This window comes from Carcharodon carcharias, chromosome 8 (genome assembly GCF_017639515.1).
Source record: "Carcharodon carcharias isolate sCarCar2 chromosome 8, sCarCar2.pri, whole genome shotgun sequence".
NCBI classification, from domain to species: domain Eukaryota; kingdom Metazoa; phylum Chordata; class Chondrichthyes; order Lamniformes; family Lamnidae; genus Carcharodon; species Carcharodon carcharias.
The window spans coordinates 169,438,164-169,510,252 of NC_054474.1; the positions used below are offsets into that span (position 1 = coordinate 169,438,164).

A 72,089-nucleotide genomic window follows, 5' to 3' on the forward strand; every position below is an offset into this window, starting at 1 on the left:
TGTTCATGGGTACCTGCCAGATTAGCCATGTGTGGGTAGCTTTTCAATGGCTGCAAAGCAAGGTCTTGCTTGGGGAAGGGGAAGAAATGGCTTCAGGCAGGGAAGAGGCTGCAGGACAAGAGCTGTACTGGGGAAGGAGGGTGTTGGAGGGGTGGGGGAGGGGTGGGGCACATGTTGATCTGTGCAAGTGGCCTCAAAATGGTGAGGGCTGAGGACAGTCTCCAGAGGAGATGAGGCCATATGGACATGTGAGGTAATGTGTGTTAGAGTAGGTGTTGATGCTCCTTGAGCTGGCAGTGAGTGAGACACCAGGGAATGTATGATGGACTTGAGTGCATGAGTTTAGAGTGGTGAGATGGTGCCATACCCTGGTTGCACGGATGAGATCTTCATCCTCTATCTGCATTGGATGGCCAAATTTTTCTCTGCAGCATTGGCACTGACCAATGCTGCCATTGCCTACCAAGCCAGAGAGGTAATGTAAATGCTCCTCCTGGGCCAGAGTGGGGGTAGAGGACATCACAGCGGGCCGTCCACGGCACCCAAAAGGCAATTGAGGGCTGCAGTTTTCTTGCCTTTCGGGGTCATGTTTTCTTTGTTGCAGTCCTGGGCTGGAAGCACTGAACGTGGCTGTAGTTTAAATGCGGTGCCTAGCATGATGAAGTGGAAAGGTGATGGTATGGCGGGTGAATGAGAGCCCACCCACCATGGAAACAGTATGTTTCCCAGGAGTGCATAAGTAATGCAGCGGGTTTGGGATGATATGGCGTGATAAACGTTGTTTTACTCACCTGCCACCACACTTAGGGCAGAATTGTCCCAGATTTGCACTATATGTTTGGAAGTTTTACTTACTTCATTATTAATGAAAATGAATATAGCATTTTAATGAGCCAGTTTAATGTGTCTTCTGGAATAGCATGCTTTTATACAGAGCTTCAGTGTACATCTCAAATAGGACATGTTGGCCATAGAACACAGGACCAAATCTCTCTCATTACACAAGGTTAAAGATACTAAAGTGCTGAAGGGTGAAAATGAAATGCAAAGCACAGAAAGCAAACAAAGATCTCCAATTTATCCCCAGTAATTTACAAAAAATTCTCATCTACTGATTACTTAAATTGACTTTTCTGAGAAATGGCTTTCTCAAGACAGTAACTGCATATTGCATAAATGCATTTAAAACAAAAATGATTCTGAGACACAGTGTTGACAAATAGTCACAATTCAGACCATTTGGAATCTCCTTTCTGAGCTAATTGTTGTACATTATCGTTGCATGCAGAAATATTCAGTAATGAGATTTTCAGATAAAAAGCACAGAGCTGAGGTTGGCAAAATGTTAATATCCTTCTTTAATTCTTGTATCCTTTTGTGCAGACATTGTATAAATGAGACATGACTGTCTGTCTGGTGAATAACTAGCTAAAATAGGCTGGGAAGCTTAAGAAACAATTTCCTTCCTATGGGAATCACACTTGTTTCTTTCGAGCACATTCGTTCAGTTATTTATTCCCTGTTGGTCTGCGCCTGAATAAATGCTTAGTTGTAGAAGGTTACTCACATGTTTGGAGCATGCTATATGAATAATGGGCTGTATTTCAGCCCCTTATTACCACTTTATTTCAAGTTATGGTTAGACGTAGAAGAATAACTCCCACAAATTGCTGATGATGAGGTCAGTGTGTACATAGGTTAAAACTTTGCAGAAGGACTGTTTCGGACCTCTATGAGACCATGGTCTTGAATATTGCATATTGAAATGCTTGCCTAACTTTATAGATTATCTTAACTGGGACATGATTAACCATCAATTAATACTTCCTGCCCCAAAATAACAGGCCAGGATTTTAGGGCCCCACCATGGTGTGTCTCCTCCCGACCAGCCCTGCGCTTCCCCCCACCCCCCTGCGTGGATACGGCGAGTCATTTAAATCTCCATTCTGTAATATCCTGCCGAGCAGGAGGGATCCTGTAAAATCCTGACCATGGAGTAAACCAGATAAACATGCACAATGCAATATAACGAGCAATAGTCACAAGTATCAGACTTTGCTACTTTACACCGAAAAATTACATTGGGGGTAAATAACCAAATAATAAAATATGATGTCTCTTCATTGGCCATATTCTATTTTGAAATTCCATTCAGTACAGTACTGAGAATAAAATACTGTATTATATATATTATGTGCTTGGTCTGAAGACAATTGTGTGGTCTAATCTGAATCCGTTTATCCATAGTAATTGCAGAGCGTAGTATGTAGGTTTGGTATATAGTTGTCTGTTGAATACTAGCTTGTTGTGGTGCATAGTTCACTGTCCTCAAAGAAAATAGTGGATCCTATGTGCTGAATAACACGGTTGTGAACAACTGAAATAGGAATAATTTTGTTTTCGAGCTCACATGGACTGAACTTTAATTGCAGCTTAGGTCACTTTGTGGATGTCTTCTGGACTCTGGGTTTAGTCATCTTGTATTATCATAATTCTTTTTCAATTGCCCCAAGTTAACAGTTGCATTGTAGTTAAAGACATTGGTTATTGCATTAATAGGATTAATTAACAATACAATATGATCACATATTTTCAGGGTTTAATGGAATTTACAGTGCCTAGATATTTACATTAGAATTTCTGTATTAATTTTCATTCAGTTTCTTCAAATTAAACTAGAAAGAAATATTCAGAATAAATTACATGAAATAATTTTTGAAACTGGCAATAACTTGGTTGTATAATTCTAGAGTCCAAAGAAAATATAGGATATAAGACATAAGCTTGTAATCTTCACACCAGCTGCATTAGAGCCAAGTATCAAGATCAATTCTTGACTAAAGGGAGCAAGAACTTGAGCTCATTTTTCACACCATGGCTGATTTGGGTGACATTGGCAGAGTCTCAAAGGCAGGTTTTCCACCTGCAACACAATGGTATATTGGCCAGGAAGCCCCAAATAGCAAGCAGAAAATAGCAGAGGAGGTGAATACTTGACAAAAAAACTTCCACAAGATCAAAGAAATTGGGGATTTTTACCTGTTGCAACCACCAGATTATTCATGAAGGTAAGTTAAAGTTCACCAAACCATTCATATTGCATTTAAAATGTCAATAAAAATGAATCTAGAAAAGACTGTTGGCACCAGTTCAATTCTGAACAAGTTTTTGGATAACCTGCAATTTCATCTGTGTGCCTAAGTATGATTATAAGCACCAACTATCTCCGGCTTATGATGTTCATATAGTGCCCAAGATCAAATCTGGAGTGTTTGTCATAGATCATTTTTGGGTTTTCATTTCAATTCACTTTTAATCATTTATAAACATTACTGTATATTTGTAAATGTTTGGATGCTTTGAAACTGGTTGTTCTGAGGCTATGCTCCTATATTTTTGAAAATATAATTTTTCAACTTTCAACTGATGGCAGCTTTTTCAATTTGAGCTAAGACAGACCAAAATGCTTAAAAATGAAAGGCCACGTTCCAAGGTGAAGGTGAGAGACCAACAAATCATCCTGGGGAGTGTGAAGAGACAGACATTTCCTATGATCAAAACTCATAACTGTCCAAGGAAGAGACATTAAAAATGCAAAGAGTTGGGTATTGAAATAATGGTAACCACAGACAGACTCACCTCTTGGAAATGCACAATGGGTGAAGTATTTCAAGGCAAGGCTGCCAACCATGAAAGAGAGCTTGCAAATGACACAGGTGCTGTCCAGAAAGTCTTCAGCAGAGGAAATAAGCTCCCTCTCTCTTATGAAATGAGTGTTGCCTGGTTTGAGAAGCTAACTCTACCAGAAACCTATCAACGAATCGAGATCTCATAATTTAATTGTAACAGCATCTACATCTGACCGTATCCAAGAAACCAGCCAAACTAAATCGGCCGCAATGTTTAAAATCTATGTATCCAGGACAATCAAAGGACACTTAACCGTATATTCTTACCTTTTTTATTGGACTCTAACTCCCCTTATTTCTGATATGTGTGTGTCCTAATGACTGCATAAGGACCAAATGCTTGACATTGTGTTTTTATTATTTTTCTTGGGTTTAGGGGTTAATAAATTTGCTCTTTCTTTGACTCAAGAAAACCTTGTTTGATTGGCTCCTTATTGCTCACAGCTTAAACAGTAAAATACATTCTGATTTGCTAAAGACATATCCTCAATAAGAAGAAACTTAAACCTTTATTGTGAGCAACCGAGGAGGTTGAATAGAGGGAAGTCAGTTCACTCCTTCTCACCTGATTGTAACAAAATTGGGGTCTTGTGTGCAGAATTGTTCCTGCAGACTGACAAAAGAATTGGAGTGGGGAAAGTAAATTGTTCCTTGAAAAGCAATTTAAAAACTGCAAAAAGTTTTCTTGGGTCTATAATACTAAAGTGCTAAAATGTCCATATTTGATGTCAATGCTTTCATAGAACAGGAGGAGGTAGCTGTCGAGAATAAAGGGCACTGTCCTTGGAAGAATTAAAAGGCATGGCTACGCTGAGTTCTGCCCGAAAGCTGAAAAAACAAAAATTTTAAAACGGATGGTGAAATATCGAGAGGAGAAAATTAAGGACACTGAAACAGATAAGTTAGCGGCAGACAAATTAAGATTAGAACAGTGAAAATTGGAACTGGAATTTGAGGAAAAGGAGAAAGAGAGGCAGGAACAGAAAGAGGAGAGAGAATTCCAGGAAAGGGAAAGAGAAAAGTAAGAGTTTAAATTAAAACAGCTCGAGCTGAGAAGGGAGGTTCCTATTGTGTCCATTGAAGATATCCCTAGTTCAGACTTATAGGCTGAGATATTCAAGTTTTCGCATTTAATCCCAAAATTTGATGAAGAGGTGGATACATTCTTTGTCTCTTTCAAAAGGGTAGCACAGCAGTTAAAGTGGCCAGCCCAATAATGTTCCCTGCTATTGCAGAGTAAGCTGACAGGAAAAGCTCACAAGGTTTACTCTTTTTTGCCTGAGGAAAGTGCAACAAGCTCTGGGGCAGCAAAAAGGGCTACTATGAATGCGTATCAGGTAGTGCTCAAGGCGTACCATCAGAAATTATGTACCCCCAGGAAACGGCCTGACTAGACATAGCTGGAATTTAAATGGATTAAGTAGCTCGCTTTTGACCAGTGGATATGGGTGCTTAAAATTGAGGCCACCTACAAAAACCTTCATGAAATAATTCTCCTCAAGTTCAAAAACTCCACACCCTTCCCACTAAGAACTCACATAAAGGAACAGAGAGTAGCAGGGGCCGGACAGGAAGCAACCCTAGCTGATAATTATGAGCTTGTCCACAAACACTCATCCGAAAGGAAACCCTTCCCTAGTCACCCCCAACTGAGAAATATAGAAGGTGGGAGAGTGATAGGAAACTGAGCACCCATGGGAGAGTAGGGATAGCTGGATACAGAGGAGGCCCTCCTCAGCCAGAAACTATGGTGCTGAGAAGAGGAGAGAGACCAAGAAGCCTGTGTGTTTTAAATGCCACAAGGCAGGACACCTCCGTGCTGATTGCTGGAGGTTACAGAAAAAACCTATGGGATTTATTGGGGCACACAAACCTTGCGCAGAAAATGTGAGTCAGACAGAGAGAATAGCTATGACTCAGACTGTGGCAGCAAATCCCTCTGGATGCACTACTGTGAGAATGGGTGAGTTTAAAAAAATCCTTGAGTTATAAGGATTTTATATCAGAAGGAAGAGTGGATACATTTTGCTTCGAGCAAGGCGAGTAGGCCTATTGTGATACTGAGGGATACAGGGGCCAGCCAAACTACTGCTGGGAAAAGGTATGACCTTTCCACCAGATAGTACAGTAAGTGCCAAGGTGTTAGTGAACGATATTGAAGGAGGGTATATGCCCAACACCTTATACCAGGTGCATCTGGAGTGCAACCTTGTCTCAGGACTGGGTGCCCATGGTAATTGTCCCCGGTTTCTCTGTGGATGGGGTCAACCTGGTGGGATCAAAAGCGATAGCATCCCCAGTAGTCTCAGAGAAGCTAAACAAGGTAAGGGAGACAGAACAGCTGCAGGGAAAAGTATCTAGCATTTTCCCTGACTGTGCGTCAACCTGGTCTTTGGTCAGACAAACTCTGTCAGAGGAGGCTGAAGTGGCACTGCAGACAGATGACCCTGTTTGATTATTTGAGACCTTTTCAGGAGTCTAGAGGGCCTGAGGAGGTAATAAGTAGGTCTTCCTTCGTTGTGGCTTAGAAAGTCAACCTTTTGTTAAAAAAGTTAGCTCAGACTGCCCAAACTGAAGCTGAGGCAGAGGCAGTCCCTGAATGCTACCACATTAAAAATGATCTGCTGATGAGGAAGCGGAGGCCCCCTCACAAACCTGCAAACGATGGGTGGACATTGATTCACCACATAATGTTGCAGTCGAGGTACCATGGGGAAACATTAAGGCTAGCACATGAAATCCCAATGGCTGGGCGTGTTGGTAAACGAGAATCCCAAGACAGCATCAGCCTGCATTTTTACTGGCCATACCTTCAGAAGGATGTAGTAAGGTTTTGCAGAACCTGCTATATCTGCCAGGTTATGGGAAAAACCACAACCTGCAATAAAACCTACACCTATGATTCCTGTTCCAGCTTTTGGGGAACCATCAGATAAGGTGCTAGTGGACTGTGTGGGGGCCCTGCCCAAAACAAAAGGTAAGTATATCCTTACCATCAAGGATGTGGCTATTTGTTTCTCAGAGGCTGTTCTCCTAAGAACCATATCTGCCAAAATAGTGGTGGGAGAATTACCATAATTTTTTACCTGTATGGACTTCCCACTGAATAGTATTCCAGAGACCCAGGGTAATGCGCTGGGGACCCAGGTTGAAATCTCACCATGGCAGCTGGTGAAATTTGAATTCAATAAAAATCTGGAATTAAAAGCCTGATGAAATCCATGAAACCATTGCTGAATGTCACTAATGACTTCCGTACCTGGTCTGACCTACACATGACTCCAGACCCACAGTAATGTGGCTGACCCTTAAATGTTCTCTGAACAAGGCCAATTAGGGATGGGCAATAAATTTTGGCCTGGGCAGCAATGCCCATGTCCCATGAATGAATAAATTGACACCCAAGACTGCAGGAAAAAGCAAAGGTTGTGTCATGTAAACATGATAAAACCATATCAGAGCCCAGAAGGGGACAAGCAGGTAATAGTCTGTGCAATGACAAGAGACCTGGAGGATGAGAAGAACAGTGAGGAAGAATTGGAGGAAGACATGGGTGAGGCTCACATTGAACTCCCTACAGTCAAGCTAGCAAACACAGAAATTCTAGTTAAATTAGACAGCATATTCATCCACCTAAATGCAGAACAATGAGGAGACCTGACAAGGCTGCTCACTGCATTTAAAAGCATCTGTACAGAAAAGCCAGGCTGACCCACTTTAGCTCTACATGATATGGATGTTAGAAAGGCCCCCTCCCCAAAAGGTAACACCCAGGTCCAGAAAAGCTGACCCAGGTTCGGGAGGAGATTAACTACATGGTGGAGCACCAACTAATAAAACCTAGCAGATGTGGCTGGAGTTCCTCAGCTGTGCTCGAGCACATTGACTACTGAACAGTTAATGCAGTGACCAGAGCTGACTCCTACATGAACCCCCATCTGGAAGACTGCAACAAAAGAGTAGGTAACGCAGTCTGCATTACAAAGATGAATTTACTCAAGGGATACTGGCAGGTTCCCTTGACAGCCTGTGTGAAGGAAATCTCTGCCTTCGTAGCTCTGGATGGGTTATACCAGTGTTGAGTCATGCCATTTAGACTCAGAAATGCCCCAGCTATCTTTCAAAGGTTGATGAACCAGGCAGTGGTGGGCTTATCCAATTGCGTAGTATACCTAGATGGCCTCCTAGTGTACAGTGACACCTGGGAGACTTACTTGGAACAACTGGAAGCCCTCTTCCAGAAATTACAGTCAGCTGACCTAGTGGTCAATCCTACAAACAGCGAGTTCATTAAGGCTCAGGTGACCTATTTAAGAAATGTGGTGAGTCAAGGACAAGTACTGCCCAGAGCTGCAAAGTAGTAGTAGGGTTTCCCATTCCCACATCAAGATGGGAAATCATGAGATTTTTAGGGATGTGTGGGTTCTACCACAAATTCCTCCCAAACTTCTACACCAAAGCTGCCCCACTGACAGACCTAGTACAGAAAAAAGCAAAAGTAGTATGGACTGAGAAATGCCAGTCAACTTTGAGAAGCTGAAAACCATTTTAATAAAAGAACAAGTGCTAACCAAGACTTTAACCAAGCCTTTAAAGTAGCCTTGGATGCTGATGACTTCAGGGTAGGGGCTGTCCTCCAGGAGAATGAATCTGGAATAGAGAGCCTAATTGGGTATTTCTCCTAAAAAACTGAACAAACCTCAGAAACGGTATTCTAGGGTAGGAAAAGAAACCCTAGGTTTACTATTGGCTCTCAAACACTTAGAGATATATATCCAAAATGGATATAGACAGATTGCATCCAAACCGACCACAACCCTTTGACCTTTGTGGAGAAATTCAAAACTCAGAATGTAAAGTTATTCCACTGGAGTTTGTTTCTCCAGCCATATCACCTAAAAATCATCCTCATTGCAGGTAAATTGAATGTGATTGTGGACACCCTGTCCAGAACTTAAAGAGATCCAGTTAGAATTGAAAGAATAATCCAGACCAAGGCTGTAAGTGAATGGAAGTGAATGTGTTTTTTCTTTGTTTTGTGTTTTCATACTTTGTAATGAAATGAGAGTGAATCTCATTTCATTTCTTTGTGATGGGGAGGTGTTATATGGTTATGCACCTTTATTTTTGAAAATATGATTTTTCAACTTTCAACTTACTGGAACTTTTGCAGTTTGAACTGAGACAGTTCAAACCAGCCACTGGAAAGAGATTGCAAGTAACACATGTGGTGTCCAGAGAGTCTTCAGCAGAAGAAACAAGCTGAGGGCATTCTCTCTCCTTCTCTTTCTTTTGAAATAAGAGAGTTGCCTGGCTCGAGAAGCCAACTCTACCAGAAACCTACCAGCAAACTAAAATCTTGTAATAATTGCAACATTCTTTACATCTGACCGCATCCAAGAATCCAGCTAACCTAAATCTGCCGCACATTTAAAATGTACACCTCAAGGGCAACCAAAGGACACTTAACCATATATTCTTTTACCTTTTTTATTGGGCTCTAACTCCCCTTATTTCTGATAGCTGTGTGTGTGTGCCCTAATGACCGGATAAGGGCCAAATGCATGTTATGATTTTATTATTTTTTTCGGGCTTGGGGTTAATAAATTTGCTTCTTTGACTCAAGAAAACCTTATTTGTTTGGATTCTTATTGCTCACAGCTTAGATAGTAAAATACATTCTGACCTGCAAAAGGCATATCCTCGTAAAAAGAAACTTCATGCCATGACCAACTGAAGAAGTTGAATAGAAGGGAGCCAGTTCACTCCTTCTCACCTGGTCGTAACACTAATGCAGTAATACTAATTATTCCTGTAGTGACGTCAAAGATTGCCGACATCTACAATACGTAAGTTATTTCTCACTTGATAAGCTGCCAAGCCTATTCCATATTTGCTTCCAATAATCTTAACTTTAAAAATTCCTTACTGCAAAATAATGTTAACGTAGAGTCATAGATCACATTAGGCCATTGATCCATTATGCCTATGACAGTTCTTAGAAACAGCTGTCAAATTAGTCCCATTTCACTGTTCTTTCCCCATAATCCTGTAATTGTTTCTTTTTCCAATGCCTTTTGATATTTACTATTCAGTCCACTTTCACCACCGTTTCTAGTAGCATACTCCAGATTATCACAATGCACTCCATAAAAGAATTGCTCTTTCACGCCAATCTGGTTCCTTTGTCAATTATCTTAAACTGTGTTTTCTAGTTTCTGACCCTCCTGCCAATGGAAACAGTTTCTCCTTTACTATTAAAACTTAACATAAAGTTGAACACTTTTATCAAGTTTTCCTTTAGCCACCCCTTAACTTCCTATATAATCCAATGATCAGCTTTTTAAATGGCAACACTACTGTTTGGTATGTGGCGACTTATTTTGGGCCATATGTTCCCTTAAAATATATTGTTTTTGATGAATATTCTGAGATCTACCCAAGAAGTTAATTTCGTCACTGACAGCATAGTGTTCAGGTTTCCAGGTACTGGATCCAAAGGTATTTGTTTTCGCTTTGTCATTCTCCATGCCGGGAAGAAGAGTAGTATTTTCATTGGTATTAGACTATGAATTGTTGATATATATACCCTCCTGGAGTCTGTTGGTATTGTCCAGTTCAGCTTCCAAGTCATATATGGTTAAATCAAACATTGGACGGTCGATGTAATTGTGCTTTAATGGTTGTGTTTGGTTTAGTCTGCTCCAGGGATCCTCCAATATTTCAGAGTACTTTTTTTGTTCTATTGAATTTACATTAACTGCAGGAGCTGGGACACTCTTCCTTGCATGTGTTAATCTTCTCTGCATGTGATCTTTGAATCTACTGCCAGGCGGAGATGCCCAGGCAGAATCTTTGATCCAGTTGCCATTCTTCTCTTCTTGCTTTGTTTTAGTATTTTTGTAATTCTGTTTTCTCTTTAAATCTCCACTGGATACCTCAAGATTCTGTGAAACATCTTCACATGGTTCCCTGTGAGATAAGTTAAAACAAAGATTTCTCAAATGACGAATTCCAGTGTTTTTACCATTCATTCTGTTTCCAGCAATTTTCATTTACACTACTAACTTTATAAACATGTGCTCCTAAACAGAGACACTACATTTTAAAATGTAATGTTCTGCTGAAATTTCTGAAGATATAATAGCTTAACATGTCAATAGTGTGATACTTACATATTACAAAAGCTTCAGGTTCAATTTCTGGTGTGCTAAGTTAAATGGATCCCCGCTTTCAGAATGAAGATGGGAGGAATGTGGACATGATAATTGGGCACATAGCTGTGAGCATGGGAGGGGGCAGAATGAGGAGCCAGCACTTATGCTTCTGATTGCTATTCAATGCCTTCACCCTCTCCATTACAAATCTGATTATGTGAATTTTGAATGACAACAGACTTGGCCATAATAGTCTATAGCAGTCAAATACCCTGTCAACACTGTCCTGGTGCACGTGAAACATACTGTCTTTGGTAAGGTACTATGGCACTGACAGCACCCCTGAAATTGATTCCCCAGCATGCATCTTTCTCCCTCTTCAGGAGATGAGGTGTAACCAAAATGCTGTGTTTTTATCCAGGTTTCCTTTTGGTAACTGCTTCTATAGGATAACACAGTGGATGTAATGTATTTGCATTTTCAAAATATCATTGATAAGGTACCACATAATAGACTCATAACTAAGGTCAGAACATGTGGAGTCAGGGGAGAGGTAGCAGAATAGATAGCAAGCTGGCTACAAAATAGAAAACAGTGCAGTTGTTAAAGGTAGCTACTCAAATTGGTAAAAGGTGAGAAGTGGTGTTCAACAGGGTTCAGTGCTGGGACCAGTTGTTCACAATTTATATGAATGATTTGGACTTAGGAATCAGAAGTTAATTTTCAAAATTTGTAGCAACACTAAACTGGGAGGTGTAGCAAGAGTGTGATAAAATACAGGAAGATATTAATAAATTGGCAGAATAAGCAAGTTCTTGGCAAATGAATTTCACCATAGCGCATTTTGAAGGGATAAATAAGGAGGCTACATACAGCTTGGATAACAAGAGCCTGAATGGGGTAGGGAGAAAGGGATCGAGAAATAAGATACAAAAATCACTAAATAATGCAGATGAATAAGTCAATAAAAAAAAAGTAAACCAAGCACTGGGGTTCACTTTTAGAAAGACAGAACTGAAAAGCAAAGATGCTAAGTTAAACATGTATAGTATGTTGGCTTGACCACACTTGGGAATACTGTGTACTGTTCCTGTCTCCATATTGTAAAAAGGATATTGTAGGCATTGGAGAAGGAGCAAAAATGATGATTTTTAAAAATATTAATTCAAGTGATGTGGCGTCACTGACTAAGCCAGCATTTATTGCCCTCCCTAATTTCCCTTGAAAATGTGGTGGTGAGTTGCCACCTTGAACTGCTGCAGTCCATTTGGTGTAGGTACACCCACAGTACTGTTAGGGAGGGAATTTCAGAGTTTTCATCCAGTGACAGTGAAGGAACAGTGATATAGTTTCAAAAAAGCTTGGTGTGTGGCTTGGAGGGGAACTTCCAGTTGGTGGTGTTCCCATGCATCTGCTGCCTTTGTCCTTCTAAGTGGTACAGATTGTACGTTTTGAAGATGTGGTCTGAGAAGCCTTTGGTGAGTTCCTGCATTGCATCTTGTAGATGGTACAGATTGCTGCCTCTGTGTGTCAGTGGAGTGAAAATTTGTGGATGGTGTGCCAATCAAGTGGGCTGCTTTGTCCTGGATGGTGTCAAGCTTCTTGAGTGTTGTTGGAGCTGCACTTAACTAGGCAAGTGGAAAGTATTCCAATACACTCCTGACTTGTGCCTTGTAGTTGGCTTTGGGGAGTCAGGAGGTAAATTACTCGCTACAGGATTCCTAGCCTCTGTTCTGTTCTTGTAGCCACAATATTTATATAGCTAGTCCAGTTCAGTTTCTGGTCATTAGTAACCCTCAGGGTGTTGATAGTGGGGGGTTCAGCAATAGTAATGTCATTGAATGTCAAGGGTGTCATGAAGAGATATTAATTATAATGTTTTTGGAAATTATTTTTAAATTGGACTTGTAGTAGGGTCTGTGTCTATGTGTGTGTCTGTGTATGTCTTGATTGGATTAAAGCCAGCTAGTCTGCATGCTTTGATGTATAGTAGTTTGATATGTTAATTAGATAAATGTAAGGAGTAAAAGGTAAAGTACAATTTGCATTTGTTGAATAAACCATTCAAAAGAATGGGTAAAATCTTGCACTTAGCTGGGAGACACAAAGAATGTGTTGCTATTACTAATAGCATTGGTGGAATGAAAGGATTATTGTTAGGAGAGGTAAAATTAAAAAAAAACTAGTAATACAATGGAAAATTTACATTCAAAGAGGAAGCTAGGTATAAACAGAAAGGAGTTTGTGTGTATGAGTCAGAGGCATGTAAGATCTAACCAGCCTGTAAGCGTACAACTGTGCAAAGGAACCAAAGTGAAAGGAATAAAAACAAAAAAACTGCGGACGCTGGAAATCCAAAACAAAAACAGAATTACCTGGAAAAACTCAGCAGGTCTGGCAGCATCGGCGGAGAAGAAAAGAGATGACGTTTCGAGTCCTCATGACCCTTCGACAGAACTTGAGTTCGAGTCCAAGAAAGAGTTGAAATATAAGCTTATATTTCAACTCTTTCTTGGACTCGAACTCAAGTTCTGTCGAAGGGTCATGAGGACTCGAAACGTCAACTCTTTTCTTCTCCGCCGATGCTGCCAGACCTGCTGAGTTTTTCCAGGTAATTCTGTTTTTGCAAAATGAAAGGAACCTCATTTTGAATTTGTAAGGTCAAATGTGCTTTGCCTGGTATCTGTTTAAAGTCTATGGGTTATTGTTGCCTTGGTGAAGATTTACCTGGGAGTGATTAATTTGGGGATTTGTTTATAAGTTATTATGGGAGTAACTTGTAGACATGTGTATGTGTTTAATTAGTTGATAAAACTAAATTAAACATTTATTCATTTATATAAAAAAACTCTTGAGGCTTGGTGGTTTTATTCCTGAATTCAGAGCTGCATCTCAAACACACCAATTGAAAATATAGGTTATGACAGTTGTTCAAGTTTCTTTCTGGGATTTAAACAACTCAGCCTTTAATCAACTGCTATGTCATAACAAGGGGCAATGGATAGATTCTCTTGTTGGAGATGGTCATTGCTTTGCACTTGTGTGGTGTGAATGTTAGTTGCCCCTTTTCAGCCCAAGCCTGGATATTGTCCAGGTCTTGCTGCATTTGGACATGGACTGCTTCAGGATCCGAGGAGTCACAAAATGGTGCTGAACACTGTGCAATCATCAGCGAACATCCCCACTTCTGACCTTATGATGGAAGAAAGGTCATTGATGAAGTAGCTGAAGATGGTTAGACCTAGGACTCTACCCTGAGGAACTTTTGCAGTGATGTCCTGGAACTGAGATGATTGACCTCCAACAACCACTACCATCTTTCTTTGTGCTGGGTATGACTCCAATCAGCGGAGGGTATTCCCTCTGATTCCCATTGAATCCAGTTTGGCTAGGGCTCCTTGATGCCACACTCAGTCAAATGTTGCTTTGATGTCAAGGGCAGTCACTCTCACTTCACCACAGGGCTCTTTTGTCCATATTTGAGCCAAGGCTGTAATGAGGTCAGGAGCTGAGTGAGCCTGGTAGCACCCAGGCTGAGCGTCAGTTAGCAAGTTATTGCTAAGCAAGTGCTGCTTGATTGCACTGTTGATGACCCTTTCCATCACTTTACTGATGATGGAGAGTAGACTGATTGGGCAGTAATTGGCCGGATTTTTGTGTACAGGACATACCTGGGCAATTTTGCACATTGCCAGGTAGACAGTTTTGTGGCTGTACTGGAACAGCTTAGCTAGGGGCCTGGCAAGTTCTGGAACACAAGTCTTCAGTACTATTGCCAGAATATTATCAGGTCTCATAGACTTTGCAGTATCCAGTACCCTCAGACGTTTTTTATCATCATATGCAGTAGATTGAATTGGCTGAAGACTCGCATCTATGATGCTGGGGACCTCCAGAAGAGGCTGAAATGGATCATCCACTCAGCATTCTAGCTGAAGATTGTTGCAAATACTTCAGCCTTTTCTTTTGCACCAATGTACTGGGTTCGCCCATCATTGAGGATGGGGATGTGTGTGTGGAGCTTCCTCCTTCAGTGAACTGTTTTAATTGCCCACCTCCATTTATGACTGGATGTGGCACGATTGCAGAGCTGAGATCTGATCCGTTGTTTGTGGAATCACCTTAGCTTTGTCTGTTGCATGCTACTTATCTTGTTTGGCACACAAGTAGTCCTGATTTGTAGTTTCACCAGCTGGACACCTCCTGTTTAGGCACACCTGGTGCTGCTCCTGGAATGCCCTCCTGCACTCTTCGGTGAACCAGGGTTGATCCCCTGGCTTGATGGTAATGGTAGAGGGGAGATATGCTGGGCCATGAGGTTACAGATTGTGGTTATATACAATTCTGCTGCTGCTGATGGCCCACAATGCCTCATGGATGCCCAGTCTTGAGTTGCTAGACCTGTTCGAAATCTATCCCATTTAGCACTGTGGTAGTGCCACACATGATAGAGCGTATCCTCAATGTGAAGCTGGGACGTCGTCTCCACAAAGACTGTGCAGTGGTCGCTCCTACCAATACTGTCATGGACAGATGCATCTGTGACAGGCAAACTGGTGAGGATGAGGTCAAGTATGTTTTTCTCTCTTGTTGGTTTCCTCACCATCTGCCGCAGACCCAGTCTAGTTGCTATGTCCTTTAGGACTTGGCCAATTCGGTCAGTAGTGGTGCTACAGAACCATTCTTGGTGATGGACATTGAAATCCCTCACCGAGAGTATGTTCTATGACCTTGCCACCCTCAGTGCTTCCTGCAAGTGGTACTCAATATGGAACAGCACTGATTCAATAACTGAGGGGGTGGGAGTGCGTGCTAATCAGCAGGAGGTTTCCTTGCCCATGTTTGACCTGGTGCCATGAGACTTTATGGGGTCTAGAGTTGATGTTGAGGTCTCTCGGGGCAACTCCCTCCCAACTATATATCATTGTGCCGTCACCTCTGCTGGGTCTGTCATGCCAGTGGTACAGGATAGGATGGTGATGGTGTTATATGGGACATTATGGGCGGGATTTTCAGCTTGGCATGTGGGTGCACGTCTGAAATGCACGAGTGTGAAATAGCCCGCAAATGATGTCGGGTGAGCGTCCCAACATCATGGTGCACTCCCGCGATATTTCGTGCGACAGTCAGCAGCATGTCTGCTGACAATTAATAGGGCTATTAAGCCCCTTAGTCAATTAATTAAATTGAATTTTTCGCTGCCCCCGGGTGAATAGGCCAGGCGACCTTTGCATTTTTTGCAAAACCTCATCCACGGGGGTGGTGAGGTTTTGAACAGTGACTAAAAAAACAGTAAAAATTTTTAAAACTCATATTTCACATGTCCCTGTTCATGTGACAGAGTCATAGGTGGGGACATGTTTTCCTTATTGCTAAAATCTTAATTTCTCAAGTTAAAAATCTTCAGCTCCCTGAGGCAGCTCCATGCCTTCAGGGAGCTTTTGCTGAGCGCACCCCTGTGCATGCGCACACTTCAGCACTCGCGCTCCTCCTGCTCCCACCCAGGCAATGCTGAGGTTATCAGCGCGTGTTTCATGCTGGCCGGCCAGTGTGAGATCGTGGTTGGGGCCCTAACGTGGGCGGCGGACCATTGCGTGGCCTCTCCCAGGCCCATCCGCCGAGGGGAAAATCTGCCCCTATCTTAAGCTTTGATTCCATGAGTATGGCTATGTTAGGCTGTTGCTTAACTAGTCTGTGGGACAGCTCTCCCAATTTTGCTGCAAGTTGCCAGGAGTTTGCAGGGTTGATAGGGCTGAGCTTGCTGTTGTCGTTTCTGGTGCCGAGGTTGATGTCGGGTGGTCCGCCCAATTTCTTTCCTTATGGATTTTCTAGTGATTTTGATACATCTGAGTGGCTTGCTAGGCTATTTCAGAGGGCATTTAAGAGTTAACACATTGCTGTGGATACGGAGTCACATGTAGGCCAGACCAGGTAAGGGGACAGCAGATTTCCTTCCCTAAAGGTCAGATGGGTTTTTACGACAATCGAGAACGGTTTCATGGCCATCGTTAGACTCCTTAATTCCAAACTTTTTTATTGACTGAATTGAAACCATCTGCCATGGTGGGATTTGAAGTTGGATCCCCAGAGCATTACCTTGGGTCTCTGGGATTACTAGTCCAGTCCCAATACCACTATGCCACCACCTTTCCCAAGCCTGACACCAAGACTCATCAGGAAAGGCTTTTCTCCAGAAAAGGGAAAATGAGGAGTGACCTGATACAGGTCTTCAAGATAATGAAAGGCTTTGACAGGGTTTCCGTTTTTGGCAAAGTCCAAAACTAGAAGTCATAAAGACAAGATAGTCACTAATAAATCCAATAAAGATTTAAGGAGAAACTTTTTACCCAAAGACTGGAGTAATTGGCCTTTGACAGTTCGGTGGATGTGCAGCCGATTCCGGTGCGTGCCTGCTGAATTGAAAATTGGAATGACGCGTGGTGATGTCAAGACGCGTGCCCGACGTCACTGCGCGTCATTTTACACGTTGGTGAGCGGGGCCCGCCCTTGTTCGCCAACCTGAAGATTCTGGCCCATGACTAAATTGATGTGTTTAAGGGGAAGCTAAATAAGTGCATGATGGAGTAAAGAAGAAAAGGATATTCTGGTTCAGTTAGATAAAATTGAGTAGAAGGAGGCGGTGAAGCATAAAAGCCTACATAGACTAGATGGGTAGCATGGTCTGCTTCTGTGTTGTACACTCGGTGTAACTCCATGGGGAGAATTTTCTCCCCATTGAGTGTGGGTGGGCAGGAGCGGGTGCGGGCAGCAACCGGCTGTATGCTGCCATTTTATGTGGGCGGGCCAATTAAGGCCCATCCAGCGAGACGTGCATCTGGAAGCGCTGAGTGTTCCCTGCACGGGCAGGGGGAGTAGGCTGAGTCGGGGCCTGCGCTCTTTTGCGCGCATGCGTGCAAAAGAGCGCAGAAATCTCCCTGAGGTACGGAGCTGCCTCAGGGAGATTAGGTTGGTTTTTTAAAATTTTAATAAAGAAGAAAATTTTTTTTTTAATACAGTCCCCTCATGTGACAGTGACACATGAGCTGGGACATGTCAATGAATTTTATTAAAAATTTTTATTAAACTTTAAAAACCTTCATGAAACCTCATCGTGCCCGTGGAGGAGGTTTCATGATAAATGCAAAGGCTGTCTGGGCTCTTCGCCTGCCCGCCAAGCTTAAAATTGTATGGGCAGCTCAGTTAATTATTTTATTTGGAATTTAAATGGCCTTAATAGGCCTTTGACAGTTTGGTGGATGCGCAGCTGACTCCGGTGCGTGTCTGCCGAACTGAAAATTGGAATGACGTGTGGTGACATCAGGACGCATGCCCGACGTCATTTTACATGTTGGTGAGCAGGGCCTGCTCCCGTTCGCCAACCCGAAGATTCTGGCCCATGACTATATTTGATAATGGGTAGAGCCTTTGGCTCGGTGAGTAGGAGCAGGGCCTGCTCGCCGAGGCATAAAATGATGTGCTGTGCGCCTGACAAATTGTCAAAGGCCTATTAAGGCCATTTAACAATCAATGAAATCATTGACCTGATCTGCCCGTCCAACCTTAAGGTTGACGGGCAGGCGAAGAGCCCAGGCGGCATTCGCATTTATCATGAAACCTCATCCATGGGCAGGATAAGGTTCATGACGTTTTTAAAGTGTTGGAAAATTTTTTAACATTAATTGGCATGTCCCAGCTCATGTGACAGTCTCACTGAGGGGACATGTCTTTAAATTTTTTTTCTCCCTTTATTCACCACTGTGCCTCGGGGAGATTTCTGTGCTCTTTCGCGCACATGCGTGTGAAAGAGCACAGGCCCCGACTCAGCCTACTCCCCCAGCTTGCATAGGGTGTGCTCAGCGCATCCGGGTGTGCATCATGCTGGGCGGGCCTTAATTGGCCCGCCCACGTAAAATGGTGGCATCCAGCCAATCGGGGGTGCCGATTGGCTGCGCACCCGCCTGCACTCCCGCATAATCTCCGCAATGTTTCATCAAACTGAACATTCCAAAAATCTATAGTATAAGTCACCATGTTAATTAATAGGCATAACCTTAAATTAAAAACAAAAAAACTGCGGATGCTGGAAATCCAAAACAAAAACAGAATTACCTGGAAAAACTCAGCAGGTCTGGCAGCGTCGGCGGAGAAGAAAAGAGTTGACGTTTCGAGTCCTCATGACCCTTCGACAGAACTTGAGTTCGAGTCCAAGAAAGAGTTGAAATATAAGCTGGTTTAAGGTGTGTGTGTAGGGGGCGGAGAGATAGAGAGACATAGAGGTGGAGGGGGGGTGGTGTGGTTGTAGGGACAAACAAGCAGTGATAGAAGCAGATCATCAAAAGATGTCAATGACAGTAGTACAATAGAACACATAGGTGTTAAAGTTAAAGTTGGTGATATTATCTAAACGAATGTGCTAACTAAGAATGGATGGTAGGGCACTCAAGATATAGCTTTAGTGGGGTTTTTTTAATATAATGGAAATAGGTGGGAAAAGGAAAATCTTTATAATTTATTGGAAAAAAAAGGAAGGGGGAAACAGAAAGGGGGTGGGGATGGGGGAGGGAGCTCACGACCTAAAGTTGTTGAATTCAATATTCAGTCTGGAAGGCTGTAAAGTCCCTAGTCGGAAGATGAGGTGTTGTTCCTCCAGTTTGCGTTGGGCTTCACTGGAACAATGCAGCAAGCCAAGGACAGACATGTGGGCAAGAGAGCAGGGTGGAGTGTTAAAATGGCAAGCGACAGAGAGGTTTGGGTCATTCTTGCGGAAAAGGAATGACCCAAACCTCCCTGTCGCTTGCCATTTTAACACTCCACCCTGCTCTCTTGCCCACATGTCTGTCCTTGGCTTGCTGCATTGTTCCAGTGAAGCCCAACGCAAACTGGAGGAACAACACCTCATCTTCCGACTAGGGACTTTACAGCCTTCCGGACTGAATATTGAATTCAACAACTTTAGGTCGTGAGCTCCCTCCCCCATCCCCACCCCCTTTCTGTTTCCCCCTTCCTTTTTTTTCCAATAAATTATAAAGATTTTCCTTTTCCCACCTATTTCCATTATAAAAAAAAACCCACTAGAGCTATACCTTGAGTGCCCTACCATCCATTGTTAATTAGCACATTCGTTTAGATAATATCACCAACTTTAACTTTAACACCTATGTGTTCTATTGTACTATTGTCGTTGACATCTTTTGATGATCTGCTTCTATCCCTACAACCACACCGCCCCCCTCCACCTCTCTGTCTCTCTATCTCTCCGCCCCCCACACACACACCTTAAACCAGCTTATATTCCAACTCTTTCTTGGACTCGAACTCAAGTTCTGTCGAAGGGTCATGAGGACTCAAAACGTCAACTCTTTTCTTCTCCGCCGATGCTGCCAGACCTGCTGAGTTTTTCCAGGTAATTCTGTTTTTGTTTTATAACCTTAAATTAAACCAGTTGCGCTTTATAATAACCACAGAAAATAGTATTTTGAATTAGAATAGGTAAAATGGGATTGGGATTGTTATGTGTTTCAGAATTTTTTGCAAATTTGGATTGTTGAAAGTAAATACAATTGATCCAAATTTCAGTTTGGAGAAAATAAGCAAGAGCCAAAAAGTTTGTCATGAAATGTTAGGTTATTAGATTGGAAAGAATGACTTAGTTAATATGTTTTAATTGTTTAACATTGGCCATTTTATACAGTACTTATCACAATTCCCCATTTAAAAAAAAAATTGTCTGTACTTTTGGGTTTCATTGATTGCATTCCTATTGGGGAAGCATTATTATTTTATGCCACTATTGCTTTTAGTTTTTATGTTTTTTTAACACATTTATACATGTAATCACAATATTGTCTTTATACCTGTATGTAATTATTGTCTTGCGAGGTAAAATAAAAATATTTTGTAAATAAACTATTACAAAAGTCAAGTTTAATTATGTTGATTCTTAACAATTTTGTCATTTATTGTCCAGTTAAATTTATACTTTTGCTGCCTGATCTTGGATATGCATTTTTATTTGGCATTGCCTTCCTGTTATTAGTTGCTGATTTGACACACTTACATTATTTAAATTGTATTGCATTTAAAGAAATGCTAAAAATCTAAATTCGGTCTGAACAGCTAAAGGAACAAATCAGATTCCTATTGACTTCTCTGTAATTGGAAGATTGCTATAATGTCTAGTTCTGAGTACCAATTCGTTCCTACCATTTCAAAATGAAAATTTGTCATTCTGTTTTGACAAATTCATTAGTAAGCTTTTGTGACATGATGCTGATGATGAAATTGGTGGTTAAAATTAAATAGGCCTCTTATTTTCTTGGGATCTCTTTTTAAAAGATTGACAATGGCTATCCTGCACTTGTGAATAGCTTTTAAATAAAGCACAGAGAAATTATTGATATTTTTCTTCTGTCATACAGATTATAATACAATTTAATCAACAATCAAAAAGTTGTTGCTGATCTGTTCAAAGCAGTAAATGGGGAATATTCACTTTGAAGTGGTTTTTACCTTTAAAAATGCATTGTAGACCAGGAATTGAATATCAGAGAAGGTGTACAGGAAAACCACAGAATTGTACAGTGCACTTACATTATTGCATCTGTGAAAGCACCAATAACCGATTTGAATGGAGGTCATAAATTATCTATTGTTAGTGCAGTTCTGAGGCATTAACACTTTGAAGATAAAATTACATTCCCAACTTGTGGCACAGTAATTTTTCTTTAAGTGTCTCATGTCCAAACAGATATTTTTGAATTGAAGGTAAAAGTTTGGGGTTGTAGGTTTTTGGTGTAACTGACCTTGTACAAGCAACCTGTTGCCCTTAGATTCTCAAAATATTATCAACCTGTTGAGTTTTGCAGGTTGAATTTCTGCATTATGGGACAATTACTATTATACATTCCACAACAATACAAAAATATCATTGGACCGTATTCTAGGCTCTTTTCAGCAAAAATGCAAAGGAAGGGACTAAGAATGATTTACAGGCAGATAACATCTAGATGTCATTCTCCTTCTACTCTCCTTCCCCCACAGTCACATCTGCATATTCCAAATCAGCGTTTAGGATCCTTTCACCTCCCACTTGTTTGAAGATACTAAATTATCTTGGAGCAAAAATGCAGTAAAATGCTACAACTTTGGTAGTTCAGCGTCACTTCAGGAAAACTAAAGATGATGAAAATGTGGGGAATTGCTCCAATTTGTTTTATATGCACAGACAATTCTGGAGAGCTTCAAGAGAGTTTTGTGGAAAGATTGGCATTAGAAACTGCATAAGCAGTTATTTGTAAATAACTTGAGGCAGAACAGCATTTTCCCAGTCATCTTTGATCAAAACTGGTCTAAGTATACAATGCTTTCTAGTCTGCAAGATAGAAATTTGTGTTAAATCATGGCTTTCATCTCAGGGGTTCAGGATTTAACAACAAAAAATGTGTTATCTCATTCGCATGTTGCCAAACAGATTTAATTCAGTACAAAAAAGTTACAACAGTATTACAACAGCCAGTAGGTCCTGTTTTGTCTGCAGTTTGCAAAATATATAATCAGCTTAACTCCTCAAATTATATTTTATATTTCCCTTTTTCTTGAGGGGATTTAAGATTGAATTTGACCCCTAATTTAGTAGCATAATATTAAAATGTGAATTTATTTAGAAATGTAGAAGCTTGAATAAGGATTTTTTGAAAGTAGAATGCTTTCAAAACATTCAAAAAAGCAAGCACTGGAGCAGTTTTACGTTGTATTTATATTCACTAATTGTCAAATTTTGCAAAGAATTAATAAGACATAGTTAGAAAAGTGCCAATTGAAGCAATTTACCATTAATTCTTTTACATAGCTAATTCTCATATGGTCAAAACTAACTACCTTCAATTTAAACATGATTTGGATTACTTTTAAATGGGATATGGGATTCCATCCAAGCATTGAGTCTAGATTATATAAACCTTATATTCCCAGAAATTGTTATTTTTCCTTGATGATATCTACTTCTGTTAGTGTCGATACTGTTTGACTGAACAGTACTGAAACTAATTGAAATATTGATGTGCTGGATCTTCCTGCTTTAGCAATGTCAATATTGGACTGTTAGTGTGTTATGTGTCTGCACTAGATTTTTGTGTAAGAATCCCTGGCTATTTGGAAGATGTGTTGAAAGTGTGTTTTTGCATGCTCACTGACATCTTCACCAGTTGAACCTCTGCTTTGGTTTGGAGATAGAGAAAATCTAGAACTACCCCATTGCATAAAATTATTGCCATAGAATGAATAATAGTCTACAATACAGAAGAAAACCATTTGTCTCATTGTACTGTGCTGGCACTTTGATAAAACATTCCAAAACTAACCTCACTGCCTTGCTCTCTCACCATAGTCTTGTAACTTCTTCTGCTTTAATATTAGCATTTAGCCCTTAAAAGATTCAATTGCTTTCACCTTTACAACTTCCTGTAAAGGAAATTGCTCTTAACCCACATCTTTACTTTCTTAGTGACAATTTTAAATTTATAACTCTTCATTATTGACTCTCTAAACAGCCTATAATTTTACAAATCTCCTCTTAATCTTCTTTGCATTGGTGGAAATAATCCCAGTACTTCAAACCTCTTCTCATGTTTATTGTTTTTAATTCCCGGCATTTTCCTGGAATCTACAATCTCCATGACTTTAGTGTCATTTCTATAAAATGTTGCCAAAATTGTGCACATCACTAAGGCCTATCACCTTGTACAGAGTTGATCATTATTTTGCACCTGTTTGTAAAACCCAAAAGGCTATCCTTTTATGGCCTGACTTATCCGTAGTTGTACTTTGAAGATATTCATGTGAACCCCCAGCTCTGTTCCATGCAGTTCAATGCTTTTTGCTTCAGTGTGTGCACCCATTCCTTGCTTTTGCCTCAGAAAACGTATCAACATTAAACTTCTCAACATTAAATTGCATTTACCAACCAACTGTCTTTTCCACAAATAGATGCCTTTTGCAGTCCGCTTCATTGTTTGCCAAACCTTTACTTTTGTGTTGTTTGCTGTTTGCATTTTGTGCTTCCTTAGCTCAAGTCTAAATCAGCATATATCTACTAAGAACAAAAAAGTAGACCCAGCACTGACCCCTGCAATATTTAACTTCCAAAACTTTCTCCAATCTGAGCAACCTCAACCATTTGTTATACTTCCATCAACAAACTTTTTTTCTATGTTGCTACATTTTTTCTTATACCTTATGCCTGAATTTTTCTGGTAAGCCTCCCAAGAATCATCCTATAAAATATTTTTTGAAGATCTATATACATTATATTTTCTGCATTCACTCTCTCCCTCCAATTGGCCATTTCTTCAAGAGACTCAATTTTTAAAAAAATGAATGCATATAGGCCATCCTTGATTATTCATGCTTTTCAAAATGTTCAATGCATTCTCCAGACAAAGCCTCTGGTATCTATTCTCTAACTTCTTACAACAGGCTAAGATACCTCAGGATCTATTGACTTATCCATCTTGAGTTCTACCATTTTTTTCAGAAGCAATTCCTTTTCTATCGTTGGAAGAGGTGGGCACTGCCATGGCAGCAACTGATCCTTGATAGAGTGTCTGCAGGCTGCCATGTCAGCTTCCAGTACAGCACAGGTCGAGGCCTCTCAATGTTTCAGTGCTGCAGTAGAAGATCAGATGGAGGTCATGAGATTCCTTACTGCTGGTATGCAAGCTCAAGATTCTGGCATGCAGATACACACAGCTGTCATTGTGAATGCAGTTCTCACTGCTGTACAAGGCATGCAGGCTCTGACAGCATTTCAGCAATCTGCGCTCTAGATTGAGGATTAATGAGGTGGTGCCTGTAGAAATGGCAGTGGCACTGTGGAGCATGTACCTTCAATCCTCTCTCGGGATGGTAGTATTTGTGCTCCCACCATGGTGTCCTTACTGTTGCTTCTCAGCCAGCCAGCCCAAATTGCTGTTGTTCATGCCAATGTAGTGTTATCCAAAGTGGGGTCCTCGAAACCCAAGGCTGATCGGAGGCCATCTGCAGTATCCCCCAGTGAAATTCAGCAGCCTTCCACCAGCCATGCTGCAGCCATTGGGGTAGCACTACATAGGTCAGGTAAGGGTAACTGCAAGACAGGCACTAAGGGGTGATAAGTTTTTTTGTATTATTGATGTGTTTCTGGAAAAAGTTGCTGAGTGAAGATTTTTGCTGTTGGCCTTTATTGAATGATGTTGGCAAGGAGATTTTGTGATGGGGAATCTGAAATGGAAATACTGTTAGGGAATGGTGGATCCATGTTGGAGGGGGAGAAGTTCATTTCAACTGAAGCAAAACCTCACTGTGTCCAATTGCATGTGGTGGATGGGTCTTCTCCTCTTCCCTACATGGTTTCCTGATTCCAGGAGGTAATGATGAACCCTCATAATTGAAGGTTGTGGAGGGTAAAGCACCACCATAATCATGGACACTTTCGCCGGCAAGTACTGTAGAGATCCCCCTGAGTGATTTAAGCAGCAAAACCTTTGGTTTAGTAGGCCGATGGCTTATTCCATGATGTTGTAGGTGACTCCATAGCTATTTTTGAAGGCCCTCTGACGTCGCATGGTAGGAAGATGAAAGAGAATCATGAGCTGTATTGTGTCATGTGTCTTGGAGCCCTGAAGATGATTGGTATCACTGACTGTCACTGGATAAAAGCATTATGGGTACTGCTAGGATAGCAGGCATTTAATGAGATTAAGTTCCTGTTTTGGTCAGACACCAACAGCCCAATGAGAGAGTGATGGCTCTTACAGTTGTGGTATCTCTTTGGTTGACTTAGAGGGGCCCAAACAGCCTACACCATCTTGAAGCCATCCTGGTGAATCCACATGCTCTTCAGCCTGATCTTCACTCCTCTGTACGTGCTTCTGTGATCTTCCTGATGCTTCTATGTGTGACACATTGCTGATGTTGCCAGCTCGCACCTGGAAGGATCTCATGGCATAAAATGTGAGGGTGATGGTGATCTTCACAGCCATTGGGTGAGCAGTCCTCACCCTGGTTTGTGGCTCCAGGTCATCATGAAGGAGGTGCACATCTTGTCACTACTGTCTTTTTGTTGTGTAGCCTCCTCAGGCACTGTTCCTGGCTCATTGCTATGTAGGAATGATGCACCTGGCAGACCCTTAGTGCATGTCTCTATAGAAAGCCCTCCTTCTTCACAGAGCTTCCCCTCACTGCATCCTTCTCTGCATATTCTACTCATGTTGCAGAGCTTGGCACTGCATCTACTGCCCTCATATCTATGCAAAGAAATGTCATTTTATGCCTTCCTGTGGTCAACAAAAACCTCCAAGTTCCACAAACTTTGCCTGAACAAAAGTAAATCATAAGCACCTCAGCTGCATCTTGCTGAGTGGCCCTTTAAAAAGCTCCAGAACAGGGCCAATTTACTTCATATTGCTTGTTGTTTCAGGAGGATTAAGGAAGGTGTTGATTGCACATTCATTGACCAATTTTGGTATCTTGGCATTGCATCATCTTGTTTATGTCAAAAGTGTAATGGTCTCACTCTTTCAATTTCTTTGGGTACACACAGGGGATGCACTTGCACATGTGAATTCAGTGCACTAACACTGTGCAGGAAGCAGCCAGTGGCAGTTCATACAGAAGAAAACATCAGGTAGACCTTTGTTGCAGTGTATACAAATGAATTTCACGCCCTTGCAGTTCTCACTTGTATCTTCATTTATAAAAACTGACAAAATATTTACTTAATATATCTCTGTCATACTTTTATCCTCCACAATGAGATTTCCCCTATTGTCCATGTACAGGCTACCCTATATCTGACTGCAACTTTTTAAAATCTTATTAAAACCCTTATTATTTACACTGATATTGTCCACTAGTCTTTTTCCTGTTCCCTTTTAGCCCTTCTAATCTCCCTTGACACCTTGCTACTACACTTTTTATATTTATTCATAATATTCTTGAGCATTATTAGCTCTAGTTTTGTCATAGACTCTCTTTTTAAATTTCAGTTTATTTTTCATGTTTTTATTTGGCCCAGATCGCTCCTTATCTCATTGAACATAGCCTTTTTTATGATCCAGCACCTTTGGTTTTTAGTTGTTCTCTTCTATTTTTAGATTAAACTAGCTTCATGTCATTATTATTTCTCAATGGGAGAATGTCTCTGTAGCGAACCAATGTTTGGTCTTCATTAAAAAATACTGGAGATCGCACTACAAGATGTGGCGTAACACATCAAATGTTTTCTGTTCATTGAAAGGTGCTTTTCTAAGGAGACGTGATGACATTCTGAGAGAGGATGAAGTGTTATACGAACATATGAAATAAGAAGCAGGAGTAGGCTGCTTGGCCCCTCGAGCCTGCTCCACTATTCAACAAGATCATAGCTGATCTGATTGTAACCTCAACTCCACGTTCCCATCTACCCTTGATAATCCTTCACCCCCTTGCTTATCAATAATTTATCTACCTCCACCTTAAAAATATTCAAAGATTCTGCTTCCACTGCGTTTTGAAGCAGAGTCAAGACCCTCTGAGAGAAAAAACATTCCCCTCATCTCTGTCTTAAATGGACAACCCCTTATTTTTCAAGTGACCCCCTAGGCCAACATTTTCCTCCCATTAGGGGGGATGTGCGGGTTCCCAACTGGCACCCCCGCTTGGGGGCGTGTTTCCATTTTACTTGGGTGGGCCAATTAAGGCCCGTCCAGCATGAGTTCACTAGGAAGTGCTTCCTGTGCAGGTGAGGGTGGGGGTGGGGGGGGGGGGATTCCCTGAGCTGGGAGCGCGCTCTTTCATGCATGCACACGAAAGAGCCCACAGATCTCCCTGAGGCAAAGTGCTGCCTCAAGATAGGTTCAGATTTCAAATACAGATGAGAAAAATTTCGCTGCCATGTCCCCTCATGTGAGTTGAGGCATGTCCATAACTTTTATTTTGAAATGTTCTGAGATTTTTTAATCACTCATGAAACCTCATCCCACCCGTGCATGGGGTTTCATGCTTTTTCAGAAGCCTGCCAGGGCTCCCAGCCAGCCCGCCAACCCTAAGGTTGGACAGGCAGGTCCATTAATGGTTTCAATTAGTTTTCTAATGGCCTTAATAGGCTGTTGACAGGTCGGTGGGCGCGCAGCCAAGTCAGTGACGCGGCTGCTGACCTGAAAATCTAAATCTAAATGATGCGAGGTGATGTTAGGATGCGTGCCTGACATCACTCTGTGTCGGCGAGCGAGCCCCTGCCCCTACTCGCTGAACAGAAGATTCTGCCGCTGGTTCTAGATTCCCCCACAAGAGGAAACATCCTCTTCACATCCACCCTGTCAAGACCACTCAGCATCTTAAACCACCAACTTCCCTTCCGTGAGGCTGTGGCTCATCAGCCCTAACAGTTGGCAGAGTGGCAGACTGGGAAAGATATGTAATATTTTGGAAGCCCTGACCTACTCTGTCCTCCAACTTCTCCAAGGCGGACAGACGTTAAGCCTCTATCAAGTTTGAAAAGTTTGATGGTTCCTATTGAGTGCTCCTGCTGCAGTGTCCCTGGAAGTGACCACATGCTTCATGGTAGACTGTCGAGAGGAAAAACCCAGGGAGTGCACCCGACACATGGTGCCATCCTCCCTGCCAGAGTGGAGAAAGTGCCTAGCAAGATTGCCAAAACTCTCTCATTTGTTGAGTCTCCAATATCTTCCATTTCAAGGTTGTATCCAAGAGGTCTATACCTCTCTGCTGCTGAACATAGTTTGCAGAGGATGGCACCCTCTGGCGTGATTCTCCTCTATTGTCCCAATCACCATGATCTGTTTTGATTCATGTGCCATTAGACTCGCAGGGTTCTGGACCAGCTACCTCACTAAGATGACCACTTGATGTGCCAGTATCTGCACTAGTGCCTGCAAAGGATGCTATGTTTGACAATGCATCCTCAGGAAAGATTAGTTCCTCTGAGGAGTCTTCATCCTCTGTAGACAATGGTTTATGTTCTTTATGCGAAGGTTCTGAAGGAAAGAAAGAGTGTAGAGTTAGGAATGGTAATTTAAAAAAGTATAATTTAACACTTGAAACACTTGACTGTACTACTTGAGGGAAGATGTTGAAGTTGGTTTGAGGTGCTGTTGGCCTTTGCAAATGAAGGGGTTTAAGGTTAAATCAGTCACCCTGTTTGGTTGAGCTGCTAACCTCAGTCACCTGCATTACATAGGCTATTTAACTTCGCTGCTTCCACCTCCACTGGGGTCACTGCCACATACTTGTGTGGTCTTTCATCAGTGCTGGCTCTCCCTTCTATTTTATGCTTTCTTCTCCCATAAAAAAGCTAGAACACCATTACGAGTGGCTAGTCAGGATGTATGCTTCTTCTGGATGCAATGCATAGGGTGAATGGGAAATCAAGAATGTGTTATGGGATTGGAGATGTCAAGCATTTGCAATAAATTGTTATAGTGTAAATTGAGCTGGGTTGCCAAGTGTATGGGCAGGCTGAAAAAATTAGAGGAGATGGATGAGGATGGCATTAATGGCAGCTGTGAAAGGAGGAATCGAGAGCTGGGCATTTTTTAGGTGTGAGGTTGATAGGTGATACAGTGTGCCTTTGTAATTGATGGGGTGAAGGTTTAGGGGTGAAGATTAGTATGAATGGTATAGGAGGAAGACAAAGTGAAAGCAGGTGCATAATAAGAGATAGGTACAGAAGAATTTACACTGACATTTCCTGAGGTCACTAAATTGTTTTCAACACTGGATCCAGGTCCTTGGTGTCAGATTTCTGCTGCTGACTTTTTCCACCACTTCGATCTACACCTTCTTAGTGGCGGCTCCAGATTTAGTTTTCCCACTTGATAGGAATAACACATTTCTTCTGGCTCTCACTGCAGCTTGTATCATCTCAAGTGAGGTAACAGAGAATCCGTGGACCATCACACATTTCTTATCAGATAACTGGAAACTTTCCACGAGTGATTTACAATTCCACAGATTTGACTCCAGGATTAATGCAGCAGCCCTTGAAGGTGGCGCACTCGTGCTTTAAATTGAGGTCGGGATACCCACTGGAACTGCATAATGTGGGTTGGACTCCGACAGATGTATTAACTATCCAGGGAACCTGGAAGCCTTGCAGAAATAAAACTTCTCCATTAAAATTGACCAGACCTCCAAAGCTCCTGAACTTACATCATCACAAGCTCCATTCCTGTCCCCACTTAAAATTGGGGGCCATGTATCCAACAGATTAATTCATTTAGTCACACCTGATTAATTGGATAAAAGTAAACAGTGAACAAAAATTATCTGCAAATGGGTATGAACAAATTTAACATACATAACCATGTTGCATGTTTGACAAAGTCTTCCAAAATGTTAATTTAGATAACCAGTAGGGAAATATGCTTGTCTTTAATGATAAAGCTAATTACATACATGCAATCAATGGAACATCAGTTTTCAACACATACATTACTGCCTACATATTACAGGATAGTTTCTTTTACTCCATTTTGCACCTTGCTTTTGATCACTATATTGGGCTCAATGTATCAAAATTTTGTTTATCCAGTAATTTGGATTCTAAGAAAACTGGTCTGATTAATAACCTCTGACTGCATTTTGTCAAATTAAGTCAGTCAACCTATGCATGCCACATTGGTGCTGCTGTAGTAAACTTTAGGGACACTTCAGATGTGGGACCCCCATATATCCACGACAACTGAACACAGAGTTCCTGGGCTTAATAGGTATTTGCTGCAAATGTAGGAAATATGCTGGAAGGTATATTTGCATTATCCCTGGCGATAATCTATATTATGTGGTAGTTCAAAATGTAACATACAATTTGAATTCACAATATGTAAACTAATGAGATTTGTTTAAACTCTGTCTCTCCTTCAATTTTGTTTGAGATAGTTCAAAGCATTAATAATCAGTATGCAAATAACCACACAGTAGGGGCACTACCTCAATGAGGAAGTTTCGTTTTAATCTAGGTTTTTAAGCTGCACTTTCAAAATAAAATATTTTTTGTTTATACAATCTGTAAAGATATTTTTTCCTGTATGGCGAGCACAGTTGTGCATTTACAGCAATGTGTTGTTGCATCAAGATGCATAAAATGTAACAGAAGATATATTTCCACTAATAGAATATCATATAGGAAATAAAACATTTTTATAAACATGCAATACACTCATCAGTGAGTTTAAGAAGCTACCCTGATGAGCAAGGTTAAAGAACACTGTCACGATGGGTATAATATTGTACATAGTTATGACTCATGATGGATCACTTAAGTGCATTGCTAAGGACGTGCTGCACCTTTGGAGGTGTCAATTTTTGGATGAGAGGTTATTCCAAGGCTCTCTGTCTGTTAACTGTACATAAAAGATTCCATGGCACTATCTGAAGAAGAGCAGGGGAATAATCCCAGTCTCCAGTCCAACATTTAGCCATAAACCAAGTTAACTGAAACAGATTATCTGGTCATTTATTTTATTAATTTGGGGACCTATTAGTGAGCAAATTGGCTGGTTGTTACTGTACTTTACAACAGTAAATGTATTTCACACGTGTTTAATTGGTTGTGAAGCACTTTGAGACGTTCTGGGAACATGGAAGGCATATAAATGCAAGTTTTTCCATTATTTGCAAAAAAACCTTGTTAATGGAGAGGATGCATGGCAGAAAGGGCATCCAGCTGTAAAATCACTCGCCAAATCGAACAAAAAAAGGTGGCTGATATGAAGGGTGATCAACCAGCATTGTGACTACCCCATATAACATGGGAAAAGCTTAAAGGGGAAGGCTTGCAGCATAATAAGATTTACCCTGTGGTTGTGAACTCCTCCTCCTCTTGAATGTCATGGATAGGCAGGTAGAGGTGAAGTGTTTCATGGACATTTACTTCAGTCTGCTGAAATTCTGAATCAAGAGTCACAGATGAAGCAACTGTTTCACAAGGTGTTTCCATCACCATTTCTTTCTTTGAAATATGGTCTTCAGCATCATGGTTAGGACTTGTATTGTCTTCACCTATTAAAATTGAACCAAAATATCAATTTTGGTATAGACTCTCAGAACCATAGATTCTTCCTTCATGTATGAAAGTATGAGGATGAAGGATTATATTAGAGGTCGAAGCAGGAGTTGTGATGTAAATCACTGGTTATCAAAAAGGAGGTAGCTAATTCATTAGTTCTACTTATTTAGTCATACTAAGTGAAAGACTGATTTCTATTTTAGCAGTTTCAGGACTATCCCATTCAGATTTCAAGAGGTGAGGGTAGTCAACCTAGAGTGTTTTCCTTCAATTACTGAAAAGGATTTGCCAATTTCCAAATTGTTATCACGGGAACGGGAGTATTCAACCCCTTGCGCCTGTTCCGCCATTTGAACAGACCATGACTGATTTGCACTGCATCTCTATTTACTGGCTTTGATCCATATTCCCAATATATTTACACAGTAAAATCTGTCGATCTCAGTTTTGAAAATTTCAGTTGACCAAACATCCACAGACTTTTGGAGGACAGAATTTCACATGTTCACTATCTTTTGTGTGTAAAATTGAGTCTTGGTTTCACTCCTAATTTAAAAGGTAATTTGGAGATTGTGCCCTCTTATTCTGAAATTCTTTACCGGAGGAAATAGCTTCCCTGAATCTACTCTATCCAATTCTTTTATAATTTTAAACACATAATTACTGATTCCTTCCATTTTCTAAACTCAAGGGAATACAGCCAAGTAGTTGCAACCAGATCTCCTAATTTAACCCTTTAAGCCTTGGTAACATTCTAGTAAGCATGTACAGTAGTCCCTCCAAGGCATAACCTCCCTAAGATGTAGTGTTCAGAAGTGAACACAATTCTCCTGATGTACCATTTTTTCCAACTTGATAGTTTATTTCCAATTTTGTCCTTCCCTGAAGGCAGATCTTGATGTGCTGGTGTTGCAGGTACCTTCAGCCTTCTGGTATCTTGCTCAAGTACACATGAACATAAGAACATAAGTGCCCAGTCTTCATTTGTAAGATTAGATAATGTATGTCAGCAGGAAATTAAAATCATGAGAAGTTTCACAGCTAAGCCTGATTCAGTCTTCATCCAATATTCACATGTCTACTTCCCAGCTGGGATAACTGCATAGACAAGGCTGAAGGATTTGCAATCATCTTCAGCCAGAAATGCCAAATGGATGATCAATCCCAGCCTCTTCCTACACTTGCCAACATCACAGAAAAGTCTTCAGCCAATTTCATTCACTCAACGTGATGTCAAGATTTCTTGAGCTGAGCATATTGGATACAGAAAAGGCTGTGGGCTCTAAAAACCCAGTGCTCCAGAATTGATCAAGACTCTAGCCAAACCATTCTAGTACATCTACAACACTGGCAACTCCCTGATAAAATGAAATTGTCCAGGTATGTCCTGTCCATGAAAGCAGAACAAATCCAATTCAGCCAGTTACTGCCCCATCAGTCTATTCTCAATCATCAGCAAAGAGATCAAAGGGGTCATTAACAATGAGATTGAAAAGTGCTTACTCACCAAAAATCTGCCCACCAATGCTCAGTTTGGGTTTCACCAGGACCACTTGGCTCCAGACCTCATTACAAATTTGGTTTGAGCGTGGACAGAAGAGCTTAATTAAAGAGGGAAGGCAAATGTGACTGCCCTTGAGATCAAGGCAACATTTGACTGAGTGTAACATCAAGGAACTCTAGTGAAATTGAAGTCAACAGAAATCAGAGGGAAAATTTACAACTGGCTCACAAAGGAAGAATGTTATGGCTGTTGGAGACCAATCATCTCTGCCCTAGGACATTGCTGCAAGAGTTCCTCATCTTAGTTCCAACCATCTTCAACTTCTTCGTCAATGATCTAGCCTCCTTTTATAAGGTCAGAAGTGTAGATGCTTATTGATGATGGTAGTGTTCAGTTCTATTCGCAATGCTTTAGATAATGAAGTCATCCATGCCTGCATGCAGCAAGACCTGGACAACATTCAGGTTTAGACTGGTAAGTGACAAGTAACATTCACGCCACACAAGTGCCAGGCAATCACTAGCCCTAACAAGAGATTAATCACCTCCTCTTTACATTCAGTGGCATTACCAAATTTTGAATCTCCCATTACTAACATTCTGGGGTCACTATTGACCAGAAACTTATCTGGACCAGCCACATAAATACTGTGGCCACAAGTGCAGATCAGAAGTTGGTTATTCTGTCGATAGTGGTTCACCTAATTTCCCAAAGGCTTTCCAGCATGTACAAGGCACAAGTTAGGAGTGTGCTGGAATAAATTTCACCTGCCTGGATGAGTGTATGTCTAACAACCTTTCAACAAACTCAACACCATCCAAAACACAGCAGCCCATTTGATTGGCACCCTATCCATCACCTTAAGACATTCACTCTCTCCTCTTACAGGCACATTGTAGCTGGAGGGTGGACCATTTACAAGGAGCACTGCAGTAACTTGACCAGACTTCTTCAACAGCACCTTCCAAACCTACAACTGCTGCCACCTAGAAGGACAAGGGCAACACTATCAAATTACCTTTCAAATCACTTACAAACATATGCTGTTCCTTCATCATTGCCGGGTCAAAATGTTGGAACTCTCTAACAACATTATGCGAACACCTTCACCACAGACTGCAGCAGTTCAAGAAGGCAGAATTCCACCAGTTTCCTGAGGGCAATTAGGTATAGGCAATGAATGAATGAATAGCAAAAAGGAAATCAAAACGGTGCCTAATTTCCTTTCCCACTGATCTTGCCTAGATTGTTTTTGTACTAATTTATTGTGGCTCCTACGTTATTTTTTGAGTCAGTTGTATGATGCTCGGACTCCAAACTAATTTTGAGTTGGGGGTTAGCACTGACACTCACTGATGGAGAGGATGAACATTTCTAGCAAGCTCCCAATTGAATTGTTATTCCACATGCCTGGAATAAAATCTGTACTTCATAAACATGAACTAATGCCTGCATCTCATGCTATCTTGGTAACATATAGTGAATAAAAAGTAACCTACATCCTGAAGTTGGGTAAGTTATTACTCAGTTTCATCTGATCAAAACAACTTTTAAATGTGGTTGAAGGAAGTAGATAGAACTGATGCACAAATGTAATTTGATTTAAAAAATCATAAAAACTGGATAAGGAATTTTTGGTATTTAATGGCTTTATTTTTTGGTAAATTTTAGAACGTTTGATCAATGAACATGTTTTTCAAGTAGATGTCTGAGGATTTGTAAAGTTTTAACCATGTCACCATATAGAAAATCTTGTAATTACCCTTTGTATACGTTGAAATAGTGATATAATAATGTCTCTGGTACAATTAATGTACTTTGTTGTACTAGTGTTGTACTAGTATTATTTAAGATATTAGCCAAAAACACAGGAAAAATATCATTCTGATCTGACTGTAATGGGATTACTTGCATATGATAGGAATAAATGATCCTCCATAACTTATTTATCCATTAGACATTTTAAAATATTCCTACAAAAGTAAAATACTGCGGATGTTGGAAATCTGAAATAAAGTTCTGATGAAAGGTCATAGACCCTAAATGTTGGTTGTTCTCACCATAGAAACTGCCAAACCTGTTGAGCATTTTTAATGTTTCCTGATTTTACTTAAAATACTCTCTTTTACTTAAAAAAAATAAAATGGGATATTTTAGTGTAATATCATAAAAACTAAAATGTTTTTTTTGTTACATGAGTAAAAATCTTCTTTGTCATCCAATTAACAGATAATGGAAAATACTATTTTTTAAAAACATATCTTTTTAGAGTGCCTGATATATTTCTTCCTCCTCTGCTAATTGTTTCCTCTCCCTTTGCTCAATTAGTTCACTCCCCGCTTGGTATAATTCTGCAGATAGTGTTACACCCACATGCCATTATTCAAATGTGAGCATTGACTGTGTGTGTCAGCAATTATTAGGTCACAAAACAAAAACATAAATACCTGGAAAAACTCAGCAGGTCTGGCAGCATCTTTGGAAGGGAGCACAGTTAACGTTTCGAGTCCACATGACTCTTTAACAGAACTAAGTAAAAATAGAAAAGGGGTGAAATATAAGCTAGTTTAAGGGGGGGGGAGGTGGGACAAGTAGAGCTGGATAGAGGGCCAGTGATAGGTGGAGATAACCAAAAGATGTCACAGACAAAAGGACAAAGAGGTGTTGAAGGTGGTGATATTATCTAAAGCAATGTGCTAATTAAGGGTAGAAAGCAGGATGAGCAAGGTACAGATAGCCCTAGTGGGGGTGGGGTGGGGTGAAGGAATCGAAAAAGGCTAAAAGGTAGAGATAAAACAATGGACGGAAATACATTTAAAAATAATGGAAATAGGTGGGAAAAGAAAAATCTATATAAATTATTGGGAAAAAAAGGGGGATCGGAAAGGGGGTGGGGATGGAGGAGAGAGTTCATGATCTAAAATTGTTGAACTCAATATTCAGTCCGGAAGGCTGTAAAGTGCCTAGTCAGAAGATGAGGTGCTTCTATTTTTACTTAGTCCTTTGAAGGGTCATTCGGACTCGAAACATTAACTGTGTTCCTCTCTGCAGATGCTGCCAGATCTGCTGAGTTTTTCCAGGTATTTTTGTTTTTGTTTTGGATTTCCAGCATCCGCAGTTTTTTGCTTTTATCTGGAAATTTATCCTAATTTGTGTTATTTCTCCATCTCTGATCACCAGGCTGGATGATAATAGTCTGACTGATTCTTGCACCAAAGATCTTGGTCCACTCACTACAAATCTATCACTAACAGTGCTACACTTGGGTCAGAATACTGCAAATGCAACTGAGAAATAATACAGTGTAGGGAAATCCTGTGATCAGTACACATGTTCAAGACCACTGAAAGAAATATATTTTATTTTCACTCACCTTCTAAATTTAGATAAATTAATTGATTTCAACAAAATTTTGAATGATTATACATACTTGTAATATGCTGTTCGTCAATAATCTGTTGAATAAGATTTTCTAGTTCATCGTCTAAACTTTGAAATTTGAGTTCCTGGATTTTTGATTCATTCTTTGAGAATGTAAGGCTACGGCATGAAGATGCCCTGCTGCTTGTTCGCTCCAGAAGGCCACATTTTGTCCCGAATGCTGGATTTGGAAATTGGGGGAGGAGGAGAACAAAACCAAGAAAAGAAAATTTGTATTAAATGTTTATCATCAGATTAAAGCATATAGACTGCCCCATAGTTTAAATATTGACTGAAGGAATACAACTGATAACTATTAGGGTACCAAGTATTTGTTCTTCATGGCCCATCGCCACCCCCGGCCCCCCCTACCCTACCCCTAGCCCATGTGCATGAAAAAATAATTTATATTTTGTATTATAACTGTATGAGAGACATTCTGGAGATTGATTTTCATACATTGAACTCCGGAAATAAGTTATGGCAGGCAACTTCACCAACCCATCATGTCCGTTCAAGGGACTCGAGTCTGGATTGGGCTTGAGTCTTTCTGAACAGAAATTTTACTATAAGAACCACTGTGTAGGAAATTTAGTACTTAGTTTAATGTATAGCTTAATAAAAGTTCTAATTCAAGGCAGGATTCCTTTTCCACTTGGTAACCAAGTGTTCTTTTGGTATATAAATGTTAAATGAATGTTACATTAATATCATTACCTGCAATAAAAGACATTTTGTTCTCAAGTGGTGTTTTGTCTTTTGGATTTGTTGATCTGGGAGGACATCTTTGAGGTTCTGTTCTTGTGTGCCAACTTTGAGTAGTTTGCCTCTTTAGTGAGGTAGGGACGGAATTTGTATTACTCCTTATAATTAAAATAAATAGATATAAGTTATTTATCAGCTTTTTAAAATCATTTATTACCTTCCAATAGGAGCACATTTTTTTCTCTCTCTGCAGTTAAAAGTACAGAGTAGCTTGCTCCCATGCTGCCACCAATGCCACTGTTTACTAGGTACAAAAGCTACCTAACAGTAACTCAATAATTTCACTTCTTCTGAGTTTCATTTCTCCCAGTGACAATAAGTATAATCTCCGTTCTTGATTTCATGCACAAAGAAGCATGGAGGCCACAATTCTTTGATAGTGTCTGATTGATTTTTTTACATTTCTTGATTAAAATTTGACTGCACATTTTTCCATGTCTTACTCACTTAATTTAAAGTAGAAGGAAACTTGACAAGTACCATCATTCATTACGAATATTAACAAATACTTAACAAAAAATACAACATACTGCCATTCTGGCAGTTCTCAGTATTGGTTCCAAGAAGCTGTAACCACCACTGTCGTAAAGCGCAACCCTCCCATGACAAACATAAATAAAATACATAAGGGACGTATACCAATTGCAGATCAGAAAATAGAAAACAATGTGGGTTCTTTATGGAAAGCCTACACAATATAAGCTCTCACCCTCTTCCCTGAACAGCTGGACTGTCACCCAAGAAAAGCAGACCAACAATGTGAAAGTCAAACAGGTCAGTAGGAGTCTCCCTTCCTACCATGCCCATCCAGCCCCAAAGTTCAACAAAGAATTATGCCTACTTGGATGGGAGTTTTTGCAGAATCCAGTTCAGGGTCATATATCTTTAATCTGTGCTTACTAATCATTGATATGTACTTTTCCTGCATTTAGTAGTTCGGTCCTAAGAGATATCTTTAACTGAAGTTTTCTTCATTGTTAACTCCAAGTCAATCTGTTTAAGCCTTTTCCTCATTGCCCTGAAATTCTCTTTTTAACGTTGTATATACCCAAGTGTTAGTTTATACAATCAGTTTACCTGAGATGATAACAAATTTGATCATATAATTAGTGCTAACCAAGCAATGTTATTACTTCCATTTCCAGGATGATGTGAGTTAGCTCTCCTCACATCACCAACACATTGGATGGAATCATCCCAGATTTGTGCTAAGTGCAATGGCAGCTTCTCACACTATATCATCTCAAACCCACTGCATTAATTATGCATTCCCAGGAAACACGCCATTTCCATGGTGAGCAGGCTCCCATTCGCCTGCCACGCCACCACCGCCGGGTGCCACATTTAAAGTACAGCTGTGCGCACACCTGCCATTGCTTCCAGCCCAGGACTGCTGCAAATAAGACATGGCCCCGAAAGGCAAGAACACTGCAGCCCCCAAGTTTGGTGATGCATCCCTCGATTGTCTTTTGGATGCTGTGGAAGCCCACCATGATATCCTCTACCCCCCGCTCTGGCCGCAAGAGGAGCAGCAACATTACCACTCAGGCTTGGTAGGCAATGGCAGTGGTGATCAGTGCCAATGCTGCACAAAAGAGGTTGGCATCCAATGCAGATAGGGGATGAATTATGTCATCCGTGCTACCAGGGTAAGGCAACCATCTCATCACTCTAGACTCACACACTCAAGCCCATCACATATTCACTGGCATCTCACTCACTACTAGCTCAAGGGACATCACCACTCACTCTTTCACACACACTCTCACATCTCTATCTGGTCTCATCTGCACTGGAGACTGCCTCCTCAATCCTCACCAACTTGAGGCCACTTGCACAGATCAAGCTGTGTCCTCACAAAAACCTTGGGATACCTCCCTTCCTTAGAACAGCCCTTGTCCCGCAGCCTCTTTCATTGCCTGAAGCCACTTCTCCCCCTTCCCCAGCAAGCCCTGGCCCTGCAGCCATACAAAGCCACCCCCGTTTATGGCTGATCTGGTAGGTAGAGACCTGCCAGTGACCCCCCCTAAAAACGCTGTGGTGCTGTCTGCGAAGCCTGGTGCTGATGACTGCAAGTGCTGCCCGAAGCAAGACAGGCGAAGTCCTGAGAGAAGTGCAGCTTGCTAGGTGCATGTCCCTCTTGTGCAGTTGTGAAACACATCAGCGTGCAATCAAGCTGACGTGATCAGATGATCCAGCGTGGGGATGATGAGTCTGGTGGGCTAGCATTATAATGATGAGCAGATATATTACAATGAGGTTCCAATGTCCGATGGTGGGAAACGCAACCCGCCATTGAGAGACTGATGATCGCAAACTGGTTTCACGACGTTGTGAAACCGATTTTTGGCCTACTCACCATATTGTCTGCTCATATTGCCGAGCACACCCGATGCCAGCGAACACAGACAATTCCGCCCAGTGGGTCAGAAACCAGTCATGCATTACATTCACTTGGTTATATCCTAGATTGCTTAGGGATTCCCATTTTCCCCCTATATGAACATATCCCATGAACACAAGAACAGAGAGCAATGGTGGAGGTTGGAATTAAAGCCCAGGCTTAAGGGCATACACAGCAGCTCTTTAATTTGATCAGCTAATACTGTATAACTTGTCTGCTGTTTCTGGTTGCTTGTCCAGTTAGAGCCAATCTACATGTTACAGGATTGACTTGCAGGGTTATCTGGAGTTAAAAGAAGAACCCCATCACCTGATGATAGGTACATGCCTGAAGGTTTCATGAATAAACCAGATAAACAGATCAACCATGTACATTGCCCTGCAGTAGCTGTGGCTTGGCCTGCCAAGTTTAAGTATGCAAAATACAATATGAAAAAGACCTATTTACCATGTTTACAGCCATAAAGTTACTCTGTGTGTACACTCAAGAGCTTCTCCTACATTCATTTTTACAAAATAAAAATGATTGCATTAATTACTTACCATGCTGTTACTTTACCTAGATTTAGTTGAGAAGAATCAGGAGGTTGTTTGAGAGATGGGCATATGTCTGTTGTTCTAATTTCATACTTGTCCTTGATGGAAACTTTAAAGACTGTTGGCTTGATCAGTTCTAAGGTTTGTACACAATTTACAGAAGAATCTAACTGGCTCTATAAAAAGAATGAGAATTATTTATCAAGTCTCGTTAATGCAAATTATACCTGCTCAAGTGTTCTGAAGTTCTGTTCTTGACAACCTTCAACTGACATCTTTCCATTGTAATCCAGTGCTATTTACAAACCAAAACAAAGCGTCTTCAATATGTCACAATGAATATTGAAATACGCTTGTACCATCAAGGAAGGATTTTTTTAACCTTGTTCTTATACACATGGTGAGGATGGGATGGAAAACATTATTTATGAATAAAACCCTCTCCAGGACCCTCAATCTATTCTCTAAATAATGGAAGTTTGTGATTTTATTGCAAAAAACCCACAACCATTTTTAGTCTTATTCAGAAAACATTCTTGGTGAACTGAATTTTTAAATAGTTAGGACACATACAATGAAACAAACTCGGCTGAAGTGTGTTACAGATTAAAGATAACACTTCAGGAGGGAATAGACAGATTCATGAATTGAAGCAGATGTCTGGCATGTCAGGAGCACCACTAGGCATACCTAAAAATAAGTTGTCAACCTGGTGAAGCTACAACACAGGACTTCATGTATGCCATACAGCAGAAGCAGCATGCTCTAGACAGAGCTAAATGACCCTATAACAAACAGAACAGATCAAAGCTCTGCAACCTTGTCACATGCAGTCCAGAATGATGATGCGAACATATGAATTAGGAGCAGGAGTAGGTCACTTGGCCCGTCCAGCTTGTTCCGCCATTCAATGAGATCATGAGAACTCAGATCATGACATCTGATTGTAACCTCAATTCCGCATTCCTGCCTATCCCTGATAGCCTTTCACCCCCTTCCTTATCATGAATCTATCTACCTCTGTTTTAAAAATATTCAAAGACTCTACTTCCACCACCATTTGAGGAAGAGAGTTCCAAACACTTATGACCCTCTGAGAAAAAAAAACATTCATCTCTGTCCTAAATAGGTGACCACTTATTTTTAAACAATGGCCCCTAGTACTAGATTCTCCCACATGAGGAAACGTCCTCTCCACATCAACCCTGTCAAGACCCCTCAGGATCTTGTATGTTTCAATCAAGTCACCGCTTACTCTTCTAAATTCCAGAGTACACAAGCCTAGCCTGTCCACCCTTTCCTCATAAGACAACCTGTCCAATCCAGGTATTAATTTAGTAAACCTTTTCTGAATTGCTTCCAACACATTTACATTCTTACTTAAATAAGGAGACTAATGCTGTACACAGCACTCCAGATATGGTCTCCTCAATGCCCTACATAACTGAAGCATAATGTTCCAGCTTTTGTATTCAATTCCCCTCACAATAAATGATAACATTCTATTAGCTTTCCTAATTACACAGTTAAACAGCTAACCAGAGGAGGCGGCTCCAAAAATATCCCCATCCTCAATGATGTTGGAGCCCAGCCACACTCAATAAAACAATCCTTGATGTGGAGAGGAAATTTCCTCTTGTGGGAGAATCTAGTATGTCAGGAAGATATAATAATTTTCATAATGTTATTGGAATTTATTGTAGAGTAATGTAGAGTAGAGTGGAGTCTGTGTCGATATGTGTAGATGTGTTAAGGTCTGGCCCCCCCGTGAACCTCAGGGGTGTTAGAGGCTGAGTGCCAACTGTCAATCACGTTGGAGCTGGCCAAGGGGGTGAGCCCTGGCTGCTTGGACTGATTGCCTTGCAGCGCGAGGGCCACAACTCAGAAGTGCCCTGCCAAGTGCTCCTCAGCTGGGGTTGGCCAGGCTGCAATGGTGCTACATGTATGGAGTGGGCTAATCAATGCTCCTCTGTTGTTTCAGGAGAAAACTGTTCACAACAATATAGGAAGGTCGTAGTCCGGCAGAGGCCCCGCTAGCCTCCTAATCCTTTCAAGGTATGAGCAAGATGCCCTGGAGCTTGAGACCCAGCACACCCCATGTGCAACCAGGCATGGAGAAGCAGGGGTGCCAGACGAAGTTAAGAGTGCAGTGCACAGAGGTGAGAAATTTCGGCTTGTGCAACTAATCTAGTGTAGTCTCTTCATTGATATTAGCCTCGAACCTGGAGTCCCCATTGATCATTGAAAGACAAGGGCACCATGATGCAGAACTCTGTTGTCTCACCAGGGTGCCTGGCATGCACAGTGACAGTGTGATGACTTTAACTAATGACATGTCCTTCTTCCTTTTAGGTTCGTAGGCAGGCATTCAATCTCCGGACCCCGAAGGGCCATCCCTGACACCAGAGGACACCGGGTGTCATTTGCACTTGCATCACACCCACTCTCTGAAGCAGGTACCAGCACAGATACCAGCACCTCAGTGGGCATTAGAGCAGTGGCTAGTATATCGGTGCACATTGGCGAGGGCACTTCACAATCACTTGAGGTGCAGGTGAAGGCAAAGTGCCCAGGGTGACAGCAGTTGGAGGATTGCTGGGGCCCAGGATGATGCTCAGTCGAATACTGATGATGAGCTTCTGGAGTCGTCCATTAGGCAACAGATACTGGATGTCCAGTGAGATGTGCGGGAGGATCTGGCAGAGTTCCATGAGGGTTTGCGTGCCATGGTCTCCCTGATGGAAGAGTCCATGTGGAGTGTGAGCACTGCGTTGACTGTCATGGCCGAGTGCAATGCCTCCTCCTTTGAGAGAGTGGCGACTCTCATGTTCCTGGGGTTGCGCTTTGACTTGACAGCCCTCACACAGGCACTGACCTCAGGTGGTCAGGTGTCAGTGTGGGACATGGATCAGGCACCCAGTATCCCAGCTAGGTACCCATTCATCAATGGTAAGCAGGAAGGTCCAGAGCAACCTCATGTTGGCCCACGAGCTGCCTGTCATCTTGGCGGGCTCCTCTCAGAGCGCTCCTCCACCAGTGACTGTGGCATCTGATGAGGCTGTGGCGATTGGGGAGATGCCAGTCGTGGCACTGGCTGCTCCCTCCCAGGCGGGGCCAGCATAGGCTCCACTGGCCAGGGGACGACTGCCAAGGTCAAGGCCAACAAAACAGCAGAGTCAGCAGGCTGTCTCCAATGCCAGTGCCAGTGAGGAGGGAGCATCTAGACGAAGCATTCGCAAACATAAGTTAAAGGCATCATGAGCACAAGAGGGACAGGTCATGGGTGATTTTGTGTTCATTTTTGTTAACTTTATATATGCTGGTCCGATGTTATGAATACCAGAAATGTTTCTGTTAACATTTTTGAATTGTCTGAATGACATAAATTGTATCTTTGTCCTAATGGCCTGAGTATGCTTCATCTTTTTATTTCATTGGTGCGGGGAATGCCAGTATGTAATACTGGATGTAGGCGGCCCTGAACCTTATTGCACAGGTACTGAGTGGACTCTGTGTTCAAATGAAACGGTCCTTTCAGACATCTGGGATGAAGGCCTATGGTCCTCTCTACCACCGCCCTTATGGAGGCATGACTTGTATTGTAACGCTTCTCTGCCTCTGTTCTTGGGTGGCGGAGAGGCGTCATGAGTCACCTCTTCAATGGATAGCCCCTGTCACCCAGCAGCCATCCATCTAGTTGGGCTGGAGCACTATAGAGCCTCGGTACCTAGGAGTGTCTTAGGATGTAAGCATCATGGGAATTGCCAGGGTGCCTTGCACAGACTTGCAGGATTTGCATCCTGTGGTCACTATCTGCATGTCCATGGAGTAAATCCCTTCCAGTTGACGAAGGCACCTGGCTGACCTGCTGGCGCCTTGACGGCTACATGTGTGCAGTCGATGGCACCCTGGACGCGGGGGAACACAGCAATTGCTGCAAAGCCTCTGGCTTGCTCAGCCTGGCTGGCCTCGTCGGTACCATACAGAATAAAGGTCAGTACCTGCCTGAACAGAGCTCTGCCACCAGCTTTATGTGGACAGCTGATTGGGAAACTCCACACAGATCCCCCACTGAACCCTGGAAAAAGCCAGAGGCACAGAAGTTGAGGGTCACTGTGACTTTCAGAGCCACTGGCATGGGGTGTCCACCCACACAGTTGGAACTGATCTCAGGCCCAATCATTTGGAAAATGGAGGTCACACTCTCCCTTGAGCAGCGGAACCTCCTTTGGCATTGCACCTTGGACATACTGAGGTAGCTGCATCACCACCTGTAAACCCTGGCAGCAGGATAATACCGTCTTCTGCAGCCCCTTCCACATTGGGTTACCTGCTAGCTCTTCGCCCCTTGTGCCTGCGCCTCTCCTCCTACCTTCGTGGAAGCTGCATTGGTACACCTTGCCTCCTCTCCTTTCTGCTCCTCTCTTCCTCCTCAGCTGTAAACTCTCTCCAAAACTCCTGACTACTCACACTGGCAATGATGCTGATCATTTTTATCTTGACCTTAGATGAGGTTTATGAAAACCCATGCGACAAGCAAAAAATCACAGTGAATTGGACTGTTAAGGACCTTAAGTGGCCACTTAATTAATGGCAGGCGCCGAGTGAAATATTGCGCGATGACATCGGGATGCTCACCCAACGTCATTGTGCATTATTTTACTCCTTGGTGGCCTTTTTACTGAATTCAAAGCCTGCATCTCGAAATATGTACAAATGGCAAATAATTGTGGTAGCTGCTTCAAGTTTCCCTTTGTGATTTGGGCAGCTTGGCATTTACCATCTGCCTGCCATAATAAGCGCTAGAGGCCATTGTTTAAAAATGTTCTAATACAGCAATAAGCTGGCATCTATTCGGCAATGTGGAATATTAGCCAAGTAAGTTATTTCCACAAAAAGTAGAGCAACCAACCCACCCAATTAACACCCGATCAGTCTACTCTCTAAACTCAGCAGTTGTCGATGGCACTATCAAGCAATACTGACTCAGCAACAACCTGCTCACTGATGCTCGGTTTGGGTTCTGCCAGGGTGAGTCAGCTCCATACCTCATTATAGTCTTGGTCCGAACATGGACTGAAGAGCTGAATTCCAGAGGTGACGTGAGAGTGACTGACCTTGACATCAAGGTAGCACTTGATCAAGTGTGACATCAAGAAGGCCAAGCAAAATTGATGTCAATGGGAATCAGTGGGGGAAGCTTTAGGAAGATAGTTGAGGTTATTGGAGGCCAATCATCTCAACTCCAAGACATTAGTGCGGGAGGTCATCAGGGTAGTGTCCTCAGTCCAACCATCTACAGCTGTCTTATCAATTATCTTCTCACTGCCATAAAGTCAGAAGTGGAGATACTTGCTGATAATTGCACAGTGTTCAGTACCATTCACAACATCTCAGATACTGAAGCAATCACTGCCTGCATGCAGCAAGATCTGGACAACATTCAAGCCTGTGCTAATAAGTGGCAAGTAACTTCACACCACAAGTGACTGACCAACTCCAACAAGAGAAAATCTAACCAATTCCCTTGATATTCATTACCATCACTGAATCCCTCACTGCCAACACCCTGGGGCTTACCATTGACTAGAAACTGGACCAGTCATATATTTTTAAAAATTCATTCACGGGATGTGGGCTTTGCTGCTGGCTGAGCCAACGTTTATTGCCCATCCCTAATTGCCCTTGAAAAGATGGTGGTGAGCTGACCTCTTGAACCCCTCCAGTCCATGTGGTGTAGGTACACCCACAATGCTGTTAGGAAGGGAGTTCCAGGATTTTGACCCAGCGATAGTGAAGGAACGACAATATATTTGCAAGTCAGGATGGTGTGACTTGGAGGGGAACTTCCAGGTGGTGGTGTTCCCATCTATCTGCAGCCCTTGTCCTTCTAGATGGTAGTGATCATGGATTTGGAAGGTGCTGTCTAAGGAGCCTTGGTGAATTTCTGCAATGCATCTTGTAGATGGTACACACTGATGCTACTGTGTGTCGGTGGTGGAAGGAGTGAATGTTTGTGGATGTGGTGCCAATCAAGCGGGCTACTTTGTCCTGGATGGTGTCAATCTTCTTGAGTGTTGTGGGAGCTGCATGCATCTAGGCAAGTGTAGAATATTCCATCACACTCCTGACTTGTGCACTGTAGATGGTGTACAGGCTTTGGGGAGTCAGGAGGTTCTCATTGCAGGATTCCTAGTCTCTGACCTGCTCTTGTAGCCACAGTATTTATATTGCTAGTCCAGTTCAGTTTCCGGTCAATGGTAACCCTCAGGATGTTGATAGTGGGGGATTTAGTGATGGAAAATACTCTGGCCACAATAACAGGTCAGAGGCTCTGAACTGTGTGGTAAGTAACTCAACTCCTGACTCCTCAAAGCTTGTCAACGGTATACAAGGCACAAGTCAGGAGTGTAATGGAATACACTCCACTTGCCTGGATGAGTACAGCTCCAACAATGCTCAAGAAGCTCAACACTATCCAAGATAAAGCAGCCCACTTGACCTGGCCCCATCATTCATTCCCTCTACCAGTGGCAACAGTGTGTACCATCTACAAAATGCACTGCAACAACTGGTCAAGCCAACTTCAACAGCACCTTCCAAACCTGCAACCTCTGCCATCTAGAAAGACAAGAGTAGTGGACACATAACAACACCATCTCCTGAAAATTCCCCTTCAAGTCACTTACCATCCTGATTTGGAACTATATCATTATTCCTTCATTGTTGCTGGATCAACCTTCTGGAACTCCCTGCCCAACACTACTGTAGGTATAACTACACCAAAAAGATGGCTTGCCACTAGCTTCTCAAGAGGAATTAGTTATGAGCAATAAAGCCTGGCCTTGCCAGCGCTACTCACATCCCAAGAACGAAAATAAGAAAAATCCCACCCACCCTCAATGATTTGTTGAGAAACCTGGAAGTGGGATGCTATTGCCATGGTCAGAACAACCAAGTACCCAATCCATTACCAGCCTCCCTGCTCTATGCAGATCTGTTTACATAAAATTCTACCTGTAGAGTACATAAGGAACTCTAAACCTTTATAAATCACTGCTAAGGCACCAGCAGGAGTACTGTGTCCAATTCTGGGTACCACACTTTAGGAAGGATTTCAAGGACTTAAGACAGGATGCAGAGGAGAGTTACTAAAATGGTACCGCATGTGGGACTTGTTACATGGAGATACCGGAGAGTGTGGAGTTGTTCTTAGAGCAGAGAAGGTTAAGGGATGGTTTAACAGAGGTATTCAAAATCATGAAAGTTTTTGATGAGTAAATGAACAGAAGCTGTGGCCAGTGGCAGAAGGGTTGATAACCAGAGAACACTGCAAAAGAGCCACTGGTGACATGAGAAGTAATGTTTTTGCACAGTAAGTTGTTGTGAGCTGGAATGCATTGCTTGAAATGATGGTGGAAGCAAATTTAATAAATTCCTTTAAAAAGGAAATTGGATAAATTCTTGAAGGGGAAATATGTGCAGGGCTATGGAGAAAAGGCAGGAGAATGGCACTGTTTTTGGTTCTTTCAAATAGCAAGCACAAGTGCCATGGGCCGAATGGCCTCCTTCAGTGCCTTATCATTCTATGAACTGCTGAAAACAATATTTGTCCTGAAGAAATGTAAAGTACAAGAAACTTTATTGAAAGTTTACTTGTGCTGTCCTGCAAATAGAAAGAATGAGAATCTTACAAAAAAACCTAAAGTTTAAGAATCAAAAGCAAATACGGAATTTTTTTTTATCTGGATCAAATGCATTTTAGAGCTTAAACATGTATGTTTAACTACATAATATTTATGCATAGATAATAGTTTATTTGACATACTATTATTGAACACAATGTAATGTTTTTATGCCTTCAAAACAATGCATGTGAATGAATCCATCTACTGAATCTATGCTTTATAGTAGGGATAAAGATTGTTCTCAGTAATTGCTGTATTTTTAACACATTCTATTCACCACATATATCACTTGGGCCTAGGAAAAGATTTGTCATTTTATGTTCAACATGCCTTTGAAATAAAAACTAAAATTTAATTCAAACTATTATATGAACAGTCTTCCCAAAGTCCATTAAATCCTAAAATACTTAAGTTGTTGATATAATTTGATTCTGCAAACAGAAATTAACATGAGGCAGCACTGGATGGTTTATGGCTATAAAATTCAGCTCTGTGTCCACTTTAGCTGGCAATATGGAAGCTGGAGGCCCTCTAAGTGGCATGAGTAGCACTTCTTGTACCACCCATGCTGTGTCCCATGTTTGGAAGGGCGCTAACACGGGCATGCTCTGCATGTACTGGAGGCATGCAGAGTAAGCAGTTCATGGCATCATACAGCCTCTCCGGCTGATTTAATGCATGTTCTGCAAACTTGGACCTCATAAGTCCAGTTAATGCCCTCCCCAAATCACTCACAGCTGAATCTGCATTCAGCCTCATTAGGGCCCCCCCAACCCCCCACCCCCAACCAGCATTATTTAAAGGGTTAAAAAACAAAAACAGAATTACCTGGAAAAACTCAGCAGGTCTGGCAGCATCGGCGGAGAAGAAAAGAGTTGACGTTTCGAGTCCTCATGACCCTTCGACAGAACTGGCAGTTCTGTCGAAGGGTCATGAGGACTCGAAACGTCAACTCTTTTCTTCTCCGCCGATGCTGCCAGACCTGCTGAGTTTTTCCAGGTAATTCTGTTTTTGTTTTGGATTTCCAGCATCCGCAGTTTTTTTGTTTTTATCTCTTATTTAAAGGGTTAGCCACGGGAACTGCAGATAAGGTGCTTTTGTCTTACTTTTCCACTTGCCAAGTTTGTGGAAGTTACTGTGCTGGGCAATTGGGGGAGTTTTGATGCCTTGCTGGTTTTTGATTATTGTATTGCTGCACCCTGACAGGTCAGGGGAATTTTGTGATTCCTCGCAGAGAGGCTGCTGCAGCTATGGGAAGGGAGTTGCTGTTCTTCTCGGTCTGCAACCTGACAAGAAGATGGATGGAGCTGTGAAGCTGCAGAGAGAGAGAGAGAGAGAGAGAGAAAGAGCAGAGGAGGAGGGTTCTCCACGAAGGGCCTAGCCATCAAAGGACTTCAGGGAGCACTTCTCATACCTCTGCTTCAGCCAGGAGCAATGCCCGAGGCGCTTATGATTCACCCACCACCAAGGTGGTCACGCAACTTGTTCAAAATGGACCGGCCGCCTCTGTGGCCGTCAGGGTCAACACCCGCCCCTCAGTTTCTGCACAAGCAGGTTCTTCCAGGCGGAAGCAGGCGACATCGCCAGTATTTCATAGTTCGCCCCATCCGAAAGGTGATGGAGGGCCCTGGGCGTCAGGAGGAGCGGAGATTTCACGTCTTTCCTCGATAACCAGAGAAAAGCAGAAGGAGTGGGTACATGGATTTGCCACCGGGGTTGGGAACCATCGGCTGAACGCACGCCGGACGGATAAAGGCAGCTGTACCTGCAGCGGGTGTGTAGCCCTGGCCATTGCCGCCACCGCGGAGGCGGGAGGCGCTATATAGATGCAAGTCTTTCAATTTTTTTTTATTTGCCTCGACGGACAAGACTTTACAAGTGCTGGCGAACAGATAAGTTGCTCGCTCTCACTGCCAGAGGGAACTTTACAGGAGGAGAGCGGTTCCAGCTGCGTGTGAGCCGAAGGCCTCCTGTCTATCTCCTGCAGCTCGATTCGTATACCTTTTTATGCGGCGCTGCCGAATTCCCGCGAACACTGCTTCCGCAGCTCAGTAAAGTTCCCCGCCTCTTGTTAAGATCTGCGCATTTTTCCATCGGATTTTCTCTCTCTCCCGGGGGGCGGGGGGAAAGCTGTTCTGATTGAGTCCGAGCGGCGGGGGCGCCCAGCTCTCGCTCCCTGAAACAGGCCGATTGCTCCCCAAATGTTCCGTTGGCAGGAGCGGCTCGAGCGTGTTTCCCGTCGCCATGGTAACCGCGCCCGCGCGCATTAACGGTCGCCCGGTTTTCATTGAGCGTTTGTTTATGGGAGGGGAGGGGGAGGGGGAATGAGTTTCATTGTCCGTCTCTCAGGTGCAAAATGATCCGCGCGTGTCGGTGGGCAGGTCAATTTACCTGTCGAAAATGTAAGTTTTCGATTTAGAACTGATATAACAGAGCATTTGCGTGAGCTGTCAATGAGGTGATGGAGAGAGACACATCTCCCCTCTTTCTCTCCCTCAGCTGTCAATGAGGTGATGGAGAGAGACACATCTTCTCCCCTCTTTCTCTCTCTCAGCTGTCAATGAGGTGATGGAGAGAGACACATCTCCCCTCTTTCTCTCCCTCAGCTGTCAATGAGGTGATGGAGAGAGACACATCTTCTCCCCTCTTTCTCTCTCTCAGCTGTCAATGAGGTGATGGAGAGAGACACATCTTCTCCCCTCTTTCTCTCCCTCAGCTGTCAATGAGGTGATGGAGAGAGACACATCTTCTCCCCTCTTTCTCTCCCTCAGCTGTCAATGAGGTGATGGAGAGAGACACATCTTCTCCCCTCTTTCTCTCTCTCAGCTGTCAATGGAGGTGATGGAGAGAGACACATCTCCCCTCTTTCTCTCTCTCAGCTGTCAATGAGGTGATGGAGAGAGACACATCTCCCCTCTTTCTCTCTCTCAGCTGTCAATGAGGTGATGGAGAGAGACACATCTTCTCCCCTCTTTCTCTCCCTCAGCTGTCAATGAGGTGATGGAGAGAGACACATCTCCCCTCTTTCTCTCTCTCAGCTGTCAATGAGGTGATGGAGAGAGACACATCTCCCCTCTTTCTCTCTCTCAGCTGTCAATGAGGTGATGGAGAGAGACACATCTTCTCCCCTCTTTCTCTCTCTCAGCTGTCAATGAGGTGATGGAGAGAGACACATCTTCTCCCCTCTTTCTCTCTCTCAGCTGTCAATGAGGTGATGGACAGAGACACATCTTCTCCCCTCTTTCTCTCTCTCAGCTGTCAATGAGGTGATGGAGAGAGACACATCTTCTCCCCTCTTTCTCTCTCTCAGCTGTCAATGAGGTGATGGAGAGAGACACATCTCCCCTCTTTCTCTTTCTCTCCCTCAGCTGTCAATGAGGTGATGGAGAGAGACACATCTCCCCTCTTTCTCTTTCTCTCCCTCAGCTGTCAATGAGATGATGGAGAGAGACACATCTTCTCCCCTCTTTCTCTTTCTCTCTCTCAGCTGTCAATGAGGTGATGGAGAGAGACACATCTCCCCTCTTTCTCTTTCTCTCCCTCAGCTGTCAATGAGGTGATGGAGAGAGACACATCTCCCCTCTTTCTCTTTCTCTCCCTCAGCTGTCAATGAGATGATGGAGAGAGACACATCTTCTCCCCTCTTTCTCTCTCAGCTGTCAATGAGGTGATGGAGAGAGACACATCTTCTCCCCTCTTTCTCTCTCAGCTGTCAATGAGGTGATGGAGAGAGACACATCTCCCCTCTTTCTCTCTCTCAGCTGTCAATGAGGTGATGGAGAGAGACACATCTCCCCTCTTTCTTTCTCTCTCTGAGCTGTCAATGAGGTGATGGAGAGACACATCTTCTCCACTCTCTCTCTCTCTCAGCTGTCAATGAGGTGATGGAGAGAGACACATCTCCCCTCTTTCTCTCTCTCAGCTGTCAATGAGGTGATGGAGAGAGACACATCTCCCCTCTTTCTTTCTCTCTCTGAGCTGTCAATGAGGTGATGGAGAGACACATCTTCTCCACTCTCTCTCTCTCTCAGCTGTCAATGAGGTGATGGAGAGACACATCTTCTCCACTCTCTCTCTCTCTCAGCTGTCAATGAGGTGATGGAGAGACACATCTCCCTTCTTTCTCTCTCTCTCTCAGCTGTCAGTGATGGAGAGAGACACATCTTCTCCACTCTCTCTCTCTCTCAGCTGTCAATGGAGGTGATGGAGAGAGACACATCTCCCCTCTTTTACTCTCTCAGCTGTCAATGAGGTGATGGAGAGAGACACATCTTCTCCCCTCTTTCTCTTTCTCTCTTTCAGCTGTCAATGAGGTGATGGAGAGAGACACATCCCCCCCTCTTTCTCTCTCTCAGCTGTCAATGAGGTGATGGAGAGAGACACATCTCCCCTCTTTCTCTCTCTCTCTGAGCTGTCAATGAGGTGATGGAGAGAGACACATCTCCCTTCTTTCTTTCTCTCTCTGAGCTGTCAATGAGGTGATGGAGAGACACATCTTCTCCACTCTCTCTCTCTCAGCTGTCAATGAGGTGATGGAGAGAGACACATCTTATCCCCTCTTTCTCTCTCTCAGCTGTCAATGAGGTGATGGAGAGAGACACATCTCCCCTCTTTCTCTCCCTCAGCTGTCAATGAGCTGATGGAGAGAGACACATCTCCCCTCTTTCTCTCTCTCAGCTGTCAATGAGGTGATGGAGAGAGACACATCTCCCTTCTTTCTTTCTCTCTCTCAGCTGTCAATGAGGTGATGGAGAGAGACACATCTTCTCCCCTCTTTCTTTCTCTCTTTCAGCTGTCAATGAGGTGATGGAGAGAGACACATCTCCCCTCTTTCTCTCTCTCAGCTGTCAATGAGGTGATGGAGAGAGACATCTTCTCCACTCTCTCTCTCAGCTGTCAATGAGGTGTTGGAGAGAGACACATCTTCTCCCCTCTTTCTTTCTCTCTTTCAGCTGTCAATGAGGTGATGGAGAGAGACACATCTCCCCTCTTTCTCTCCCTCAGCTGTCAATGAGGTGATGGAGAGAGACACATCTTATCCCCTCTTTCTCTTTCTCTCTTTCAGCTGTCAATGAGGTGATGGAGAGAGACACATCTCCCCTCTTTTTCTCTCTCTCTCTCTGAGCTGTCAATGAGGTGATGGAGAGAGACATCTCCCCTCTTTCACACTCTCAGCTGTCAATGAGGTGATGGAGAGAGACACATCTCCCTTCTTTCTTTCTCTCTCTCAGCTGTCAATGAGGTGATGGAGAGAGACGCATCTCCCCTCTTTCTCTCCCTCAGCTGTCAATGAGGTGATGGAGAGAGACACATCTCCCCTCTTTCTCTCCCTCAGCTGTCAATGAGGTGATGGAGAGAGACACATCTTATCCCCTCTTTCTCTCTCTCAGCTGTCAATGAGGTGATGGAGAGAGACACATCTCCCGTCTTTTACTCTCTCAGCTGTCAATGAGGTGATGGAGAGAGACACATCTCCCTTCTTTCTTTCTCTCTCTCAGCTGTCAATGAGGTGATGGAGAGAGACACATCTCCCCTCTTTCTCTCTCTCTCTCTCTCTGAGCTGTCAATGAGGTGATGGAGAGAGACATCTCCCCTCTTTCACTCTCTCAGCTGTCAATGAGGTGATGGAGAGACACATCTTCTCCACTCTCTCTCTCAGCTGTCAATGAGATGATGGAGAGAGACACATCTTCTCCCCTCTTTTTCTCTCTCTCTCTCTCCTTCAGCTGTCAATGAGGTGATGGAGAGAGACACATCTTATCCCCTCTCTCTCTCTCAGCTGTCAATGAGGTGATGGAGAGAGACACATCTCCCTTCTTTCTTTCTCTCTCTCAGCTGTCAATGAGGTGATGGAGAGAGACACATCCCCCCTCTTTCTCTCTCTCTCTCTGAGCTGTCAATGAGGTGATGGAGAGAGACATCTTCTCCACTCTCTCTCTCTCAGCTGTCAATGAGATGACGGAGAGAGACACATCTTATCCCCTCTTTCTCTCTCTCAGCTGTCAATGAGGTGATGGAGAGAGACACATCTCCCTTCTTTCTTTCTCTCTCTGAGCTGTCAATGAGGTGATGGAGAGAGACACATCTTATCCCCTCTTTTACTCTCACAGCTGTCAATGAGGTGATGGAGAGAGACACATCTCCCCTCTTTTACTCTCTCAGCTGTCAATGAGGTGATGGAGAGAGACACATCTCCCCTCTTTACTCTCTGAGCTGTCAATGAGGTGATGGAGAGAGACACATCTCCCCTCTTTTACTCTCTTCAGCTGTCAATGAGGTGATGGAGAGAGACACATCTCCCCTCTTTTACTCTCTCAGCTGTCAATGAGGTGATGGAGAGAGACACATCTCCCTTCTTTCTTTCTCTCTGAGCTGTCAATGAGGTGATGGAGAGACACATCTTCTCCACTCTCTCTCTCTCAGCTGTCAATGAGATGATGGAGAGAGACACATCTCCTCTCTCTTTCTCTTCTCTCTCTCTCTCTCCTTCAGCTGTCAATGAGTGATGGAGAGAGACACATCTCCCTCTTTCTTTCTCTCTCTCAGCTGTCAATGAGGTGATGGAGAGAGACAGCATCTCCCCTCTTTCTCTCTCTCAGCTGTCAATGAGGTGATGGAGAGAGACACATCTCCCCTCTTTCTCTCACTCAGCTGTCAATGAGGTGATGGAGAGAGACACATCTCCCCTCTTTCTCTCCCTCAGCTGTCAATGAGGTGATGGAGAGAGACACATCTTATCCCCTCTTTCTCTCTCTCAGCTGTCAATGAGGTGATGGAGAGAGACACATCTCCCCTCTTTTACTCTCTCAGCTGTCAATGAGGTGATGGAGAGAGACACATCTCCCTTCTTTCTTTCTCTCTCTCAGCTGTCAATGAGGTGATGGAGAGAGACACATCTCCCCTCTTCTCTCTCTCTCTCTCTGAGCTGTCAATGAGGTGATGGAGAGAGACATCTCCCCTCTTTCTCTCTCTCAGCTGTCAATGAGGTGATGGAGAGAGACACATCTTCTCCACTCTCTCTCTCAGCTGTCAATGAGATGATGGAGAGAGACACATCTTCTCCCCTCTTTTCTCTCTCTCTCTCTCCTTCAGCTGTCAATGAGGTGATGGAGAGAGACACATCTTATCCCCTCTTTCTCTCTCTCAGCTGTCAATGAGGTGATGAAGGAGGGACACATCTCCTTCTTTCTTTCTCTCTCTCAGCTGTCATGAGGTGATGGAAGAGAGACACATCTTCTCCCCTCTTTCTCTCTCTCAGCTGTCAATGAGGTGATGGAGAGAGACACACCTTCTCTTCCTCTCTCTCTCTCTCTCTCACTGTCAATGAGGTTGGAGAGAGACACATCTTCCCCTCTTTCTCTCTCTCAGCTGTCAATGAGTGATGGAGAGAGACACACTCTCTCTCTCACTCATAGTGATTGAGAGACCATCTCCCCTCTTTTCGCTCAGCGTCAATGAGGTGATGGAGAGAGACACATCTCCCCTTCTTTCTTTTCTCTCTTTCAGCTGTCAATGAGGTGATGGAGAGAGACACATCTCCCCTCTTCTCCTCAGCCATGTTGGAAGAGACCACTCTTTCTCTCTCTCAGCTGTCAATGAGGTGATGGAGAGAGACACATCTCCCCTCTTTTTCTCTCTCTGAGCTGTCAATGAGGTGATGGAGAGAGACACATCTCCCCTTCTTTCTTTCTCTCTCTGAGCTGTCAATGAGGTGATAGAGAGACACATCTTCTCCACTCTCTCTCTCTCAGCTGTCAATGAGGTGATGGAGAGAGACACATCTTCTCCCCTCTTTCTCTCTCTCAGCTGTCAATGAGGTGATGGAGAGAGACACATCTTCTCCCCTCTTTCTCTCTCTCAGCTATCAATGGAGGTGATGGAGAGAGACACATCTCCCCTCTTTCTCTCTCTCAGCTGTCAATGAGGTGATGGAGAGAGACACATCTTCTCCACTTCTTCTCTCTCTCTCAGCTGTCAATGGAGGTGATGGAGAGAGACACATCTCCCCTCTTTCTCTCTCTCAGCTGTCAATGAGGTGATGGAGAGAGACACATCTCCCCTCTTTCTCTCTCTCAGCTGTCAATGAGGTGATGGAGAAGCGACACATCTCCCCTCTTTCTCTCTCTCAGCTGTCAATGAGGTGATGGAGAGAGACACATCTTCTCCCCTCTTTCTCTCTCTCAGCTGTCAATGAGGTGATGGAGAGAGACACATCTTCTCCCCTCTTTCTCTCTCTCAGCTGTCAATGAGGTGATGGAGAGAGACACATCTCCCCTCTTTCTCTCTCTCAGCTGTCAATGAGGTGATGGAGAGAGACACATCTCCCCTCTTTCTCTCTCTCAGCTGTCAATGAGGTGATGGAGAGAGACACATCTTCTCCCCTCTTTCTCTCTCTCAGCTGTCAATGAGGTGATGGAGAGAGACACATCTTCTCCCCTCTTTCTCTCTCTCAGCTGTCAATGAGGTGATGGAGAGAGACACATCTTCTCCCCTCTTTCTCTCTCTCAGCTGTCAATGAGGTGATGGAGAGAGACACATCTCTCCCCTCTTTCTCTCTCTCAGCTGTCAATGAGGTGATGGAGAGAGACACATCTCCCCTCTTTCTCTCTCTCTCAGCTGTCAATGAGGTGATGGAGAGAGACACATCTCCCCTCTTTCTCTTTCTCTCCCTCAGCTGTCAATGAGATGATGGAGAGAGACACATCTTCTCCCTCTTTCTCTTCTCTCTCTCAGCTGTCAATGAGGTGATGGAGAGAGACACATCTCCCCTCTTTCTCTTTCTCTCCCTCAGCTGTCAATGAGGTGATGGAGAGAGACACATCTCCCTCTTTCTCTTTCTCTCCCTCAGCTGTCAATGAGATGATGGAGAGAGACACATCTTCTCCCCTCTTCTCTCTCAGCTGTCAATGAGGTGATGGAGAGAGACACATCTTCTCCCCCTCTTTCTCTCTCAGCTGTCAATGAGGTGATGGAGAGAGACACATCTCCCCTCTTTCTCTCTCTCAGCTGTCAATGAGGTGATGGAGAGAGACACATCTCCCCTCTTTCTTTCTCTCTCTGAGCTGTCAATGAGGTGATGGAGAGACACATCTTCTCCACTCTCTCTCTCTCTCAGCTGTCAATGAGGTGATGGAGAGAGACACAATCTCCCCTCTTTCTCTCTCTCAGCTGTCAATGAGGTGATGGAGAGAGACACATCTCCCTCTTTCTTTCTCTCTCTGAGCTGTCAATGAGGTGATGGAGAGACACATCTTCTCCACTCTCTCTCTCTCTCAGCTGTCAATGAGGTGATGGAGAGACACATCTTCTCCACTCTCTCTCTCTCTCAGCTGTCAATGAGGTGATGGAGAGACACATCTCCCTTCTTTCTCTCTCTCTCTCAGCTGTCAGTGATGGAGAGAGACACATCTTCTCCACTCTCTCTCTCTCTCAGCTGTCAATGGAGGTGATGGAGAGAGACACATCTCCCCTCTTTTACTCTCTCAGCTGTCAATGAGGTGATGGAGAGAGACACATCTTCTCCCCTCTTTCTCTTTCTCTCTTTCAGCTGTCAATGAGGTGATGGAGAGAGACACATCCCCCCCTCTTTCTCTCTCTCAGCTGTCAATGAGGTGATGGAGAGAGACACATCTCCCCTCTTTCTCTCTCTCTCTGAGCTGTCAATGAGGTGATGGAGAGAGACACATCTCCCTTCTTTCTTTCTCTCTCTGAGCTGTCAATGAGGTGATGGAGAGACACATCTTCTCCACTCTCTCTCTCTCAGCTGTCCAATGAGGTGATGGAGAGAGACACATCTTATCCCCTCTTTCCTCTCTCTCAGCTGTCAATGAGGTGATGGGAGAGGAGACACATCTCCCCTCTTTCTCTCCCACAGCTGTCCAATGAGCTGATGGAGAGAGACACATCTCCCCTCTGTCTCCTCGTCAGGGTCAATGAGGTGATGGAGAGAGACACATCTCCCTTCTTTCTTTCTCTCTCTCAGCTGTCAATGAGGTGATGGAGAGAGACACATCTTCTCCCCTCTTTCTTTCTCTCTTTCAGCTGTCAATGAGGTGATGGAGAGAGACACATCTCCCCTCTTTCTCTCTCTCAGCTGTCAATGAGGTGATGGAGAGAGACATCTTCTCCACTCTCTCTCTCAGCTGTCAATGAGGTGTTGGAGAGAGACACATCTTCTCCCCTCTTTCTTTCTCTCTTTCAGCTGTCAATGAGGTGATGGAGAGAGACACATCTCCCCTCTTTCTCTCCCTCAGCTGTCAATGAGGTGATGGAGAGAGACACATCTTATCCCCTCTTTCTCTTTCTCTCTTTCAGCTGTCAATGAGGTGATGGAGAGAGACACATCTCCCCTCTTTTTCTCTCTCTCTCTCTGAGCTGTCAATGAGGTGATGGAGAGAGAACATCTCCCCTCTTTCACACTCTCAGCTGTCAATGAGGTGATGGAGAGAGACACATCTCCCTTCTTTCTTTCTCTCTCTCAGCTGTCAATGAGGTGATGGAGAGAGACGCATCTCCCCTCTTTCTCTCCCTCAGCTGTCAATGAGGTGATGGAGAGAGACACATCATCCCTCTTTCTCTCTCTCAGCTGTCAATGAGGTGATGGAGGAGAGACACATCTTATCCCCTCTTTCTCTCTCTCAGCTGTCAATGAGGTGATGGAGAGAGACACATCTCCCCGTCTTTTACTCTCTCAGCTGTCAATGAGGTGATGGAGAGAGACACATCTCCCTTCTTTCTTTCTCTCTCTCAGCTGTCAATGAGGTGATGGAGAGAGACACATCTCCCCTCTTTCTCTCTCTCTCTCTCTCTGAGCTGTCAATGAGGTGATGGAGAGAGACATCTCCCCTCTTTCACTCTCTCAGCTGTCAATGAGGTGATGGAGAGACACATCTTCTCCACTCTCTCTCTCAGCTGTCAATGAGATGATGGAGAGAGACACATCTTCTCCCCTCTTTTTCTCTCTCTCTCTCTCCTTCAGCTGTCAATGAGGTGATGGAGAGAGACACATCTTATCCCCTCTTTCTCTCTCTCAGCTGTCAATGAGGTGATGGAGAGAGACACATCTCCCTTCTTTCTTTCTCTCTCTCAGCTGTCAATGAGGTGATGGAGAGAGACACATCCCCCCTCTTTCTCTCTCTCTCTCTGAGCTGTCAATGAGGTGATGGAGAGAGACATCTTCTCCACTCTCTCTCTCTCAGCTGTCAATGAGATGACGGAGAGAGACACATCTTATCCCCTCTTTCTCTCTCTCAGCTGTCAATGAGGTGATGGAGAGAGACACATCTCCCTTCTTTCTTTCTCTCTCTGAGCTGTCAATGAGGTGATGGAGAGAGACACATCTTATCCCCTCTTTTACTCTCACAGCTGTCAATGAGGTGATGGAGAGAGACACATCTCCCCTCTTTTACTCTCTCAGCTGTCAATGAGGTGATGGAGAGAGACACATCTCCCCTCTTTTACTCTCTGAGCTGTCAATGAGGTGATGGAGAGAGACACATCTCCCCTCTTTTACTCTCTCAGCTGTCAATGAGGTGATGGAGAGAGACACATCTCCCCTCTTTTACTCTCTCAGCTGTCAATGAGGTGATGGAGAGAGACACATCTCCCTTCTTTCTTTCTCTCTGAGCTGTCAATGAGGTGATGGAGAGACACATCTTCTCCACTCTCTCTCTCTCAGCTGTCAATGAGATGATGGAGAGAGACACATCTCCTCTCTCTTTCTCTCTCTCTCTCTCTCTCTCCTTCAGCTGTCAATGAGGTGATGGAGAGAGACACATCTCCCTTCTTTCTTTCTCTCTCTCAGCTGTCAATGAGGTGATGGAGAGAGACGCATCTCCCCTCTTTCTCTCCCTCAGCTGTCAATGAGGTGATGGAGAGAGACACATCTCCCCTCTTTCTCTCCCTCAGCTGTCAATGAGGTGATGGAGAGAGACACATCTTATCCCCTCTTTCTCTCTCTCAGCTGTCAATGAGGTGATGGAGAGAGACACATCTCCCCTCTTTTACTCTCTCAGCTGTCAATGAGGTGATGGAGAGAGACACATCTCCCTTCTTTCTTTCTCTCTCTCAGCTGTCAATGAGGTGATGGAGAGAGACACATCTCCCCTCTTTCTCTCTCTCTCTCTCTCTGAGCTGTCAATGAGGTGATGGAGAGAGACATCTCCCCTCTTTCACTCTCTCAGCTGTCAATGAGGTGATGGAGAGACACATCTTCTCCACTCTCTCTCTCAGCTGTCAATGAGATGATGGAGAGAGACACATCTTCTCCCCTCTTTTTCTCTCTCTCTCTCTCCTTCAGCTGTCAATGAGGTGATGGAGAGAGACACATCTTATCCCCTCTTTCTCTCTCTCAGCTGTCAATGAGGTGATGGAGAGAGACACATCTCCCTTCTTTCTTTCTCTCTCTCAGCTGTCAATGAGGTGATGGAGAGAGACACATCTTATCCCCTCTTTCTCTCTCTCAGCTGTCAATGAGGTGATGGAGAGAGACACATCTCCCTTCTTTCTTTCTCTCTCTCAGCTGTCAATGAGGTGATGGAGAGAGACACATCTTATCCCCTCTTTCTCTCTCTCAGCTGTCAATGAAGTGATGGAGAGAGACACATCTCCCCTCTTTTACTCTCTCCGCTGTCAATGAGGTGATGGAGAGAGACACATCTCCCTTCTTTCTTTCTCTCTCTGAGCTGTCAATGAGGTGATGGAGAGAGACACATCTTCTCCCCTCTTTCTCTTTCTCTCTTTCAGCTGTCAATGAGGTGATGGAGAGAGACACATCTCCCCTCTTTCTCTCTCTCTCTGAGCTGTCAATGAGGTGATGGAGAGAGACACATCTCCCTTCTTTCTTTCTCTCTCTGAGCTGTCAATGAGGTGATAGAGAGACACATCTTCTCCACTCTCTCTCTCTCAGCTGTCAATGAGTTGATGGAGAGAGACACATCTTATCCCCTCTTTCTCTCTCTCAGCTGTCAATGAGGTGATGGAGAGAGACACATCTCCCCTCTTTCTCTCCCTCAGCTGTCAATGAGCTGATGGAGAGAGACACATCTCCCCTCTTTCTCTCTCTCAGCTGTCAATGAGGTGATGGAGAGAGACACATCTCCCTTCTTTCTTTCTCTCTCTCAGCTGTCAATGAGGTGATGGAGAGAGACACATCTTCTCCCCTCTTTCTTTCTCTCTTTCAGCTGTCAATGAGGTGATGGAGAGAGACACATCTCCCCTCTTTCTCTCTCTCAGCTGTCAATGAGGTGATGGAGAGAGACATCTTCTCCACTCTCTCTCTCAGCTGTCAATGAGGTGATGGAGAGAGACACATCTTCTCCCCTCTTTCTTTCTCTCTTTCAGCTGTCAATGAGGTGATGGAGAGAGACACATCTCCCCTCTTTCTCTCCCTCAGCTGTCAATGAGGTGATGGAGAGAGACACATCTTATCCCCTCTTTCTCTTTCTCTCTTTCAGCTGTCAATGAGGTGATGGAGAGAGACACATCTCCCCTCTTTTTCTCTCTCTCTCTCTGAGCTGTCAATGAGGTGATGGAGAGAGACATCTCCCCTCTTTCACACTCTCAGCTGTCAATGAGGTGATGGAGAGAGACACATCTCCCTTCTTTCTTTCTTTCTCTCTCTGAGCTGTCAATGAGATGATGGAGAGAGACACATCTTCTCCCCTCTTTCTCTCTCTGAGCTGTCAATGAGATTTTGGAGAGAGACACATTTTCTCCCCTCTCTCTCTCAGCTGTCAATGAGGTGATGGAGAGAGACACATCTCCCCTCTTTCTCTCCCTCAGCTGTCAATGAGGTGATGGAGAGAGACACATCTCCCCTCTTTCTCTCCCTCAGCTGTCAATGAGGTGATGGAGAGAGACACATCTTATCCCCTCTTTCTCTCTCTCAGCTGTCAATGAGGTGATGGAGAGAGACACATCTCCCCTCTTTTGCTCTCTCAGCTGTCAATGAGGTGATGGAGAGAGACTCATCTTCTCCCCTCTTTCTCTTTCTCTCTTTCAGCTGTCAATGAGGTGATGGAGAGAGACACATCTCCCCTCTTTCTCTCCCTCAGCTGTCAATGAGGTGATGGAGAGAGACACATCTTCTCCCCTCTTTCTCTCTCAGCTGTCAATGAGGTGATGGAGAGAGACGCATCTCCCCTCTTTCTCTCCCTCAGCTGTCAATGAGGTGATGGAGAGAGACACATCTCCCCTGTTTTTCTCCCTCAGCTGTGAATGAGGTGATGGAGAGAGACACATCTCCCCTCTTTTACTCTCTCAGCTGTCAATGAGGTGATGGAGAGAGACACATCTTCTCCCCTCTTTCTCTTTCTCTCTTTCAGCTGTCAATGAGGTGATGGAGAGAGACACATCTCCCCTCTTTCTCTCCCTCAGCTGTCAATGAGGTGATGGAGAGAGACACATCCCCCCTCTTTCTCTCTCTCTCTCTGAGCTGTCAATGAGGTGATGGAGAGAGACATCTTCTCCACTCTCTCTCTCTCAGCTGTCAATGAGATGACGGAGAGAGACACATCTTATCCCCTCTTTCTCTCTCTCAGCTGTCAATGAGGTGATGGAGAGAGACACATCTCCCTTCTTTCTTTCTCTCTCTGAGCTGTCAATGAGGTGATGGAGAGAGACACATCTTATCCCCTCTTTTACTCTCACAGCTGTCAATGAGGTGATGGAGAGAGACACATCTCCCCTCTTTTACTCTCTCAGCTGTCAATGAGGTGATGGAGAGAGACACATCTCCCCTCTTTTACTCTCTGAGCTGTCAATGAGGTGATGGAGAGAGACACATCTCCCCTCTTTTACTCTCTCAGCTGTCAATGAGGTGATGGAGAGAGACACATCTCCCCTCTTTTACTCTCTCAGCTGTCAATGAGGTGATGGAGAGAGACACATCTCCCTTCTTTCTTTCTCTCTGAGCTGTCAATGAGGTGATGGAGAGACACATCTTCTCCACTCTCTCTCTCTCAGCTGTCAATGAGATGATGGAGAGAGACACATCTCCTCTCTCTTTCTCTCTCTCTCTCTCTCTCTCCTTCAGCTGTCAATGAGGTGATGGAGAGAGACACATCTCCCTTCTTTCTGTCTCTCTCTCAGCTGTCAATGAGGTGATGGAGAGAGACGCATCTCCCCTCTTTCTCTCCCTCAGCTGTCAATGAGGTGATGGAGAGAGACACATCTCCCCTCTTTCTCTCCCTCAGCTGTCAATGAGGTGATGGAGAGAGACACATCTTATCCCCTCTTTCTCTCTCTCAGCTGTCAATGAGGTGATGGAGAGAGACACATCTCCCCTCTTTTACTCTCTCAGCTGTCAATGAGGTGATGGAGAGAGACACATCTCCCTTCTTTCTTTCTCTCTCTCAGCTGTCAATGAGGTGATGGAGAGAGACACATCTCCCCTCTTTCTCTCTCTCTCTCTCTCTCTGAGCTGTCAATGAGGTGATGGAGAGAGACATCTCCCCTCTTTCACTCTCTCAGCTGTCAATGAGGTGATGGAGAGACACATCTTCTCCACTCTCTCTCTCAGCTGTCAATGAGATGATGGAGAGAGACACATCTTCTCCCCTCTTTTTCTCTCTCTCTCTCTCCTTCAGCTGTCAATGAGGTGATGGAGAGAGACACATCTTATCCCCTCTTTCTCTCTCTCAGCTGTCAATGAGGTGATGGAGAGAGACACATCTCCCTTCTTTCTTTCTCTCTCTCAGCTGTCAATGAGGTGATGGAGAGAGACACATCTTATCCCCTCTTTCTCTCTCTCAGCTGTCAATGAGGTGATGGAGAGAGACACATCTCCCTTCTTTCTTTCTCTCTCTCAGCTGTCAATGAGGTGATGGAGAGAGACACATCTTATCCCCTCTTTCTCTCTCTCAGCTGTCAATGAAGTGATGGAGAGAGACACATCTCCCCTCTTTTACTCTCTCAGCTGTCAATGAGGTGATGGAGAGAGACACATCTCCCTTCTTTCTTTCTCTCTCTGAGCTGTCAATGAGGTGATGGAGAGAGACACATCTTCTCCCCTCTTTCTCTTTCTCTCTTTCAGCTGTCAATGAGGTGATGGAGAGAGACACATCTCCCCTCTTTCTCTCTCTCTCTGAGCTGTCAATGAGGTGATGGAGAGAGACACATCTCCCTTCTTTCTTTCTCTCTCTGAGCTGTCAATGAGGTGATAGAGAGACACATCTTCTCCACTCTCTCTCTCTCAGCTGTCAATGAGTTGATGGAGAGAGACACATCTTATCCCCTCTTTCTCTCTCTCAGCTGTCAATGAGGTGATGGAGAGAGACACATCTCCCCTCTTTCTCTCCCTCAGCTGTCAATGAGCTGATGGAGAGAGACACATCTCCCCTCTTTCTCTCTCTCAGCTGTCAATGAGGTGATGGAGAGAGACACATCTCCCTTCTTTCTTTCTCTCTCTCAGCTGTCAATGAGGTGATGGAGAGAGACACATCTTCTCCCCTCTTTCTTTCTCTCTTTCAGCTGTCAATGAGGTGATGGAGAGAGACACATCTCCCCTCTTTCTCTCTCTCAGCTGTCAATGAGGTGATGGAGAGAGACATCTTCTCCACTCTCTCTCTCTCAGCTGTCAATGAGGTGATGGAGAGAGACACATCTTCTCCCCTCTTTCTTTCTCTCTTTCAGCTGTCAATGAGGTGATGGAGAGAGACACATCTCCCCTCTTTCTCTCCCTCAGCTGTCAATGAGGTGATGGAGAGAGACACATCTTATCCCCTCTTTCTCTTTCTCTCTTTCAGCTGTCAATGAGGTGATGGAGAGAGACACATCTCCCCTCTTTTTCTCTCTCTCTCTCTGAGCTGTCAATGAGGTGATGGAGAGAGACATCTCCCCTCTTTCACACTCTCAGCTGTCAATGAGGTGATGGAGAGAGACACATCTCCCTTCTTTCTTTCTTTCTCTCTCTGAGCTGTCAATGAGATGATGGAGAGAGACACATCTTCTCCCCTCTTTCTCTCTCTGAGCTGTCAATGAGATTTTGGAGAGAGACACATTTTCTCCCCTCTCTCTCTCAGCTGTCAATGAGGTGATGGAGAGAGACACATCTCCCTTCTTTCTTTCTCTCTCTGAGCTGTCAATGAGGTGATGGAGAGACACATCTTCTCCACTCTCTCTCTCTCTCAGCTGTCAATGAGATGATGGAGAGAGACACATCTCCCCCCTCTCTCTCTCTCTCAGCTGTCAATGAGGTGATGGAGAGACACATCTCCCTTCTTTCTTTCTCTCTCTCTCTCAGCTGTCAGTGATGGAGAGAGACACATCTTCTCCCCTCTTTCACTCTCTCAGCTATCAATGGAGGTGATGGAGAGAGACACATCTCCCCTCTTTTACTCTCTCAGCTGTCAATGAGGTGATGGAGAGAGACACATCTCCCCTCTTTCTCTCCCTCAGCTGTCAATGAGGTGATGGAGAGAGACACATCTCCCCTCTTTTACTCTCTCAGCTGTCAATGAGGTGATGGAGAGAGACACATCTTCTCCCCTCTTTCTCTTTCTCTCTTTCAGCTGTCAATGAGGTGATGGAGAGAGACACATCTTATCCCCTCTTTCTCTCTCTCAGCTGTCAATGAGGTGATGGAGAGAGACACATCTCCCTTCTTTTACACTCTCAGCTGTCAATGAGGTGATGGAGAGAGACACATCTCCCTTCTTTCTTTCTCTCTCTGAGCTGTCAATGAGGTGATGGAGAGACACATCTTCTCCACTCTCGCTCTCTCAGCTGTCAATGAGATGATGGAGAGAGACACATCTCCCCCCTCTCTCTCTCTCTCCTTCAGCTGTCAATGAGGTGATGGAGAGAGACACATCTTATCCCCTGTTTCTCTCTCTCAGCTGTCAATGAGGTGATGGAGAGAGACACATCTCCCTTCTTTCTTTCTCTCTCTGAGCTGTCAATGAGATGATGGAGAGACACATCTTCTCCCCTCTCTCTCTCTCTCTGAGCTGTCAATGAGATGATGGAGAGAGACACATCTTCTCCCCTCTTTCTCTCTCAGCTGTCAATGAGGTGATGGAGAGAGACGCATCTCCCCTCTTTCTCTCCCTCAGCTGTCAATGAGGTGATGGAGAGAGACACATCTATCCTCTTTCTCTCCCTCAGCTGTCAATGAGGTGATGGAGAGAGACACATCTTATCCCCTCTTTCTCTCTCTCAGCTGTCAATGAGGTGATGGAGAGAGACACATCTCCCCTCTTTTACTCTCTCAGCTGTCAATGAGGTGATGGAGAGAGACTCATCTTCTCCCCTCTTTCTCTTTCTCTCTTTCAGCTGTCAATGAGGTGATGGAGAGAGACACATCTCCCCTCTTTCTCTCCCTCAGCTGTCAATGAGGTGATGGAGAGAGACACATCTTCTCCCCTCTTTCTCTCTCAGCTGTCAATGAGGTGATGGAGAGAGACGCATCTCCCCTCTTTCTCTCCCTCAGCTGTCAATGAGGTGATGGAGAGAGACACATCTCCCCTGTTTTTCTCCCTCAGCTGTGAATGAGGTGATGGAGAGAGACACATCTCCCCTCTTTTACTCTCTCAGCTGTCAATGAGGTGATGGAGAGAGACACATCTTCTCCCCTCTTTCTCTTTCTCTCTTTCAGCTGTCAATGAGGTGATGGAGAGAGACACATCTCCCCTCTTTTACTCTCTCAGCTGTCAATGAGGTGATGGAGAGAGACACATCTCCCTTCTTTCTTTCTCTCTCTGAGCTGTCAATGAGGTGATGGAGAGAGACACATCTTCTCCCCTGTTTCTCTTTCTCTCTTTCAGCTGTCAATGAGGTGATGGAGAGAGACACATCTCCCCTCTTTCTCTCTCTCTCTGAGCTGTCAATGAGGTGATGGAGAGAGACACATCTCCCTTCTTTCTTTCTCTCTCTGAGCTGTCAATGAGGTGATAGAGAGACACATCTTCTCCACTCTCTCTCTCTCAGCTGTCAATGAGTTGATGGAGAGAGACACATCTTATCCCCTCTTTCTCTCTCTCAGCTGTCAATGAGGTGATGGAGAGAGACACATCTCCCCTCTTTCTCTCCCTCAGCTGTCAATGAGCTGATGGAGAGAGACACATCTCCCCTCTTTCTCTCTCTCAGCTGTCAATGAGGTGATGGAGAGAGACACATCTCCCTTCTTTCTTTCTCTCTCTCAGCTGTCAATGAGGTGATGGAGAGAGACACATCTTCTCCCCTCTTTCTTTCTCTCTTTCAGCTGTCAATGAGGTGATGGAGAGAGACACATCTCCCCTCTTTCTCTCTCTCAGCTGTCAATGAGGTGATGGAGAGAGACATCTTCTCCACTCTCTCTCTCAGCTGTCAATGAGGTGATGGAGAGAGACACATCTTCTCCCCTCTTTCTCTCTTTCAGCTGTCAATGAGGTGATGGAGAGAGACACATCTCCCCTCTTTCTCTCCCTCAGCTGTCAATGAGGTGATGGAGAGAGACACATCTTATCCCCTCTTTCTCTTTCTCTCTTTCAGCTGTCAATGAGGTGATGGAGAGAGACACATCTCCCCTCTTTTTCTCTCTCTCTCTCTGAGCTGTCAATGAGGTGATGGAGAGAGACATCTCCCTCTTTCACACTCTCAGCTGTCAATGAGGTGATGGAGAGAGACACATCTCCCTTCTTTCTTTCTTTCTCTCTCTGAGCTGTCAATGAGATGATGGAGAGAGACACATCTTCTCCCCTCTTTCTCTCTCTGAGCTGTCAATGAGATTTTGGAGAGAGACACATTTTCTCCCCTCTCTCTCTCAGCTGTCAATGAGGTGATGGAGAGAGACACATCTCCCCTCTTTCTCTCCCTCAGCTGTCAATGAGGTGATGGAGAGAGACACATCTCCCCTCTTTCTCTCCCTCAGCTGTCAATGAGGTGATGGAGAGAGACACATCTTATCCCCTCTTTCTCTCTCTCAGCTGTCAATGAGGTGATGGAGAGAGACACATCTCCCCTCTTTTGCTCTCTCAGCTGTCAATGAGGTGATGGAGAGAGACTCATCTTCTCCCCTCTTTCTCTTTCTCTCTTTCAGCTGTCAATGAGGTGATGGAGAGAGACACATCTCCCCTCTTTCTCTCCCTCAGCTGTCAATGAGGTGATGGAGAGAGACACATCTTCTCCCCTCTTTCTCTCTCAGCTGTCAATGAGGTGATGGAGAGAGACGCATCTCCCCTCTTTCTCTCCCTCAGCTGTCAATGAGGTGATGGAGAGAGACACATCTCCCCTGTTTTTCTCCCTCAGCTGTGAATGAGGTGATGGAGAGAGACACATCTCCCCTGTTTTTCTCCCTCAGCTGTGAATGAGGTGATGGAGAGAGACACATCTCCCCTCTTTTACTCTCTCAGCTGTCAATGAGGTGATGGAGAGAGACACATCTTCTCCCCTCTTTCTCTTTCTCTCTTTCAGCTGTCAATGAGGTGATGGAGAGAGACACATCTCCCCTCTTTCTCTCCCTCAGCTGTCAATGAGGTGATGGAGAGAGACACATCCCCCCTCTTTCTCTCTCTCTCTCTGAGCTGTCAATGAGGTGATGGAGAGAGACATCTTCTCCACTCTCTCTCTCTCAGCTGTCAATGAGATGACGGAGAGAGACACATCTTATCCCCTCTTTCTCTCTCTCAGCTGTCAATGAGGTGATGGAGAGAGACACATCTCCCTTCTTTCTTTCTCTCTCTGAGCTGTCAATGAGGTGATGGAGAGAGACACATCTTATCCCCTCTTTTACTCTCACAGCTGTCAATGAGGTGATGGAGAGAGACACATCTCCCCTCTTTTACTCTCTGAGCTGTCAATGAGGTGATGGAGAGAGACACATCTCCCCTCTTTTACTCTCTCAGCTGTCAATGAGGTGATGGAGAGAGACACATCTCCCCTCTTTTACTCTCTCAGCTGTCAATGAGGTGATGGAGAGAGACACATCTCCCTTCTTTCTTTCTCTCTGAGCTGTCAATGAGGTGATGGAGAGACACATCTTCTCCACTCTCTCTCTCTCAGCTGTCAATGAGATGATGGAGAGAGACACATCTCCTCTCTCTTTCTCTCTCTCTCTCTCTCTCTCCTTCAGCTGTCAATGAGGTGATGGAGAGAGACACATCTCCCTTCTTTCTTTCTCTCTCTCAGCTGTCAATGAGGTGATGGAGAGAGACGCATCTCCCCTCTTTCTCTCCCTCAGCTGTCAATGAGGTGATGGAGAGAGACACATCTCCCCTCTTTCTCTCCCTCAGCTGTCAATGAGGTGATGGAGAGAGACACATCTTATCCCCTCTTTCTCTCTCTCAGCTGTCAATGAGGTGATGGAGAGAGACACATCTCCCTCTTTTACTCTCTCAGCTGTCAATGAGGTGATGGAGAGAGACACATCTCCCTTCTTTCTTTCTCTCTCTCAGCTGTCAATGAGGTGATGGAGAGAGACACATCTCCCCTCTTTCTCTCTCTCTCTCTCTCTGAGCTGTCAATGAGGTGATGGAGAGAGACATCTCCCCTCTTTCACTCTCTCAGCTGTCAATGAGGTGATGGAAGAGACACATCTTCTCCACTCTCTCTCTAGCTGTCATTGAGATGATGGAGAGAGACACAATCTTCTCCCTCTTTTTCTCTCTCTCTCTCTCCTTCAGCTGTCAATGAGGTGATGGAGAGAGACACATCTTATCCCCTCTTTCTCTCTCTCAGCTGTCAATGAGGTGATGGAGAGAGACACATCTCCCTTCTTTCTTCTCTCTCTCAGCTGTCAATGAGGTGAATGGAGAGAGGACACATCTTATCCCCTCTTTCTCTCTCTCAGCTGTCAATGAGGTGATGGAGAGAGACACATCTCCCTCTTTCTTTCTCTCTCGCAGCTGTCAATGAGGTGATGGAGAGAGACACATCTTATCCCCTCTTTCTCTCTCTCAGCTGTCAATGAAGTGATGGAGAGAGACACATCTCCCCTCTTTTACTCTCTCAGCTGTCAATGAGGTGATGGAGAGAGACACATCTCCCTTCTTTCTTTCTCTCTCTGAGCTGTCAATGAGGTGATGGAGAGAGACACATCTTCTCCCTCTTTCTCTCTCTCAGCTGTCAATGAGGTGATGGAGAGAGACACATCTCCCCCTCTTTCTCTCTCTCAGCTGTCAATGAGGTGATGGAGAGAGACACATCTCCCTTCTTTCTTTCTCTCTCTGAGCTGTCAATGAGGTGATAGAGAGACACATCTCCCCACTCTCTCTCTCTCAGCTGTCAATGAGGTGATGGAGAGAGACACATCTTATCCCCTCTTTCTTATCTCTCTTTCCGCTGTCAATGAGGTGATGCGAGCGCGACACATCTCCCCCTCTTATCTCTCTCTCAGCTGTCACTGAGGGTGACTAGAGAGAGAGACATCTCCCCTCATTCTCTCTCTCAGCTGTCAATGAGGTGATGGAGAGAGAGACACATCTCCCTTCTTTCTTTCCTCTCTCAGCTGTCAATGAGGTGATGGAGAGGACACATCTACTCCACTCTATCTCACCTCAGCTGTCAATGAGGTGATGGATAGTGAGAGCGGCAATCTTAACCCTCATATCTTCTCTCTGCAGCTGTCAATGCGGTGATGGAGAGCGTAACAACTCCCCTCTTTTTCTCTCTATCTCTCTGAGCTGTCAATGCGGCTGATGGAGCTGCGCCCCATCTCCCCTCTTAACACACTCTCACGCTGATCAATGAGGTGATGGGAGAGAGACACATCTACCCTTCTTTCTTTCTTTCTCTCTTGAGCTGTCCAATGAGAGTGATGGAGCGAGGACACAGTCTTCTCCCCCCCTCTTTCTCTCTCTTAGCTGTCAATGAGGTGATGGAGAGAGACACATCTCCCCTCTCTTTCTCTCTCTCAGCTGTCAATGAGGTGATGGAGAGAGACATCTCCTCCCCTCTCTCTCTCAGCTGTCAATGAGGTGATGGAGAGAGACACATCTTCTCTTCTTTCTTTCTTTCTCTCTCTGAGCTGTCAATGAGGTGATGGAGAGAGACACATCTCCCCCTCTTTCTCTCTCTGAGCTGTCAATGAGGTGATGGAGAGAGACACATCTTTCCCTCTCTCTCTCTCTCTCTCTTCAGCTGTCAATGAGGTGATGGAGAGAGACACATCTCCCCTCTTTTTCTCTCTCTCTCTCTGAGCTGTCAATGAGGTGATGGAGAGAGACATCTCCCCTCTTTCACACTCTCAGCTGTCAATGAGGTGATGGAGAGAGACATCTCCCCTCTTTCACTCTCTCAGCTGTCAATGAGGTGATGGAGAGACACATCTCCACTCTCTCTCTCTCAGCTGTCAATGAGGTCGATGGAGAGAGACACATCTCCCCCTCTCTCTTCACTCTCTCAGCTGTCAATGAGGTGATGGAGAGAGACACATCTCCCCTCTTTCTCTCTCAGCTGTCAATGAGGTGATGGAGAGAGACACATCTCCCCTCTTTCTCTCTCTCAGCTGTCAATGAGGTGATGGAGAGAGACACATCTCCCCTCTTTCTCTCTCTCAGCTGTCAATGAGGTGATGGAGAGAGACACATCTCCCCTCTTTTACTCTCTCAGCTGTCAATGAGGTGATGGAGAGAGACACATCTCCCTTCTTTCTTTCTCTCTCTGAGCTGTCAATGAGGTGATGGAGAGACACATCTTCTCCCCTTCTTTTACTCTCTCAGCTGTCAATGAGGTGATGGAGAGAGACACATCTCCCCCTCTTTCTCTCTCTCTCTGAGCTGTCAATGAGGTGATGGAGAGAGCACATCTCCCCTCTTTCTACTCTCTCAGCTGTCAATGAGGTGATGAGAGAGACACATCTTCTCCACTCTCTCTTTCTCTCTCTCAGCTGTCAATGAGATGATGGAGAGAGACACATCTCCCTCTCTCTCTCTCTCTCAGCTGTCAATGAGGTGATGGAGAGAGACA

General features: G+C 44.0%; 1 protein-coding gene across 1 annotated transcript; it reads right to left on the reverse strand.

The window, feature by feature from the left end:
* Nucleotides 1-10,255: 10,255 nt before the first annotated feature.
* Nucleotides 10,256-50,407, reverse strand: LOC121281536. Its single transcript, XM_041194485.1, has 6 exons — nucleotides 50,208-50,407; nucleotides 40,525-40,694; nucleotides 37,531-37,676; nucleotides 36,824-36,994; nucleotides 31,678-31,882; nucleotides 10,256-10,661 (listed from the first exon to the last, which is right to left on the reverse strand). The coding sequence occupies exons 1-6, from the start codon at nucleotides 50,298-50,300 to the stop codon at nucleotides 10,256-10,258; spliced, it is 1,191 nt and encodes a 396-aa protein (XP_041050419.1). The 5' UTR covers nucleotides 50,301-50,407.
* Nucleotides 50,408-72,089: the final 21,682 nt, after the last annotated feature.

Coding starts and splice junctions, on each gene's coding strand:
- LOC121281536 (XM_041194485.1), bottom strand. CDS start 50,300: ATGGAAAAATGCGCAGATCTTAACAAGAGGCGGGGAACTTTACTGAGC. Junction 40,695..50,207: donor CGGCAGCGCCGCATAAAAAG/GTATACGAATCG, acceptor TTCTTTTTATAG/AGCCAGTTAGATTCTTCTGT. Junction 31,883..36,823: donor TGACGAACAGCATATTACAA/GTATGTATAATC, acceptor CAATTTTAATAG/GTGAAGACAATACAAGTCCT.